Here is a 71,194-nt window from a genome sequence, read left to right as displayed (position 1 = left end):
GGTTGGGACAAAGGGAGCTCCCTCTCCCTTGGTGGCTTTTGCCACCACTTGCAGGAGACACAGGAACAGGGTCCTCTGGTTTCTTTTCAGGTTGCCAGCATGACCCCAATGGCAGGACCGTGACGGGGGCCGACACGCAGCCTCGGGAAAGCTCGTGTGTCCGACTGGCGCTTCTCGGTGGCCCGGGGCGGGGGGGCGGGCTGGTGATGAAACACTCCATGGCCGTGGCCGTGGCCGTGGGTGCAGCGTCTGCAGGGTTGCCCGTGTCGGCGGGGTGGTCGCGCCCCCCTAGGTCCCCAAGCGCTCCCCGTGGCTGCAGGACGCACCCCTGTTGCCTTGTCCTATAGTGGGTGGGTGTCTCCTTGCCTCGACGCCGTGGTGTCTCCATCTTACATTTGAAACGAAAATACGTTACTTGCCTAAGGACAAGGTGACCAAGGGCAGACTTTTCATTGTAAGTCAGTTTATTCCCTCCTTTTACTCTTTTCGACGCTGTTGATTCTTACGTTTTGCTGAGAAATAACGAGCTCCACCGTGCACAGCAAGAAACACAGTAAAGTCATCCTTGGGAGCTTGTCTGGGGAGCTGGCTGCGGGGCGGGGCGGGGGTAGCTTGTCGGAGCCAAACTTCTTGCCCGGCAAGGCTGGAAGCACTTCCCCTCGTCCGGCATCGGACGGGCTTGATTGAGTTGTATTGGGATGTGGGGGGGACAGTGGGCAGGAAGTGACGTGGGGTGCGGCTTTCTGGAGGCGGCCCGGGCGTGCTAGTGCCCCTCGCTGAAGGATGTTTGGGTTTGGCCGATGACCCAGGTTGTGTTTGATTCCGTTTTGAATTCTGAATAAAAAGGAAAGCCGATATCACAGAGTCGACGAGGGATGCAGACCCGCCAGGGAGGCAGGGAGGCTGACGGAGGCCACGGGCTGGAGAGAGACCAGGATAGGGACTGAGCCGGTGTCGCCGCCTCCCCTCCGCCTGTCCGCTCTGTGCCGAGGGCCTGGTCTTGAGGTCTTTCCCTTCCAGGCCCCTGGAGCTCTCTCCTCCCCTTGGTTTGATCAAGAGTGGAGGGGAGGCTGGGGTGGTCCTTCTCTGCTTTCTCCCCAGAAGTCGCTACTTCCCCTTTGACGTCGCAGCTTCTCCTTCCGGTGCAAAATGGGCTCAAGCACCATCCCTCGCCCTTCGTGCTCGGTCGGGGGTTGTGGCGGCACCAGCCGTCGCTGCTCCGAGGGTCCCTCCTCACCCCTGCGACTTGTCCGTCTGGCCGCACACCCCTGGAGGCCCCTTCGCCTGCTGCTCCTTGTGCGCCCCCCGCGCCAGCTGATGTCTGCTTGTCGGCAGGACACGGGCCGAGCTCTGAAGGTGCAACGTTCCAAGGAGTCGCCTGCGGCCTGGTTCCGAGGATCCCGACTCCGTAGCCCCGGGGCCCGAGACTCGGCTGCTTGCAAGGTCCCAGCCGCTGCCCAAGCTGCCGGTCCGGGGACCCTGTTTCCAGAAGGAAGAAGTAACAGCATTTGCCCCGTAACCGCGCTGTCACAGCTGTTGTCGGGTGCGGCCCAAGGGACGAAAATATGGAATCTCACTACAAAACCCAGTGAACAAAAATGTGGGCTCCCCCTTGTCCTGGGGGTCAGAGATGGGTGGATGTCAACACAAGACCAAGGGCATGATGGTTTTCAAGCGTGGCTCCTGGCCACCCCTCTCTGTGCAGACGCGAGTGTGTCGTGTACAAGGCAACTGGAGAACCTCGAGGGCCCACTGACTGCTCGGTGGTTGGGGGTCATTTCATTATATTTCCACGGGGAGGTTGGGGCCTGCTTCTCCCTCTTCCTGGGTCTCTGCCTCTCTCTCTCTCTCTCTCTTTCTCATGAATAAATACATAAAAAAATAAATTTCTGCATTCTATTGCCTCATGCAGTCTTGCACAGGTAGGTGCAGGTGAGCGTTTCTCCCTTGCTGGGGGGGGATATGAGGGGGAGTGGCAGGTGTGCATCAGCGTGAGACACTCGACCTTTGTGGAGAGCAGCCACCCGGTGCGGCCAAGTAAGCGGCGTCACAGCCGATTGGCCCTGAGACCCTGCGCTTCCAGCCTGACGCTCTCCCATGCTTCTCACCGCAGAGCAAGGTCATCCCCGTCTACATCTGCTGACGGGTGGGAACTGCTTCAGCGGCACCTGCTCTCTGTTCACACTGAGGTCTTGACAATAAGGATGGAATTTACATTACGCCTTTCATCTCTGGAGTTCAGCCGTCCGACGCCAACCTTTATCACTTCCTTGTGAAGCTGCAGCGTTTGTTTTAATTTCGTTGCTTCAGGTGGAGCAGGAATGTGCTGGAGACAAAGGTCGGAGGACCTGCTTGGGGACTCTGAGCGGGTCAAGGCCACGGTGGGGGTGAAGCTGCACGTTCCGTGGCTGGACACTGTGTAGTCTTTATTTTCTTTTCCACTCCGGTTTCTTCTTCTTTACCTAAAAAATTAGGTAAATGCAGCATGCTCTTTAAAAAAAAAATAATGGGGGATCCTTGGGTGGCTCAGCAGTTTAACGCCTGCCTTTGGCCCAGGGCGTGATCCTGGAGTCCCGGGATTGAGTCCCAAGTTGGGCTCCCTGCATGGAGCCTGCTTCTCCCTCTGCCCGTGTCTCTGCCTCTCTCTCTCTCTCTCTGTGTCTATCATAAATAAATAAATAAATAAATAATCTTAAAAAATAAAAATAAAAAATAAATAAATAATGATTTTTTAAATTAAAACTAAATTGAAAAAATTTTTAAATTTTTAAAAATTTAATAATGATTAGATTAAAAATCATTATTATTATTATTATTATTATTTACTTTTAATTCCAGTACACATCACATAGTGTTATCTAAGGACCTAGAAGCTTGCAATTTTTTTTTCTACCATGTTCCAAATACATTTAGAGTCAGAGAGATGGAGATCAAAGAAATTGCAAAGTCTGTATTTTTAGAAATCTCTTCTAAAGTGCTTATAAGGTCTTTGGTCCGACTGCTGGATTTACCTCGGAGCTTAGAATATTGTCATTCCCCTCAGCCCAGCTTCGCTTTCCAGCTTCCCACTTGCTCTTCTTTCCTTATTAAAATGTCTCTGTTACAACTCACGGGCTCAGGATGCCTCGGTGATTACCAGCCACACTCGAGGCTTTAGGCAGATTACCTTTTTCTCTGATCATCACACCGACCCTCAAGGGCGACTCAGCAGCTACTGTGGAAAACTCAAAACCTTATAACTCAACACCTGAGCATCGTGCCGTTTGCAGGGAGCGCGGAATGGCAACGCATCCTAGAGGTTGGTCCTTGGACGATGAGGCGGGCGGCGGGCTCATCTCAGAGCAGAGGTAACAGTAGCTGAAAGACCAACAAACACCACCAGCTTCTCAAAACACTTGACACTTAATCCCCGGAACATCTTTTTGCAGGGGATGAAATATTCAGACTTGAGCTTTGCAGAAGCTGGGAGCTCCAGGCCTTGGCTGGAGGCCGCCGTGGACCTGGACACTCCCCAAAGCCCGGTCCTCCGGATGCACGCCCCTCCTGCTGCTCCTCAGACCCTGCGCTCCTTCAGTTAACAAGATAAAACACAAGCAAGAAGAAAATGCAGTTGCACGTTAACAAGTTTATATTTGATGCAAAACAAGAAAAAAAATGCAGTTAATTTACATCAGAATGAATCCTTGCGTGTTGCCAGGCTTCTCCGCGTGGACAGTCGTGACCCCAGGTCCTGGGATCAAGTTCTGCATTGGGCTTCCTGCGTGGAACCCGCTTCTCCCTCTGCCTGTGTCTCTGCCTCTCTCTCTGTGTGTCTCATGAATAAATAAATAAAATCTTAAAAATAAATACAACTTCCTATTCAACAGCATTTTAAAATAATAGAAGGATTGAAGCAGAGTCTGTAGGAACGAAGGCATGCGTTGAATCAAGATACACTGAGCTCGTGCCCGGGGTGGCCCAGTGGGTTAAGCGTCCGACTCTTGGCTTCAGCTCACGCCCTGGGCTCCCTCCTCCTGTGTCTCTGCCTCTCTCTCTCTCTCTCTGTGTCTATCATAAATAAATAAATAAATAAATAAATAAATAAATAAATAAATAAATAAATCTTAAAAAAAAATAATGATTTTATTATCATTCACCCTGCTGGCCTCGCTGTCTCTCCCTCTGCCCCTCGTTTGCTCACTTGCCCGCAGCCTCTCGCTAAGAAACCAAGAGATAAATGAAAGCTTTAAACAACACCCTCAGTGTCACGCCTAAGGTTAGGGTCAGTAAGCACAGGTGATTATCACCCACATTGGAAAAAAAGGTAAGACTTTGAGACTTTCCTGTCTGCACATATTTCTATGCGAAGATTCTTTAAAATGTGAGGCTTTTACTATTTTATTTTATTTTATATTTTATTTTTTTCTTAAATATTTTTTTATTTATTCATAAGAGAGAGAGAGAGGCAGAGACACAGGCAGAGGGAGAAGCAGGCTCCCTGCAGGGAGCCCGACTTGGGACTCCATCCCAGGACCTGGGGTCACGACCTGGACCAAAGGCGGGTGCCCAACCACTGAGCCCAGGAAGGGACAGCACAACCTGGAGGGTGATGTGGCCACAGGCGCACGTCAAGTTTTGACCCGAGCCCCTGGATCCGGGTGGGGGCAGGGGGAGTGCTCTGCAAACACGGGACCTCTTCCCAGGGAGTGAGGGCACCGATAAGGCGGGAAAGAGCTCAGGCAAAGAGTGAAGCAAGTGGAAGGTCCCGGTGTGACAGCGGAGGCGCCTGTGCCTCGAGCACAAGACATGTGCCCGTCCACGCGGGGCAAGAGGAGGTGTCGTGAGTGCGTGGCTGGGTGCATGCCCCAGGCTCAGCTCCGTCGACCCCTGAGGCTCAGTTTCGTTCAGGCCCGAGGTTCCCCCATGCACCCCGAGGCCTGTGGCTGCCCGGGTGCTGTCGGGCCCCACCTGGGTCTGGTGCAGAAGCAGCAGGATCGTGGCCTGTGACCCCACCTGACAGCCTCACCGACGGCTCGAACAGGGGGCCGGGAGGCCTTGGGCGCCGACGGCCGTTACATGCGGGAGATCAAGGGAGAAACCTGAGGCGCGGTCAGCTCTGCACCCACGGGCCCACGGACTAGCCGGTGAGCGCTGCCACGGGGGCAGGGGATGTGGGTGGCTTCACACAGTCCCTTCTGCGTGAAATCCAGAAATCCCTCCCTATCCCAAGCTTCGGAACGTTTCTTTAGTTTTTCTCAGCAAGCCCCGTGAGTGAGCGCTGCTCAGTCTGCTTCCCCTCCTGCAGGATCTGGAACCTTGGCCGCCGCCTCCTTCTCCAGCACAGCGCCCGGCGGCCCCGAGCTGCCCCCCACGGGGGCCGCGGCCAGTTCCTCCCACGCTCCCAGCACAAATGTGCGCACCCTTGTCCTTTATCGGTCTTCGAACAGAGGACAGTGAAAACTGCAGATGTGGAGAAGCTACAAGCACTCAGCACTTTGATCTGAGCCCCAGATAGTCCGGTACCCCAACTGCTCTCACGAGCTTACCGAGCGTGTCCCTCTGTCCTCCCAGGTCGTTCTGGGTCTCCCGGGGTCTCGTGGGCTCCCGGGCCCTGGGGTGGCCGTGCTCTCCGGCCAGCAGAGCGGGGCGGCAAGTGCCGTGGTCTGCGGGGAGTGGGCAGGGGGTCCCCTCCTCGGGCACGTGGAGCTGCGTGAAGGCTGTGGCTCCGCTGGGCCGGTGTCACGGATACAGCAGCCGTGAGGCCCCGTCGTGACCTATGTCCCTGAACGCGGGCCGTGGGAGCCTAGGCCTGCTGCCCCGTGGCCTCCCCCTGCTCCAGGTCCTCTTTGCAGAAGGAGCTGCCGCCTGAGCTCCCGGGGGCCCCCGGGATGCTGCCTGGACTCCAGGATCATGCCCTGGGCTGAAGGGAGGGTCAGCGGTTGAGCGTCTGCCTTGGGCCCAGGGCATGACCCCCGGTCCCGAGATCCAGTCCTGTGTCAGTCTCCCTGCAGGGAGCCTGCTTCTCCCTCTGCCTGTGTCTCTGCCTCTCTCTGTGTCTCAGGAATAAATAAATACAATCTTAAAAAAAAGAAGAAGAAGAAATTAGGTGTGAGCACCTTATCCACCGAGGTCTGGAGAAGCAAGAGTGAGTGTCCGCAGGCCGGGACCCCTAAGTGGCCACCCACCGCCTCTTGTCTCCGTCCCATCATAGGCACGGCCCCGCGTGTTCTCTGACAAACCTCACAAGCATCACCTTCCACCGAAGTCTGCTTATTTTCCCACGAATTCAGAATTTAGTGAGACCTGACTCGATGAAGTTTTGGTGATTTCCATTTTCACGCCAAGATGACGTGTGGTGAAGAACATGTAATTATTATTTGGGACGGAGCAGATTTCAACCTTGTGGATATAAAAATACAACCTAGGCTACACATGTCTAAAAACCTACAAGAATTTTCTCCTATGCAGAAAAAAAAAAACCCCAAACCAACCCAGCTTCAGATGTTGTGAATGTGTTAGACACAGAAGAGAGCCAAGTTTAAGAAAATGAAAGACACGAAGTGTGCGTTCGGCTTATTTTTTATTTATTTATTTATTTATTTATTTATTTATTTATTTAAAAATTTTTTACAAAGATTTTATTTATTTATTTATTCATGAGAGACACACAGAAAGAGAGGCAGAGACACAGGCAGAGGGAGAAGCAGGCTCCATGCAGGGAGCCCGAAGTGGGACTTGAACCCGGGTCTCCAGGATCACACCCTGGGCTGAAGGCAGAAGCTTAACCGCTGAGCCACCCAGGCGTCCCTATTTTTTATTTTCTTAATTTTTTTTGTGCGTTCAGTTTAGAATCCAGAGTTATCTGCCAGTTGTCCATGAAACGCATCGCCTTAGCTTGCAGGTTCCCCGTTTCTCTCCTGTTTGGTAGACTTTTTTTTTTCCAATTCTTCTTCCAAAGTCTCTTAGCTCATTTTTAACCCCTCCCCCCTTGGTTTCACGTGTCCGCGGAGACCCAGCGAGGGCGTCTACACCGGGCTTGCTAGCATGGAGGCTCCATAGAGTCGACGATGGATTCAAAGCAACATTTGCACAGGACCCGAAGCGAGCTGGTTTACGAGCCAGAGTTTGGAGCGCGCTCAGACACCTTCCGTCGATGCAAGCCCCCCAGTGCGCGGTGTTATCGCTCCACTGTACTTGCCTTTTGTAAAGCACCTGCTACCATGACAATATTCACTCGGTAAACAACACATGAAACGAAATACACTTCCTTCTCTATTTTAATAATGTTCTATTCATGCTTTTTTTTTTTTTTTCTTGGTCCTGGAACAAAGAATCATTGTGGTAAGTCGCTCTGCCAATATTAGGTGGATATCTTATTGCAAGCAAATAAAGAGATAAAATGGCACGCCGCAGGAAAACTCATGAAGTTCTTCTCAAAAAAAAAAAAAAAAAAAAAAAAAAAAAGAGAACATGGCCACAACACCAAAGATGAAAAGCCAGGAAACAGCTCAGTGGAATTATTGCAATACGAGCACAGGTCCTTGGATCTTCCATTACTGACCCTTCGTGTCCGGAGCAAAGTTCAAATTGGAGTTTCTTGATCAAGTATTTTTTTTTTTTTAAATCCATTGTTCCTCTCTGAGTGATCTCGTCCTTAGGACAGCTGACGGTGGTGTTTCACGGGGCGGAGCCAGGGCCATCATCTCTAGTAGGTACTGAGCCACCACGTATCTTCCTCAAATTATCGAAAATCACCATTTGTGGGATCCCTGCGGGGCTCAGCGGTTTGGCTCCTGCCTTCGGCCCAGGGCATGACCCCAGGGTCCTGAGATCAAATCCCACATCGGGCTCCCTGCGTGGAGCCTGCTTCTCCCTCTGCCTGTGTCTCTGCCTCTCTGTGTGTCTCTCATGAATAAATAAAATCTTTAAAAAAAACCCCTACACATTAAAAAAAATCGCCATTTGTAGAGTCTACATTGTATTTAGCTTAAATTTAGGATTGAATGTCTGTAGCTCTAGGACGTCCAGAGGGTTTGCAAAACTCTCTACTGTAAATATTTTCTCTGTCTTTAGTCCCCGTGGTATCTCTGAAGACAGTTGTTTTAGTCCCATTTGTAAGGATTTGCTGATGCCCCAAAGAACCAAAGCATATAATTCGAGAGCAAGAAAATTGAGGTCTTGTCGTGCAATGTTGACATGTTTTCACCCACATTTGCTGCCCGTTGACCAAGGATCCACATGGTGGTCACGCGTCTGGCTGCATCACAGACCCCACGTGGGGTCCAATGGAATGGAGGGAAAGAGCGATTTTGCCTCTTTCTCCTCTGGCTTTGGCTGAAGATCAAGAGGCTGTAAGAGCACAAGCCTTGGAAGACGTCTGGAACGGCCGTGGTCCCCCCGACCAGGCTTCCCCAGAACGCTCGAGTGACCACGGTGTCTTGTTTGGAAAATTAGAGAATGGACCCGGTGGACGTTGTGATCTTTTAACGAGTGAATATAGCTGAGGCGCCGAGGGTTTCTGAAAGATGGAGGGGAGGGCAACAGAACTTGGATCTTGCCTTTAGAATCTTCTTAAGAACCAGACGTGAAGCTAAGATCGAAGAAGGCCTCCTCGCAAGGGCGAGATACAAGGTGAGCATTGAAGGGTGAGAAAGGGGACGTTGGGATCAAATTCAAGGGCAGGCATTTTGCCTACGGGAATCACGGGGGCCGAACAAAGAAGGGGGGAGCACGGGGTAGGCCTCAGCATCGGCCTGTGCTTTACGGGGGTCCTGGAGGTCCAACTCTGGAAAAGTTTTCCCAAGTCCCACCCTTCCAAATTTTTGGGGCTGATGTTGTTCCTCCTGGGAATCGCATCGCCGCCAGTGCTGAGCCGAATGCCCATCTTCCCTGTGCTTTCCTAGCCCTCGGCCCCTGTTCCGATGCGGGTCTTTGGGCCAGATGTGCACTTACCTGTTCTTAGGGGACCTCCTCCGTTTTATGCTCCTCACAGACAGGCCCTGTCTGGACCACATTTGTCTCTTCCTAAGGCCCCGGACGGCGCTCAGTGGGCCCTTAAGAGTTACTCCTGGAACTGCATGAACTAACGCAAGCTTTTCATTAAATGAGGACTTCCCAATGCTTAGAATTCTTTCAAAATGCGGTGGACGGGCTCGTGACCGTCCTAAAGGTGAAAGTAACGCGTGAACACTAAGTGCGGCTACATTTTATAATTAAAATCCTAAGAATAAAGCTTAATCTAGACCATCATGGAGAAAACGGGATACGATGTCGAGCAGACCAACCTGAAGGGTCCGTCAGACACGTTTGCCTGAAGGTCCTCCTTGTCCCGGGGCGCCCCGCAACCCGCCGCCGCAAGGGACCCCTGAGCAGCCCCGCAGGAGTGCAGGGAACTGTGCTGGAAAGACTCGGCCTTCGAGCTGGGAAGCCTAGACTGCGCTGCGGAGGATGCTAGGTGCACCTGGGCATGCCGACCCCAGGCCTGACGGGACACTCAGGGCCCGGGCACCAGGTGTGCTTATGTCAGGGCTGGAAGGACGGGAAGATGCGGGGGGAGGGGGGGTTATGAACCATGAAAAACTATCCTGTCGTCATCCTAACGGTGTGAGAAGGAAGCCGGCGGGTCTCCATCCAGCAGGTAACGGGCGCTGGGCCTTGGGGCGTCTGGTGGGACGTTCTCTGCTGCCACTGCCGCTGCTTTCTGACCTGACGGGGAAAGAACACGGGTCACCAGGGGCGGTATGTGGGGCCATCAAAGCCTGTCGTTGGCAGGGCACCGTGCACCCTCCGCTATTTCACGCCAGCGCCCAGAGCCGGACGCGCCTGCAGGCCTGTGTGTATGCAGCCCCCCCAGGGCTGCATGGAAACCCTGAGGCACAGCCTGGCACGGGGCGTGGGGCGCGGGCAGACGGCGGGCACCCTCTTCCAGTGCTCGCCCCTTGTCCGCTTGGCTCCAGGCTGTCGGGGGCTGGACTGGCCGCCGTGTTGAAAGGCCTGGTCAGTCTCCCTTCCAGGTTGTTGGGTCCAGTTGGAGGAGCATTGGCATGCTTGCCCCTCTTCTGTCTACACTGCTTTCTGGCGACATCTGAACCCGAGAGGGCTTGGTCGCTGCCTAGGGGCTCTTGGTCTTGGCTGAGGATGGATATATCGTCGTTGACCCGCGAAGCCCAGAGGGTAGAGGACGAATGCTTGATTGCACATGGCAGGCACCACGGACTCCCGTCTTCTGCTGGGGTCAGTCCACGCTCGGGGGTGAGGGCTGAGGCCTCGAACCCCCGGCCCGCCCGCCCACCCGCGGAGTTTGCACAGTCGCCCAACCCCCATGTGTACGGATGCCTGAGCCAGCGTTTGTCAGGACAAAGACACGTTGTGTTGAGCTGCGCTTTTCGCCTGTGCTTCATTTAAAATAGATTTTCTGGGTACACTCATAATCCTGACAGGGAAACGGGCGTCGAAGGAAAACGCATAATCGGTCGGGGCCGGAGCTCGTGCCATGTGCTCTCCTCCGGTGCGGAGCTCGGGGAGAGGCGATGGGCAGGCTGAGAGAGCCAGGCGGGCCGTGAGTCCGTCGTAGCGGAGTTGATTGCACGGAGAGGCACAGTCTATGGTCGTTTTTTTTTTTTAAATGTTGAATATTTCCCCGAAAATTCCATCCCATTGATTGGTTGTCTGGTGTTATTTGGTTTGCATAACAGTTCAGTCAGCTGTGGACCCAGAGCCTGGTCCCCAGGCCTTGGCGGAGGAGAGGCCCCGCGGCGAGGGTGGGCGCACCAGGCTGAGCTCCCACAGCGGGCAGCGACCCTCTGCCTCTCATCTGGCGGGAACCGTGGGCCTCCTCTTGGAGGAAGAAGAACGTTCGACGGCAGAGAACTTCTCAACTGTCGCGGGGTGGGTGCGAGGACTTCCACTCACACAAGTAAGGGGGCGCGACTCGCCGTGGGCAGCGTCCAGGCTTAGGCCTGGACCGTCCAGGGGCTGTGGGGCTGCGGAGGCCACGCTGCTGCACTTTCACCAGAAGGACGGGCCTGAGGCTGCACAGGCAACCCAGCGCGCATGCTCATGGGAGGTGGCTTTCTTTTTTTCTTTAAGATTTTACTTATTTATTCATGAGAGACACAGAGAGAGAAGCAGAGACCCAGGCAGAGGGAGAAGCAGGCTTCCTGCAGGGAGCCCGATGTGGGACTCGATCCTGGGACCCCGGGGTCACACCCTGGGCCGCAGGCGGACGCTCCACTGCGAGTCACCCAGGCTGCCCTGAACTTTGTCCTTTATCACCATGAAAACCCCCCAATAGCAGACAGTTGCTGGGGGTCCCTGCCCTCGGATGCGAGGCCATATGGGATGAGCACGAAGAGGGCCGACTGGTGTTTCAGGGCTGACATGGTGCCGCAGGTACTCCTCTGCCCCGAGAGCTCGGCCGCTCACACCTGCTGAGGAGGCAGGTCCTGGGGACCCCAGGTCCCCCTCTGCTACTGGTGGTGTGACATCGGGAAGCTGTTTGTCTGTTCAAAGCCCCTGTTCCCTGTTCCCTTGAGGCGGCTTGCCAGCAGGCTGTCACAAGGACGACCTGGCCCTGGGCTCCGCACACAGTGTCTGGGCACCTGCGGCGCCGGGACCGAAGGATCCAAGGAGCTCCTGTCGCCCGTGTCGCCCGTGACTTTGCCCTTGCCGTGTCGGGGCCACGAGCCAGCAGCGCCAGCCCGAGGGAAGAGGGGCACCCGCTGGAAGGTGGCCTGCCTGCGACGGCCGCTTCGAAGCCCCACGAAGCTCACAGTTTCCCCTACGTGCGTAGTGCTAACACCCTTGCAAAGACGTGAAAAAAAAAAAAGAAAGACAAGGCTGAAAAGGTGACATCGGAACTACCAAACTCCAAAATTTTGAAGGGACTGGAGATCATCGCGAGGTGGATGGAAACAACCGAGTAACCAGCATTACCAGCTCCCGGCCCGCGTGTACTCGGCCCCCAGGAAGCGGAGCCGCAGGGCCCACGTCGAGCCGAGGCCCCCCCAGCCTGGGTGGGAAGCAGAGGGCCTCTCGGCGACCGCCTGTCCCCTTGCCTCTTGTCCTCACCGAGGCCTCCACCTTGTAACCGAGGTCAACACCTCCCAGGTCACAGAGGGACGCTCCCGGGAAACAGCGGCCGGCTGGCAATGGTCCCAGACTGTGGGGGACCTACTCTGCGGGGACACGGGGACACTCTGCCCACGGTCCTGTCCCCTCCACACGGGCAGGGCCTCCGACCGACTCCCACCCATGGAGCAGGGCAGAGGCGATGAGGCTGCCCCGGGACAAGGCTCCAGGGAGATGGACTCCTGCCTCGAGGTGGAGGTGGCCACATAGTGGGGAACCTGATGGGGCCACCTGCCAGGACCTGGGGCACGGCCCCGCGGACAGACAGCAACACCTGGCACCCCTGTCCAGAGCTCCTCAGCCCCGTGGGCTTGGAGAGGCCCCGCGATCCCCAAAGCGATGTAGCTCCCGACACCCCAATTCCAGCCTCGCCAGGCCCCGGGCCCAGGACGTGGACAGGCCGGGCCCAGACTCCCAGAGGGTACGGAAGCGATTACGGTGTCTGTGAGATCGGCCTCGTGTGGGGATGAAGGTGTCTGGGAGCGGAGCACGCTGGGAGGTAGGGGACTAAGTGGGTCATGAGGAGCCAGGAGCCAGACAGCGGAGGTCAGAGCAAGGTGCCACCCCAAGGGGCCGAGCCGAGGACCGTGGGAATGGGACGTGGCCTGGGAGCGCCAACTGTAAAGACCTGCCTTCCAGCTGGAAATCTGACAAGGAGATTCCATTGCAGAGCCTGTGGCCCGATGTGGAGGGAGCGAAAACCTGCCAGGAAGCATCCAGGGACGATAGGAAGAGATTTATAAAGTCTTCCTGGGAGACGAAAAAGAAGGCTGCCCACTGAAAATACTAAGTTCTTCTTCTGTAAGTTTCATGTCATTTCAACAAAAATCGTAACGGAGACATTCAGATCTTGACAAAATCATCCTACACTTTTCCGGAACAACGATCACTTCGGAGTCCTGAGTCCACCGGTTGAAGGAGCAGAGTGAGGGAAGCTATTTTTCAGCAGAAAATAAAACATCGTGAAACTATGATAAGTGTGAATACAGAGCAGTAGTGTGGGGACGGGCAGATGAGGAACGCAGGGCCGCAACAACCCAAGGGCAAGCAGGTGTAGGCCTTTGCGTTGTCCCGCTGTAGGAGGAGCATCTTACTTGCGACCGCTGGGGAAAGGCTGAGTACTTGCTGCCCGCCCTTGGGGAAAACGACCCCCGATGGGCGCAGAGCCTATCACGACCTCATACACGCCTCACTCAAAAATTCCGATTCGTCCACATTTAACCGTAAAACTGAAAACATAGGGGAGCCTGGTGGTTCAGTCAGTTGCGTGTCTGACTCTTTGGTTTCGGCTCAGGTCTCGACCTCAGGGCTGTGAGATCTGAGGTGTCGGGCTCTGCGCTGGGTGTTGAGCCCGCTTGGGGTTCTCTGCCTCCTTCTTCCTCTGCCCCTCCCCCTAAAAACAATGAAGATGCATAGGTCACGCAAAACACAGGCGAACATCTTGGGCGACTCTGGGAGTAGGAAAGGCATCTTGAAGTGCACCACCAAAGCCAAGGTCCTAAAAAAAAAAAAGAAAAGCCAAGGTCCTAGAAGGATTGTTACAGCCGATTGCACACACGGGGGGAAATTCTGTAGGATATAAAATCACACACACGCACCTTGAAAGGCGAACAAATGGGAAAAAATATGTGACATAAATGCCAGTTGTTTAGCTTTCAGCTTTTATAAAGCCCTTAGGAAAACAAAAAACAAAAACAGCCAATCGGAAAAATGGGGCAAGGCTATAAAGAGGCAACCCCGGGGCGTCCAGGGGCTCAGTGGTTGAGCGTCTGCCTTGAGCTCAGGGCGTGACCCTGGGGTCCTGGGATCGAGTCCCGCATCAGGGTCCCAGCCGGGAGCCTGCTTCTCCCTCTGCCCCCAGCTCATGCTCTTTCTCTTACTCTCTCAAATAAATAAAATCTTAAAAAAAGCAGGGGGAGCAACCTCAAAATCCACCAGCCATGTTGGCTTTGCCCCTTGCACCTTTGTTCTTCCTTTCAGGAATCTCAGTTTCTAAGGCTTCCAGGAGCAGCGAGGCTGGGGTACCGCAAGGCTGGTCAGTGCGACCCCGCTTTGGGGACACGTGCAGGGCTGGTTATCTAACAAGGTCCTCTTCCTTCCACGTCCCCCAGGAATTTCCAGGAAGGGATCAGACCTTCCTTTCATTAAATAATATCACTCAACGGAGATTTTATTCCCACCCACAGCTGCACCCTAAAGTAGGCATCCATTACGAAAGCCTGTTTTGTTAAAAAAAAAATTATTTTTCAACGACAGTACAACTATCCTGACCTTGGCATCCAAGGATAACTGGTATTTTCCGTGTGCGAGTGTGTGACCCACGAATGCACATATGCTCATAAAAGCACGTGTTGATTCATATTTTTGCAAAAATGAGATCATGCTTTCACCGGTTCAACGATACATCATGAGCTTCTTCCCATGTTAACGTGCGTCTACTTCATCGTCTTAAATGGATGCACGTTATTCTTCAAAACGAACATGCTATAATTAATTTAGCCCGTCTCCTCCTGATAAACTCTAAGACTCTTTCCTCTGCCGTGGTAAAGGCCTCTAATTGATTCCTTACGCACACATTTGGCCGGGATCTGGTTACTTCCTCAGAACGAATTCCCAGAACAGAGATAATTAGTCGGCCTTGGGACATAAGGGAAGAAAGAGCCAGACGAGATGATCCGACGCAGGAGCAAAAGCTCGAGTATTGGGGGAAGAGTGAGGACGGTGAGTTTATCCGGGTCGCGAAAGTTTGAATCTGCGCCCAGTACTGCCCCGGGGGGACCCGCGTGGGTCCCCGGAGGGAGAATCGACCAGCTCACTGCTTCCAGCCCCTCCCAGCAGTAGGTCCGGGAGGAGGCGAGGCTGACGCAGCTGCCGGGGGCAGGGGCTCCCTCGAGGGAACGGAGGCCTCATGCATGCGTGGAACCCACGGCTCCCCATGGCCCGGACCCCGAGGTGTGAGTCAGCGGTGCCTGCTCGTCTACACCCGCCGTAGGGAAGAGGAGGAGAGGCGTGGTGTGAACGAGCTCTGCCCTGAACACCTCAGAAGCCCCGGGATGGACTTGAGGCACATGCCCAGGCCCTGCCTGCCCGTAGTTCTGTGGTCTAGGAGGGGACCTGGGGCTCGTTCGTGCCCACCGGCGGGTCCTCGGGTGAGGCAAGCCCTGCGGATGCAAGGGACAGCCATTTGCCACCCCAGCCGCATAGGATTTAAAATTTAAATCCCCCCTTTATTTAAAATCCGATGTGATCGGTTCTCTCAAACAAAGCCTTCAAGTAACTGCTAGTTACACGCATCTCACGTCTTTTATCTTCATTCCCATTTCTTGGAATAACGCCTTCCCACAGGCTGATGAAGAGCAACCCAAATCTCCCCTTAGGAGACTATGGCAGGCAGTGTTTGCAGTCACACCACCGCGTCATCCCCCTCCTGACTGCTACTGCACGGAGGGCTGGCTAGAGACCCGTTGGCTCAGCCCGTTTCTCAGCCCCGAAATAGAAGTCATTATGAGTCAAAACCAGTCACAATAACCTCATTTTGTGTGGCCTTCGGTTGGCTGAGGGATGGCAGGCCATCCTGTTTTGACGAGTGAGGTCAAGGGGACGTCTGCTGCGGTAGGCTCAGTTCTCTAAGTGATGAGACCATGTCTCCCAGGAGGACGTCTTTCTCCTACCCCTTCCTCCCTATGATGGGGAGGCGATGCCTCGAAGAGCAGTGACCACTAGATGCTAAGTATGAAGACGCTAAGATGATGAGTCAGCAAGACGGAGAGTGCCCGGGGCCCCCAAGGCTTTGGGAGCAAATGGACGCCTCACAGTTGCTCATCTCCTCACTTAAGAAAATGAGAAAAAGGAAATCCTGTCTTTTAAGGCCATGCTAAGTTCGGTGTTTGGTTACACTACCAAAGGCATTCTTAAGTGGCACGTGGAATAAATAAAACAAGAGTGACTTGAGGATCCAAGAGCAGGATCTCTGGAGCCCGATTGCCTGCATTCAAGTGTAAGGTCTTCCGCGGGTTCGTTTTGCGACTTTGGCTTGTCAGACTCTCCGTACTTCAGTTCCTCTTTTTGTAAGACGGAGATGATAATAGTGCGCCCCTCACAGATTCGCTATTTCTACTGGACTACACTGCACAAACCGCAGCTTCACATTTTTTATGGGGTTGTATCAATGCATAAGCGTCCAGAGTCAGATAGCTGTGCCTAGGTTATTTTTAATACAAGAATGGAACGTCTCGGGCAGCCCGGGTGGCTCAGCGGTTTAGCACCGCCTTCAGCCCAGGCTGTGATCCTGGAGACCCGGGATCGAGTCCCACTTCGGGCTCCCTGCATGGAGCCTGCTTCTCCCTCTGCCTCTCTCTCTGTATCTCTCACGAATAAATAAAAAAAAATCTTAAAAAAAAAGTCAAAAAAAGAGAATGGAACACTTCTGCTAACATGTCATTTTAAGTAAACTTGGACTGAGACATGGTTTGTCCATTTTTTTCCAGCTCCTCTCATATTTATTATGGTCAAGGGTAAAATCGCTAGTCTTTGGGATGGTCTAGAACCAACATTTGGGATTTTCCACGCTCATACAACAAAAAAAGCAGAGTTACTCCACACGGAAGTCTCAGCTGTAAGTCCCTCTGAGTGGAGCCCGACCGTTTTTGAGCTATAGTTCTGAACGAGTTCATATTTACGTGGCCACCTTTTTCCTCAATATAGTATTTCTTCCTAAGTTTCTTTTTTCAGAAATTAATTCTGAAAGCGTTTCCATTCCTGTCTCTTTGCTTCTTTCCAGGAGACCAATCAACAAACAACTTATGTTAATGAGGGGTCACGTGAAGGGCAAAGGGAGTAGGGAGACCATCTTTGCAGTTCCACTAGTTTTGGCAGGGTCCTTCAGGATATAAGGTCACCCGATGTTCTGCTTCTACAGGTGGGTCTTTAAGCACGAGGTGTTGGACATTCATATCTTGGTTGGCCAAAAAAACTCATGTTTTTTTGAAACTATGCCATTTCTGATGAGCAGGTGGGAACTTGAAGAGAACAAGGCAAAGACCCCATTTAAATTTGACCTCAGGACTCCAACACACTTGGAGTTGACCCTTATGGGGTGTCCAGGCTTCTGACAACATCCTTTGTGGGATTGCCTCCTTTCTGGTTCAAAGGAGAAAGGTAGCTCTGGGTTCGGCACAGTTGGGAATACGGGAGCAACCACAGGCCAGCCCCGTGTGCTGCTGATCACAGCTTGGACGTTGTCCGCCTCAGGCAGCAAGGGTTCATCGAGCCCGCAGGCGGTGCCTGGCTCTGGACTCCAGGCGCCGAGTATTCTGAGGCTCTGAGCGTGGGCTTCAATCTCACACTTCTGCTTGAAGTAACAAAACGTTCATAAGAACGTTGCACTTAGATTCAGGACTCCTTTTTCCAATTTCATAACGCTCTCAGGATGACTCAGCACCCAGTCCTCCACTGAGCCAACATCAGGGATCCCATCCTCTGGCAACAGAGCCCCCAGAGTCTGATGAATCAGGGAAGAAGAGTTTAAACATAGTATAACTACCCCAGTTTTAAATCCAACGATCTGACATTGGACATTCACAAGCAGGATCCTAGCATGTGAGAATCAGGAGGCAATTTAGCGATCCCTTTGGACAATTATCCTCAAATTTCGGTGTCCACCAGGATCACTGGGAGGGCATGTCAAACACAGGTGAACACTCAGTAAGTCTGGGGTGGGGCCCAAGAGCTCCCAGGTGAGGTTGGTACAATTGTCGCCATACCACACCTTGAGAACCACCAGTTTAGACAACTCGTGCCCTTTACAATAAAGGAGACTGGAATGGGGAGATTGGGGAAGTGTCCAATGTAATAGAGGAAACGAAGGAGCTAAACCCAGATCCATTTCTATTTTTAGTTCAGGTTGATGGTTCTTCTTTCCATTCCACTGTTAATGCCACAAATTAGTTGTATCCTCAATAATATGTGTTAGAGCTCGGTGTTTTCCCACGAGGTGGCTACTGACTTTGGGAAGTCATGCAACCTCGTTATTGTCTCAGATTTTGCAAAATGAGATAAGAAGAGTCCTAGAACTGGGGATCCCTGGGTGGTGCAGTGGTTTAGTGCCCGCCTTAGGCCCAGGGCGTGATTGAGTCCCACGTCGGGCTCCCTGCATGGAGCCTGCTTCTCCCTCTGCCTGTGTCTTTGCCTCCTCTCTCTGTGTCTCTCATGAATAAATAAATAAAATTAAAAAAAAAAGAAAAAAAAGAGTCCTAGAACTGTAGGATCTGCCTATAGAGTGGCTGTGGGGATTAGGATATACTCCTTTATAAAATTCTTAGAATCCTGCCGTGGGAGCTGCTATGATTGCTATTATTGAATATCAGTTATTTCCAATTAATTTGAAAATTTTATATCACCGAAGCTTCTTCTTATCTGGTCAAACCAGGTGGAAAAGAACAGTGGACTACAAGGAAAACTTCAGGATGCGGCTAATCCTAAAGCTGGCAGGTAAAATAATTAGATTTTAGGTTTTAGGTCTTCTACAGCATCTACTCTCTCTCTCTCTCTTTTCCTACGTGGGGAACAGAGAAGTTATAGAAAAATGAAGTGGCTTATCTAAGCTTTTAGACCCAATTATCGACACCGCCAGTTGTAGAGCTTGGTTGGATTCATCACTGTCCTCATCTGGGCAGTAGTTTTGAATGTAGCATTAGTGTCCACTTGCAGATTTGTCTCTCTTTCCTTTTTACAAGAAAGCCCTGAAATCCTAGAGCGGACAACAGACCATTGCTTCAATCTCATTATTTCTTTGCTCCGAAAGCCTTTTCCCCAAACCCTTTTGGTCGTCGCTCCTGGGTGCAGCAAAGTGGGAAGACTCCGTTTCCATTAAGTTCTAAAAATCCTCAGAAGAGTATTTGAACCTATTCCGGTTATTTCTACACTTACTTGCGTTGAGATGCATCAAAGCCATGGAAATGAAGTATTCCTCGGTTTAAAAATAGGGACTCATTTAAAGTATCTAAATTGCCATTTGGGCAGCAAAAGGTTAATAGTGCATAGAAAAAAAAATTCCAGCAGTCCACAAATCTAAGCATAATTATGTATGAACATGAGGCTTTTATTGCTGTCAAAATTAATCACTTTTCAACTTCCAGCTGTTAAAACCCTCCTGGCAGCTCTCCAAGCAATTCCCCTACAGTTACTTTTCCTTCAATTAAATTCTGGTGCAGTTCACAGGCTCCTGTTACATAAGCAGCAATTTAAAAATGGACTTTGTGGGGTTTTTCTTGCCTTTTTTTTTTTTTTTTTTTTGATCTTTGCTTGAAACTAGAAAGTGACAGAAAGTGAAGTTTGCTTCTTTTACTCTTTCCGTTCCACTTTCATGGACGCTTCAAGCCTCCAAACCAAGCAATAGGGGATTAAAGTATTAGAGTTTATTATAGCGCGCTTTATGCACGTGTAGTGGTCGGTAATAGTTTTTATTAGCCATTCCCCTCAGCTGTCCTCGGTTGCGCTGGCTCTCTGCGATCCCACCCACTTCTCTTTTGCCACCTGAGACGCTTCGCAGGAAGCGCAGTTCTCGAATCTTCGGGGGTGGGACTGACACCTCCGTCGTGCTGCTTACTTCTAGAGTAGTGGGAACCCCTGCCCCCAGGTGTGCGGGTCTGCAGTGTGGGAATGACCGGGAAGAGCCAACCTCTCCAGTGCCCGGGGCTGTCCGGCTTCCTGGAGGTGTCGGGGCGGGGGGGGGGCGCACCCCCAGATTCCAGCAGCCACTGCCCAGGAATGGGCCCTGTGCTGGGGCGTCCTCAGGAGGTGCAGCGGTGGCCCCAGGACACTCTGCTCTGCTCCACAGGTTTGCAGTCACGAGGCACGGGGACGTGGTAGTGGGATTGCTGTCTTCCCGCTTTTCAGCCTGGAATTCCCAAGGGATGCCCCACCCCGACCCCCAGGAGGCAGGCAGGCCGGGGACGAAGGAGGCCCAGCCGTGTTCCCTGGGGCCGGCCGCTTGGGTGGCACTTACGGAGCCTGCGGTACCCAGGTCCACGTGCCAGGTTCCTTCTGGCCTGTGTTACCCAGGTCCCCACCGCTTACCCTGGGGCACAGGGTCTGAGGTTCCCCCCTCCCCGGTTGCGCCCGAGGGTCCTGGCGCTGCTGTGTGTTAGACGTCCCCACTCTGCAGCCTTGGGTTTCTATCTCATCCTCTACCCTCACATGCAGTTAACATATTTCCAGATACTTCCAGGTGCAGATTTCTTCCCGACAGGAGCAGCTGGCACGAGAGCTGCAACGGGGCAGGGGACACGGAGACGTCTTTGCGGCAGCGATACAAGAGCATTGAGGCCCGTCCATCCAAGACCAGTAAGAATGCAGCACGCACCTGCGGGGTTTGCCCGCTGTGTCACAGACGTGCGGTTGGAGGCTAGTCCAGACCCCGCAGCTGGGAAGGGAGGCCGCACGCGTAGGCCAAATCGTCGTGCTGTCCTCGTCATCCATGCTCTAAAGTGGCTGGTCGTCGACAACTGGGGCTTTGGCACCCTGAGCCAGCCGTGGCTTAGGACAACGAGCAGGATTCCCTGTCTGGATAGAAGCCTTGCTGGTTGGCCGGGTGGTGGCCTGGGGGGTCATCTGGCCACTTGACGGTAGCCACGATTCCCCTGAGGCTGCCCGGGGTGACAAGGGCGGGTCGGAGCCCATCCACACTCAAGGAAGTGGCTGCAGGCCCTGACGCCTTGGCAGGAATCTGGAGCCGGGACACAGTCACTGGAAGTCACCGGGAAACAAACCCCTCCTTCGTTCCCGCGTAGACTAATCGGCCGGTTAGCTTGCTGCACTGTGACCCAGTGGACTTGCTACAGGCAGGGTTGCATTGACAGGCCTTCCCGGCCTGGCTGGGGCACCTAGAACGGACTCCATTGGGATTGGGATCGGGGATGCTCTGGACGCCCAGAGGCCGAGACTCTTCTCCTGGGAGGCTGCCCAGAAGACAGGAGACACGACAAGGAGAAGAAGTCCAAGAGACACGACAGGAGGCGCGTCGAGGAGACGGAAGCCAGATGGCACTGCCGGCGAAGCCTTGCCCTTTGGTGTGGACATACCCGCTGTTTGCAGGCCGTTTCCTAGATGCTGCCATGTGCATAGTCCTCACTAATTACCTTACAGAAATGGGCACGTGTATTATTTCCAATGTGAGTACTTTGCGTGTGTTTTTATCCACTTGTTTCCCCAGTTTCAGTAATCCGGGGGTGGTTTGGCCAGGCTCGGTGTCCCCTAGACCTTTAGATTCCAAGGTTCTAACTCTGAACATCTCGCCGGTTTCTACCCGGTGGTAACTAAAAACAAATATACGAGCAGTCCACGAGTCAGGGGAGAGGAAGTTCTGTTTGGAGTTAGAATCATCTTGCATTTGGCCAAAACACAGCTACACTAATTTGTATCGCGCTTATTCCATCTGCTTTCTGGTTTAAAATGCCCTGCATGGCTTCAGACTCCGGGTGTGCAACATTTTCCATTTACAAAATTTTCCTGCCTAATTCATTTTATTTTCCCCCAAGAGCTTCTTGAAGACACTACGGGTCAGCCTCCAATCCGCAGAGTCCAGTTTCACGTGATGGGGTGGCCTGACCTTGTAAACGGGTGATAAAGCCCAAAGATACGACCACGGGAGGCCTTCAGAGCCAGGAGGTCGGTGCCGGGGACTCTGTGCAAGTTGTGCCGCCCAACCGTCGGCTCTGTAGAGGCAAAAGTGCCGCGCCCAAGTCCCCCTAATGCCCACAGCTTGGCACCTCCGCTCCCCAGTTGTGCGGCTACGCACGTGGCCTGGAGGCCTCCGTGGGGCGGCTTGCTTGTTCTTTTCACACCCGTTGAGGCCTGGATGCTTAGAGATTTTTTTTTCTTACTACTCAGTTATGGAAGAGGAGTGGACGCGCATAAAAACGGTGACGCCCACAGGAAGACGGGTGTCAGACTCTGGGCTCACAGGAAGATGGGTGCCGGGGGAGGCGGGGAGCTCCTTTCCAGAGTCTGGCACCTCCTGTCTCTTCGCTTGAGCTTCAGCTGGTAAATAGGGTTGTTTTGAAGACAAACTGGCAGGCAAAGTTTAAAAGAAATGATCTCGGGCAGCCCGGGGGGCTCAGCGGTCTAGCACCGCCTTTGGCCCAGGGGGTGACCCCGGGGTCCCGGGATCGAGTCCCGCGTCAGGCTCCCTGCACGGAGCCTGCTCCTCCCTCCGCCTGTGTCTCTGGGTCTCATGATAAATAAAATATTTTTTTAAAAAAGAAAACTCAAGAAATAAATAAACTTGTAATCCCCTCCCCCCCAACAGTATCCCTGTCAATATTTTTGGCGTATAGAGTTTCATCGCCTTTTCTGAGTGGAAAACACATCATTTGACAAAACGAGGGTCAAACAGAGACTGTTTTCTCCCTGCTTTTCTAGGTGTGTGAGAATGACTCTCCTACATCATTACGTAGGCCTGAAATACCGGCCTTAAATGGTTGCAAAGTCCTCCGCGTCTTGCACTCGAACCCTAAAGAAGTTTCTTCTGTTGTCAGACATTTAGGTGGCCTCTAAGTTCCCCAGGAGCGGTACGGGGCGCACCCGTACATCGCCATCCGCCTAACTGATGCCCTTACCGCAGACCCCTAGGAAGGGAGACTCTGCGCGAGGGACCGGCCGCCGCGGGGTCTGGACCACAGGGGTCTTAACGACCGAACTGTGTTTTGGCGGGTTCTGGAGGAGGGAAACCGCGGCTCGGCGTGCTGGTTCGGTTCAGCTGGGCGCGCTCCTCGTGGCCTGTGCACAGTGGGGCTGATGTTGCCTCACGCGACGGGACTCTACTTCTTCCTCTTGGGTGAGGGCCCCAGCCTTACACCCTCATTAAGGTCACCCCCTACCCGCCCCACCTCTGAAGACAGACCTGCGGGGTGTGCATGCGTCAGGGCCCCCGCGAGTGAACCCGGTGCGGGACGGCCAGGGGGCCCGGCCAGGAATGCTCCTGGTCCGCAGCTGCCACTGTGCTCCAGGACCAGGGGCCCCCCAGTTCAGGGCGCTGCCAGCAAGGTGGGGGAGCTCCCGGCGTGTCTGTGTCAACACAGCGTGGTCAGCAAAGAGGCGCAGCCACTGTGGGATGAGGGAAGATCCCGCCTTAATTCGGGTCTGATTCCCAGAAAGGTGAATGTCTGTTGCTTGTGTGCTATTTGTGGTTCCTCTTTCACGGATTCTTCTTCTTTTCATTTTTAATATTTTATTTATTTATGAGAGAGAGAGAGAGAGAGAGAGACAGGCAGAGGGAGAAGCAGGCTCCATGCAGGGAGCCTGATGCGGGACTCGATCCTGGGTCTCCAGGATCACGCCCTGGGCCAAGGTGCCGGGCTGCCCTCATGGATTCTCTCCTAAGCAAGGTGAAGTAAATAAATGACCCAAGGCCTCATCCACCTGTAGGAGTGATCCCGCAGGGATGCGAGCAGGTGCCGGCCCAGCGGGCGGGATCGCCTCTACGGTTCCCCGAAACCCCCGCACTATGGAGACGACAACTCCGATGTGGGATGTGCACTTGCGGCCTTCAGGTCCCACGCCGTCCCCCGCTCTGCGCAGCAGTGCCAGGCCCGTGCTGGGCCCGCGGTCACGGGTGGATCGAGCCTCCCCTCTTGGTCGTCTGCGCCTCCTATCTTAGTCTTGACATCTGCAACTTGCCCCCCGTTGCCTCCCCGCCTCGGCCCCCCATCTTCGGGGCGAGCCTCCCAGGGTCCCCCTGCACACGACTGGCTTGACTTCCCAGGGTCCCAGCCGCAACCACAGCTTTCCCTGCCTGCTCCCCACCACCCCACCCCCCGGGCCTGCAGCGTCTGTGCGCCTCCCAGCCGCCCCGTCATCCCCAGGCTCCTGCCCTTCGGCTCCGGTTTCTGTGAGGCCGGGGCTGCTCAGACCCTCGCGGACACAGGAAGCATCTCACAGGATCCTTGGTCCGCGGTGGACTGGCTCCCCAGGTGGGTTCGTCTTCGGGGTCTCCGGAGCGCCGCTCTCTCCCCATTGAGCATCGGCCCCCTTCTCCCCTGGCCTCCGACTCAGGGGACCCACGTCCCCTCCAGCACGCAGCGGGAAAGGACCGGGCCGTCACCCTCTTTGCCATGCAGGGGCATCTCTGCTGGAGGCCAGCAAGCACAGGCCCCCCCTCCCCGTTTCCCCACGCCCACCCTCAGCCCTGCTAGGGTCCACAGATGCTTTTTCATTGTTTGTGCTCTCAAGCTTCACGCTTCCAAGTGCGGAGTCCAGTGTGTTGAGCGGGACGCTGGGAGAGGTCGAGGTGGGGACGGCTACTGGGGGTCATTTCAGACTGGAAATCCTTTGGCCTGCAGCATCCGGCTCAGTATTGCCGCGCAGGTGCCGCACTGGGCAGCAGCATCGGGCCGGACACCCATCCCCGCCTGCTGGTTGTGCGTCTCCCACCGGCGAGGCCAGCTTCCTTCCCTCACCGTTTCTGTCCCGGGGGCGGGTGTTGCCGGGTGGCCCGTGGCTGCTGGGCCCCAGCCACAGTCTCGCTCCTCTTCCCACCTTCCAATTACTGCTAAGGACATGTCACCTGAGGCCACACTGGGCACTTCTTGGCCCCCCAGCGTGGCCAAGTGGCTCCTCCTTGTGAAAGTCATCAATTCCAGACGTAGCTCGACGGTCTAGGTCCTCCACAACCTGTGCTCACTCTGGCCGGGGTCTTACTCTTGTGCCTCCTGTGCCTATTAAAAGGGATCGTGCAAAAATAAAATAAAATAAAATAAAATAAAAATAAAAATAATAATAAAAAAATAAATAGGATCGTGCACCATTTCCAAATGTGCTCCACGTTTTTCCGCTTTGACCTCCTATATACCATTGCTTCCTCTCCGATCTCCCTCTTTTTTTTTTTTTAAAGCTGCAATTTTATCCATGTTCTAGATATCTTCTAGAGCCGCGTTAAAGTGCGGACTTCTCTAGGAGGCCGAAGGCATCTTTTCTCCGTCTGAGCCCTGACATCCGGATCAAGCATAATCCTGCTTGGCGTTGGAGTTCGTATGTGCATGTGTGTGTCCTACGTGCTCTGTGTTTTATAAAAGATTTTATTTGACAGAGAGAGCGCGCAAGTAGGGGGAGAGGGAGGGGGAGAGGGAGAGGGAGAGGCTGGCTCCCCGCTGAGCAAGGAGCCCAGGGCAGGACTCGATCCCAGGATCCCGGGACCATGACCTGAGCTGAAGGCGGATGGACGCCCAACCACCTGAGCCCCCCAGGCTCCCCTGCTGTTTTTCACTTTATAGGTCACTATGCAAGGCTCAGTTTCCTGATCCGTAAATTGAGAATTTTAACGCTTGACTCGTGTTTGAGGCACACGAAACAGGACACCGCACCGGGGTTTCACGTACAGGGCTCGACACGCAGTGGGCGCTCGCTGATCTGGACCAAATGAACATAACAAGGTACTTCTGGTTTCCTACCTCTCGGCTCCATGTTATTTCCAACCTAAGACGGGCTCATCTCCTAAACTTGGCTAAATTTGCAAGGCTCTTGGTTCCAGTCGCGTCGTACATTTTTCCCGGGCGCTGCCGGAAAGTCCAGGGGGACGCGGGGACCCATCAAGTGGAAGGACCATTAGTGGAAACCACAGGCACCAAACAGCTGGGTAACGCGAACCGACAGGTTCAACCCAATCTCCAGAAATGCGACTCAATCACAGGACGGCGGCAGGTTTTTGGGAGAGTTCGGAGGTATTTGAGGAGAAGCCAGGGTGCTGAGTAAAACGGTCCGTAGAGCTGGTTTTCAAGGCCAAAGTCTCCATCGTGCCCAACGCCCTTTGGAAAGACGGCAAAGTTATGGGTAAACGCGACTCTTCGTTTTCTTGAGAGCCTTAGGAAACAAGAGAGTTTTGTGTTTTGGGGTTTTTGTGGGGTTTTTTGAGCAGCGTCATAACAGAAACTGCAAGAAATGTGTGGGAAATATCAGAAAGGGAGACAGAACGTAAAGACTGCTAACTCTGGGAAACGAACTAGGGGTTGTAGAAGGGGAGGAGGGCGGGGGGGTGGGAGTGAATGGGTGACGGGCACTGGGGGTTATTCTGTATGTTAGTAAATTGAACACCAATAAAAAAATAAATTAAAAAAAATAAATAAATAAATTTGTGCGAATAAAAAAAAAAATAACAGAAACTGCCCCAGGAGTGGGGTCTGCTGTTGTACTCCCGTGCAACGCCGCTCTCCCCAGGGCTGTGCCACCGGCTTCCGGAGTGACCATTGCAGAAGCCGCCAAAGACGGTCCTTCTTGGGTAGCGTTTTCTAGTATAAAGTATTGGGCTGATTTGGCCCAACTACACGGAAGCGTAACGTGGTCGGCGTGGTCCTGCTCTGACACACGATGCTGTCCTCTGAGGGCCGTCCTGGTCTCTGGGGCGTCAACAGTCCACAAGGAGTCAGGATGACCAATCCTGAGCGACGGCCTTGGGAAAGCCGCCCAGGTCCGTGCAGGATCTCTGGCCTGTGGCTTTTCTCAGGAGAGGACGCACGGGGACGGCAAAGCTGAGGTGAACGTGGACACCCCTGCCTGGGGAGCCAAGGCTCAGTCCTAGTGCCACAGGCGGGGCTCCGACCTCTTAGGAACCTGGCTTTTTCTGACAACCTCACTATCTGTCATTTTCCCTTCATATGCGTTGCCTCTGCAAGGTATCTCCTCTTCATTCGTAATAGGAAGCAGGGGCGGGGGTGCCAGTGGGGGGTGGTGGTAGGATTTAGGGGGGAAGAGTGGTATTCATAGAGGACAGGTACTTGCTTCAGGACTGCTTCCTGCTTTTCTCCAAAAAGAAACGTCCCCCAAGTTTCCCAAGTGATTTCCCAAGTGATTTCCCACTGCCCTGGCAGTGGGCGTGCTCCGGGGCCAGCCAGCAGGCCGGGTGGGGGGGGGGGGCACTGCCCTGTGTGTGGGGGGGACCGCAGGGAATCCCAGCTCAGGGCTCAGCACAGAGCCCGGCCCGAGGCAGCACCTGGTAGGGGCCGGCTTGCGCTCCCCAAGGCCCGGGGTTCTCTTCCTGCACCTGCTTCAGCCTCGCCAAGGGGTTTTCGACCCTGTTATCCACGTGGCTCCCGACTCCTTGGTATTGGGTACTCAACAGTTGCTGGACTTCTTTCCCGTGCAGGGGCCCTGGGCCCGGCTCACAGGAGGACCCATCTGGGGGGGGCAATGGCGCAGACAAGGTCCCGGACGGTGACAGGCCCTACCCGGGGCCCCTTCTGGCTGCGCTCCAGGGACCCAGAGGACAGCCCCGACCCCAAGGCAGCAGCAAGAGGCCACGGCGGGATCCTGCCACCTAAGAAGCCCCCACACGGGGTCCTTAGGACGGGCGGGGAGGTCAGCGAGATGCACCCCTTGGACTCTGGATTTCAGAGTCATCCGGGCCGGGGCCACAGGGACGGCGCAGGGAAGCTGCCGCAGGGGACGGAGGCCAGAGGTCAGCGGCTGAGGTCACCGCAGAGCCTGCAGAGGGGATGGAGCGCGGCTGGGCCTCGGCCCTGGGAAGAGCCCCAGAGCTGCCCCACCTGCCTGCCGACTGCGCCCAGTCCCCCCCACTCTGCCCCCCCCCCCCCCAGTCTCCAGCCCAGTAACTGCGGTGCTGGGCTCCGAAGGGAATGCGAGGGAGTGTGCAATTCCACCCAACGGAGCACGAGGGAGGCGGCCCCCCTGTGGCCTCCACAGCCCTGCCCGAGACCCTACAGCCACTCCCGGGGAACGGCTCCGTGGCGCTGGAGATGCTGTGTGTGCGGGCACGGCGGCTCCTCGGCCCGGGCCCCCCCTTAACTGACCTGCGGGCATGGCGGCTCTTCGGCCTGGGCCCCGGGGCCCCCCTGTTTACTAACCCGACTTTTCTTCCAAAGCGAATTCAAGAGACCAGCGCTGCCCCAACTCGGGCTCCATTTACGTAACCCGCCGGGCTGGCGCTTGTGGAACTCGGTCGTCTGCTGACTTCGGGTCGCGGGCGCCGGGAGAGGCCAGCAGACAGACGACAGGTCGCTGGCGGCACCTCCGGCCTGTTCTGTTCAGTCTTGTTGGCTTCAAGGATTTTGCAAAGCTTTGCGTCGCTGCCAACTGTCTCCCCGGGGTGTTTTCCACGAGCAGCATCCCACTCGCTCTCCTGTGCCCGTGTGGGCCCCCCAACTTGTCAGCAGGTGGCCGGGGTGGGGGCACCAGGTCCCCAGACACCCCTTGAGACTGAGGTTGGGGAGCAGGCCGCAGGCTCTGGGCCTCCTCGTCCCATCCCATCCCCGTCCTGTCCCTCTCCCCCTCCCCCTCCCCCTCCCATCCTCCATCCCTGTCCCCATCCCTTGCCCCCTCTCCCTCCCCGTCCCACCCCATCCCCTGCCCCACCCTGTCCCTGTCCAGTCCCAGAGTAGATGGCAGTGCGGTGTGACCCGGGGGTGTCCTCAGGGCCCGCAGCTCCCACACAAGTGACGCAGCCTCCGGATCCGCTTCCCCGAGGTCTCGGCCCCGCAGATTCCCGAGTGTGGCGTTCTCAGGCCCCAGCCCGACTTTGTTTCCAGGCATGTGTCCTCCTCACGCGCTCAGGGGATGCCTCGGCCTCTCCTCCGCCCCGCCCCATCTGGTGCCCTGTGGACTCCACCCGCCCTGGAAGGGCTCCAGGCTCTGAGGGCTGCTGGGTGTCCCGGAGGGGAGGGTGTCACCACGCGGGGCGGGAGCTGCCGTCTGCGCTCATACCTCCGGGGCCGCACCGGACCGCACCACCCGCAAGGCCACGGCCCCGCTGCTCCCGGGGAGAAACCCACCGCCTCACCCCCGAGGCTCTGCGGTGACTGAGTGCACGGTCCCTGGGCGGCCTTGACCCCCGGGCCCTACCCTGCACTGGGCCCCATCCCCTGCACTGAGTCCCCCTCCCCTGCACCAGAGCCTCACCCCTGCACCAGCCTCCTCCCCTGCACTGGGTCCCCCTCCCCTGCACCAGCCTCCTCCCCCACACCAGGGCCTCTCCCCTACACCAGGCTCCGTCCCCTGCACTAGGCCCCTCCTCTGCACTGGGTCTCCCTCCCCTGCACCCGGCCCCCTCCCCTGCACCAGGGCCTCACCCCTGCACCAGGCCTCCTCCCCCGCACCAGGGTCTCACCCCTGCACCAGCCCCCTACCCTGCACTGGGTTCCCCTCCCCTTCACCGGCCTCCTCCCCCACACCAGGGCCTCTCCCCTACACTAGGCCCCTCTTCTGCCTGGGTCTCCCTCCCCTGCACTGGCCCCCTTCCCTGCACCAGGGCCTCCCCTGCACCCGGCCCCTCCTCCACGTCTCCGGCCTGGGTGCTCCAGCAGGTTCCCTGCCCAGTGAGGCACCCAGGGTGCAGGCGGGTCGGGAGGGTCGCCCGAGGGCATCGGGGCAGTTTCCGGCATGGCTGTAGGGTGTGCAGTGTGCCCCCGGCCGTTGGGGAACCCCCACAGCCCCTGGGGCCGTGTTTTGGGCAGAAGCAGGTTTTAGTTTCCACTTGCATAAAAAAGCCCTTTATAGGCCTCAGCTGCTCCTAACGTGGGCTCTCTCCCTCCTACCTGCTTCTTTTTCTCCTCTGCCTCCCCCCACCCTTCCTCTGAGGGAGGCTCTTCTCTGCTCCTGCACCTTGGTCATGGCCGGTCCTTCCCTTCCCACCTGCCGGCCCGGCCCAGCAGTAGCCCCGGCTCCCCTGTAAATCCCCCCCAAGGTGCTTTAGGAGAAGCAAGCGCCAGGGGGAGGTGGCCCAGCTGCACCCCATGAGCACCCACTGGCCTCCCCGTTGGGGAGGCCACCCCTCGGCCACGGGCAGCCCCGGGGCCTGGGCGGAGGAACTGCCATGGACACGGACAGAAACACCCCAAGGCTGCTCCGTCCCCCTCTGGACGCTGCTCTGAGGAGCAAGACCCGTGTCCCTAGGAGGCCTAAGACCTGAGTGATGGCAAGGGTGCAGCAGGCCCCCTCCTGCCTTCCGGTCTGCTCCTGACGGCCATGGCCCGCGGGGTCCCTGCAGCGGGAGCAGCCCCGCTCCTTGGCCGGTGCTGTTAGCTCTTCCAGCTTCACTGACATTCCTTATAGCCCCGATTTCCAGTGAGGCCTAGAACGTTCCCTGGCATCTAAGAACCTTACGACTAATGAGAAGCTGGGTCAGAACTTGGACCCAAGGCCTCCAAGTCCTGCTAGGGTCTCCTCCCCGTGCCCCCCACCCCGTGTGCTGCGGTGCTGGGCTGGTCCTTTACTCCCTCCTGACCGGGCACGGAGCAGGGCCGGCCGGGGTCCCGGCTGGGGCAGAAGAGGCTGGGGAGGCCGTGGACTGGACGGACTGGGGTGAGGACGTTCTAGGGCGGGACCCGGTGCTGCTCACCCTGCCCTGGGGTGCGGCGGGGGGGGCCTGGGGCATCACTGTGAGAGCAAGCTTGGCTCCCCAAGTCCTCGGGGGGCCTCCGTCAGCAGTGACCGGTGTCTCCTTCCCCGCCGCAGATACGTTGCCGTCATCTATCTGGGTCAGAGTAGAGCCTGCCTGTGAAGCAGCCCACACGTGGACCTGCTTCCCTTCTCTCCCCGCCTCACATGGTGTTGCCTTGTGGGCGTGTGGCACACTCGGGCTTCGCTGCAGATCCGGGTCACAGAGGTGCTACGTGTGGCGATTCCCTAACCTGTGGCACAGCCGGCCCGGGACTTGGCTGCAGCCCCAAAGCTGTGCTCTCCACCATCCTGTGCAAGTGGCCCGGGTGGCCACACCGGCCCTCTGCCTTTCGCCTGCACCCCCCCACGTGGCCCACATGCACAGATTCATAAAGGGGGTCCCTGAGTAGTGGGCCGAGGGCCTTGGGGGGCAGGGCTGTGGCATTTTCCCTCTCCTTCCCATGGCATGCCCTACAGTCTGGCGAGGGAAGGCTGCTGGTCAGGACCGCTGACCCTGGGGTGTCTGCCCTGCCCCCTCAGGCAGTCCTTCAGCAGGCTCCTCGGGGAGCAGGCACCCCGAGACATTGGGACATGTCCTCCTAGAGCCCCTCCCCACCCATTCCGGGCACCTAGTTCTCCCAGAATGCCTTCGAGGGCCTGCTGGGCTCCATCTACCCGAGGAGGAATATGCTTGGCCCTGGGCCTGAGCCTGGCGGGGATGTGGGAGATCCCGAATGTGCAGCCTCCATGGCCACATGCGTGTGCTGGAGACCCTCCTGGTGGAGGATGGAGCTGAGGTAGGAAGAGAAGCAGAGCAACCGTTGGCCAGGGACGGCACTGGGATGACAGGAGCATGTCTCACAGATTAAATTCCAGGAGACTGACAATTCTCAATTCAGACTGATCTTCCAGGCTGCAGGAAGGTATATTTGCCCAGGTAGGAGGCCATCATGAGGGCGTACTTGCCCAGGTGGGAGGCCATCATGAGGGCGTACCTGTCCAGGTAGGAGGCCATCATGAGGGTGTACTTGTCCAGGTGGGAAGCCATCATGAGGGCGTACTTGCCCAGGTGGGAGGCCATCATGAGGGCATACTTGTCCAGGTAGGAAGCCATCATGAGGGCGTACTTGCCCAGGTGGGAGGCCATCATGAGGGCATACTTGTCCAGGTAGGAAGCCGTCATGAGGGTTTACTTGTCCAGGTAGGAGGCCATCATGAGGGTGTACTTGTCCAGGTAGGAGCCATCATGAGGGTTTACTTGTCCAGGCAGGGTCCAGGTGAGGTCCAGACAGGATACAGGCAGGGTCCAGGCAAGGTCCAGTGCCTCCAGCCTCCAGATCCGCCGCCCGACTGACACCACCTGGAGCCTGGGACAGCTGTTTTGGAGACCGCTGTGACCTGGAATTCACTACTTCCCTCCGTATTCCTATTGGCAGCTTCTCCGTGGCCGTCTCCCTGACCCCCAAGTGTGTCCTAACAAGTGACCCCAGGCTCTGGGGTCAGACTGTATTCACTGCGAGGCTCCGGCATTTACCGGCCGTGGGTCCCCAGCGGGTCCCCAGCCCCTCCTCCGCCGGGGTTTCCTCATCTATGAAATAGAAGTAATAATAATACGGACTTCGTAGGATGTATGAAGAATCAGTGTCACGCCCACCGTGAGCTTGCAAGTGTGCGATTGCTGTGTGTGGTCCGGATCTGAAGCCTCAAGTACCCTGAGTGCTCAGTGCTGGTACTGAAGGAACAGATTCTGAGTTGTTGGGTTTTTTTTAAAGATTTTATTTATTTATTCATGAGAGACAGAGAGAGAGGCAGAGACATAGGCAGGGGGAGAAGCAGGCTCCATGCAGGGAGCCCGACGTGGGACTCGATTCCGGGACCCCGGGGTCACGCCCTGGGCTGAAGGCAGATGCTCAACCGCTGAGCGACTGGGATCCCTCTTGATGCTTAAGTGGAAGGTTGAGAAGCGCTTCTGACCCGGGGAAAGTGCCAGACTGGGGTCATCGCCAATCACTCCCGGGCCGCGTCTGCCGGGACATCCGAGGCCCGGGGATGCTCTGGGTGGCTGGGGCGAGGGGCAGGGATGGCCAAGCCTCCGGGAGCCGGGCCTCGCGAGCCTCCTCCCCATGCCCCAGGGGGCTGGGCCGGTGCAGCCTGCGCGTTCACGCTTTGGAAGAGACACAGCAGCAGCCGCCGCAGTCTGGGCCGACACATTCCTTGCTCATTGGCCACCGTTGGCCTCTGCCAGGACCATCCTTGGTCCCTCTGTCTCACCTGGTGATTCGGAACCCGGGCTGGGGTCCGCGATGACCATTTTGGTTGGAACTAATGTCCTCTTGGAGGTGAGAAGGGAGAAGAGGAAAGCAGAGTGACACGGGCGGGGGACAGGTGATTCCATAAGTTTTGGCCGAAGGGGATCGAGTCCTTTAAAGCAGGTAACTAGAAAGAGAATATTGTTCTACTTTGTTCTTTTTTTTTTTCCCTCCATCCCCTGGGCTCACATTTCTAAGAGCTTGAACTTTCGAGGCTCGAACAAGAAAGCATATGATCTTAAACACCTCCCGTTAATCACCAAGCGCAGCCCAGCGGCGAGGGGAGGACTCACCTGCACTGCTGACTTCTTGCTCCTGCTCGCAGGGCTTGCCCTCCCGCCTCCCCCCGTCCAGCTGGCGGGGAAGGCGTCCCCTCAGCACCTGGCTTGCAGCAATTTTTCAAGGGAAAAAGCCACGATGTGAAAATATTCCTCGTAGGGCAACCAGGCGACAAGGATGGTGATTCTAAACGCACGTGACTTTTGGCAATGCTCCTTGTACTCCGGGTGACAGGGCCGTTTGCCCCCATTTACAGGCAGAAGGTGGGACGCGCCGTGAGCTGCCCAGGCCACTCAGCTCCTTGTCCACCGCACCGTCCCCGTGTCGCTCCCGTGTCACCCCAGCACGCTGCCCAAGAACTGCGTGCCTTTCCCAACTGCGGAGGCCGCGGGATCCCTGCAGGTGCACAGCCCCCTCCCCGCCCTGCTGGGCTGCAGCCCTACGGGTTGTTCCCTAGGAGCGCGGGGCCCTAGGGCGGAGGGCACGGTCCATCGCCGCCGCCACCGTGCTCCTGAGGGGCCTTTGAGGGACGGCCCTCCTGCCCCCCACCAATTCCATCTCAGAAACAAGGGACTGGCTGTTTGTGCCCTGGGCGGGCCCTGGGTGCTGGGCCGGCGGGGCAGCGGGAGGGCGGCGGGGGGCGGGTGCTGCCTGGGCAGGTGGAGGCACCTCGGGGACGGGAGAGGCAGGTCCATCACTATTGGAGGAGGAGAGCCGGCCTCTACGGAGGCTGGCAGGATGCGAGCCCAGCGCTTTCCATGGGGCGGGCGGCCGCAGACGGGCCCGAGGGGTTGGCACCACCTGACGGGGTGGCTCCTAAACCAGGCTCTGGTCCCCTGGCGCAGCCGCACAGGGAGGCTGAGCGGGGGTGCGTTGGGGGACCTGGGTGAGGTCAGGACGCTTTTCTTTGCTCATCTATCACTTCAGGGCCTGGGCCTGTCAGGGGCCTCTCCTCCCTTCCGCTCAGACAATGCTTTCTCTCAGCAGCCAGCAGCACGGGGACGGGGCCGAGCTGGACGGCACAGCAGGAAGCCTCCCGAGGACCTGGAGCCTGGACGTGCCTGGTGCAGGGGCCGGCGGGCTGAGAAGGCGGAGGCCAGGGCTCTTCTCCCCACAGGTCTGCCGCCCCCTTCCCCCCGCAGTGCTGGGCCCCCCTCATCCTTCAGGACTTGCTTTAGATGCTTCCAAGGGCAGCTCAGCTCTTCTGGAAGGCAGCAGCCCTCTCCGCTGCAGCCCGCTCTCCCCACCACGTAGCACAAGGGCCAGTGAGGCACCTGCTGCCACTGCCTCCGGGGGTATGCGCCCAGCACTCTGTCCCAGCCGCCGCGGCTCCGAGGCAAGCGCGGCCACAGCCTGAGGTGCTCAGTCAACACCCTGGAGAGTGGAGGAGAGTCTCATTTCGCGGATTTTTTGTTGGCCGACTGAATCAGAGTTCTTATTTTACGCACTAGGAAGAGAATCCATCGAGTCCATAGACTTGGCCTGGAGCTGGACGTCTTTCAGGAGGAAAGGTTCTTGTTAAAACCTACAACCACAACAAAGCAAGCAAAATGGAGCAATTGATGTAAGCATGCCAGTCGAGTCTGCGTGTTAAGAAGTAGAATAAAAAGGAATAAAAATTTATGAACAGTTGCAGTCGGGCCCTGCACCAACACGACCTGCTATTATGCATAATTCAGTGCGTGGCATTTGAGTGTTGGACCCTGTCCAATGCGGTTTATTACTGGATGAAGCAGGGGAATCTTGTTAAAACACAGCTTTACCTAAAACACGGTCCCAGACGTGGATACAGAGAACAATGTCGCCGGGAGGCTCCAATACAGTTGTCAGACGGGGATACAGTCCTCATTTTTTATTCTCTGTCCAACTTCTCGCTTGGAACTAATGAGTAGCCTGGATTATTCTCCTTTTTAAAAACATTTGTTTTGTTTGGTGAAGATGACAAGAGCCGTGTCAGCTCTAATACAGGAGAAAAAAAGGTTTAGGGTAAATATCCTTGGATGTACAGCAGCTGCTTTTTAACTTAAACTGAGAAATACGTACTTTTAATTGTAGAATTTAGAGGCTACAAATCAGAACTGCTTTAAACGTACTTAAAAGATTAAAAATAATCTTTCTTCACTTTAGTTAAAATTGTATTTGAAAGAAGATAGGAGTGGGGAAAGGGAAAAGGGAGAGTGAGGGAGGTATGATCAGAAAATACGGAGGATGGGGGGATCCCTGGATGGCGCAGCAGTTTAGCGCCTGCCTTCGGCCCAGGGCATGATCCTGGAGTCCCGGGATCGAGTCCTGCTGCGTCAGGCTTCCTGCATGGAGCTTGCTTCTCCCTCTGCCTGTCTCTCTCTCTGTCTCTTATGAATAAATAAATAAAATCTTAAAAAAAAAAAAAAAGAAAATACAGAGGATGAATTTCAAATGTTGGCTGATGCAATTAGGATCCTGCCATTTCTTATGCAACTTCACCAGCAGAACCAGAAAGTTAGCGTGTCTTTAGAGATTGCCTCTCCCCGTGCCCCTACCCCCACCTTCCCCTGGCCCATGAAAGTCAAATTGTCTGGAAAAATACATCCTAATAATGAAAATAATATTTTGGTTGGGCTGTGGCTTATCCTTGAAGCTGCCACGCAGGAGTCTTTTGCAGGAGCTTTACAATTCTACAGATTAGGCACTTTGTGGTTTATAGAATGTGAAAAATAAAGCCGGTGGTTTGAGTTAAAGTACATTTTTATCAGGCCCGCCTGTGATCTTACCATTAACTAAGAATACGATCGTGGTTGGGTTGAGGTGATGGTTGAAATCCAGGCTCCGTGAGAAGCCAATTCCTGGCCTGGCCTCATTCTCTCCACTCCCACCTCCACTTCCCACCCCAGGCCCGAGTCGGGTTCCTTGGGCAGAGGAGAGCCGCCACTATAGGACTGCTACGAAGGACCTATTTTTAAAAAATCTACCTTTTCTATTTCAGTGTTGTGTGCAGGACATGGATCCGTCCTCCCATTCTGTCTGCAATGTTTGTAACTGTGCTACAGGGGGTCTTCTTTTCTCCAGGCAGATTCTATATCATAAATATATATAGACTGCTAACCCTGGAAAATACTATAAACTATGGATCATTATGTAATTCAGATAGTCATTTATAAAAAAGCAATGCAATTTAAAATCTTGTTCTCTAAGTTCTGGAAACAGTATTTTTTTCCAATCTTCTTCTTGTCATTTCAAAAATTGGGATATCTGGTCAACCTATAGTGATAAGAATGATGATTATGAAAGATGTGTCACCGTTGAGATTTATTCGGAAAATGTCAGAGAATGTATCAGCAGTAGGGTATCTCTGAGGATGCAGAGATCAAGATTCATTCCTTTTTTACTCACTACCCTTAGTATTTATTTTTCCTTCCACTGTACTCCAAATATCTACGATCCTTTAGCCATGCAAGTCGAATCTCCAGCGTGAAAACCAATGAGGCTACATGCCTTCTAGACTACCTTCCTAAAGAATTGCAAAGCATTTTCCAAATTTTTAGGCTTCTGTTCAGCATCAGAACAATAAGAGTTACAAGAGTAGATGGAATGTATTAGGCTCAAACATGCATTATTTTTAAGCCAGAGGATTAAACCGAAGAAAATTGAGAATAGAGAAATAGGTCAGTGAAATAGTATAGAAAACTGAGAAACAGATCGACGTCTATACGGACGTTGGTCATTTATGCTAGACGTGGGGCTAAAAAACCAGTGGGGAAAATTAACTTACTAAATTGGTGGTGTTGGAATGATTTCCAAGTAGAAAAAAATTCCACTAGATTCCTTCCTCATACCATGCAAAAAATAAATAAATAAATAAATAAATAAATAAATAAATAAATTCAAGAAACACAATTATAAAACATTTAGAAGAAAAAATTTCTTCACTACCTCAAAAGTGAGGCTTTCTTTATTCTTTATTATTCATTCATTCATTCATTCATTCATTCATTCAAGGTTTTATTGATTTATTTGAGAGACAGAAAGAGAGAGAGAGCACAAGCTGGGTGAGGGACAGAGGGAGAAGACTCCTCGCTGAGCAGGGAGCCTGCGGGGTTTGACCCCGGAACCCCAGGATCATGACCTGAGCCAAAGGCAGACATTTAACCAACTGAGCCACCCATGCACCCTGAAAAGGCTTTCTTTTAAAGTAGTAAAAATGGGGGATCCCTGGGTGGCTCAGCGGTTTGGCGCACCTGCCTTTGGCCCAGGGCGCGATCCTGGAGTCCCCGGATAGAGTCCCGTGTCGGGCTCCCGGCATGGAGACTGCTTCTCCTTCTGCCTGTGTCTCTGCCTCTCTCTCTGTGTCTCTCATGAATAAATAAATAAAATCTTAAAAAAAATAAAGTAGTAAAAATGTATCTTATAAAGAAAAAGATTTATAGATTTGACTGTATTGAAATAAAGACTCCCACATGACAGAAGACAGAGATGGGGCTGGAGGTAAGAAGTGATCCAAAGGATTTGTACCAGATACAATAAGCGGAAGATTAATGTTCAAGCTATATTTTAAAAAAGAAAATACTTAAAAGAAAATAGAAGTTACTTTAAAAATGAGCAGAGAGAAGAGAAAGGGAATTCAAATCAGACTAAACCTAAATGGCTGACAAACATATTAAAAAAAAACCCTTCTCTACCTTATAAGTAATCAGCAAAATGAAAATAAAGGCAAGGAAATATGATTTCACACCCAACAGTCTGGCAAAATTAAGAAGATTGGTGGTGTAATATTCATGAAGAACACACGGATTACATTAGCATATTAGTATAGTTTATTAGTTCATTAGTATAACCAACAATCAAGAGCAATCAATAATTTTTAGTAAAACCTTTTTTGCATTATAATCTATGACCCAGCATGTCAATTTCTAGCTTCTCTTCTCTCTCTCTCTCTCTCTCTCTTTTTTTTTAAGATTTTATTTATTTATTCCTGAGACACACAGAGAGAGAGGCAGAGACACAGGCAGGGGGAGAAGCAGGCAGGGAGCCCGACACGGGACTATCCCAGGACCCCAGGATCATGCCCTGAGAGGAAGGCAGACACTCAACCACTAGCCATCCAGGTGCCCCAGGTTCTCGTGTTTATAGAGGTGAAGAATTAAAGTCAACTTAAGTTTCTGGTCAATTTAGAATGGGCATGATTTTCCAAATACTTTGCCATAAAGCAGGTACAGGCACCAATCAGTCAGGCCTACCAGATGATGGTGGGCTCTGGGGACAGTATTTGCACAGCAGGGATGGCTGTACTGGCCAAGAAGCCTGAACAGTGGACCCAAGTGATGTAGAGTAGAAGTCAAGGGTAGGGGCTCTGGGTTCAACTCCTGTGGGGTTGAATTCTGGATCTGCTGCTTATTAGCTGTGAAATCTGGGCAAATTCCTTGTCTGTTCCTTTAATTTTCTCCTCATGTACAACAGGGCTCATGACAAACCTTCCTTGTGAATTGCCATGAAGATGTACAGAAATACTTGTACAGAAAAACTCCTGGAACACTCCCCATATCCTTATCGAGTGAGCACTCAATATGTATGGCAGGAAAATGGAAATGAATAAACAAAATGCACTGTATATTTATACAACAGAATATCACATAACAATGAAAATGATCTAAATTTATGCACTCACCTAGATAGAGTTCAAAAAACATGATGAGTGAAAAAAGAACCCTGAAAAACAACTTATTTATGGATTCATATCAGAAGTTAAAATGGGAAAGTATGGACCAAGAGGATACCCATCAGACTGATACTATCTCTGGGGAGCCCTTGGGTTACAAAATGGATTTCAACTAATTTTTTTCTTTTTTCTTTTTTTTTTTTAAAGACTTTATTCATAGAGACACACAGAGACACAGGCAGAGGGAGAAGCAGGCTCCATGCAGGTAGCCCGACGTGGGACTAGATCCCGGGCCTCCAGGATCACGCCCAGGGCTGCAGGCTGTGCTAAACCACTGGGCCACTGGGGCTGCCCTCAACTCATTTTTTTTTTTTTTATTCTAAAAGAAAAACATTCTCAAGCAAAATGACAAAAATTCAACACTTCTTAATTCTGAGTTGTGGCTAGACATTTGTAATATTCTCTGAACTTTCCTGTATTTTTAAATTTCTTTTTTTAAAAAGCCCTGAAAGCAATGTGAGGCCAGGTGTCAGGAGATCTGGGCGCCAGTACCAATTCTCCTCTAATTAGCTACGTGATTTTGAGCCAATCACTTAGATCTTTCAAGAGCTTAGTTTCCTCCTCTGAAAAACCAAGTTAAGAATACTTTTTACTTCAAGTGGTGGGGAGAGGGTGGGGATGGCTGGTTTTGAGGATTAATGGTATTTGAGGGAAGTTCTATGAATTGAATGCTCAAGCTCTATTCCCATGTTCGGTAAAATAAAATCAGGTTGTTGGCTTGATGACTCCTAGGACTTCCCTGACTCTAGTGGCAGAGGTGGGCGAGGTGTTCTGAGGAGGAAGCGGGAAATGCTGAGGGGTTGTGCCGGGAGCCGGCTCCTGGCTTGCGGCCGGGACTGTGGATGCCTGCGGAGCACCCAGCCCTTCCGCAGCAGGAGAGCCCGGGGTGGACTCAGGCGGTGAGATGCATCATAGCCAGAGACCCCTAGTCTCTGTGAGCAGGAGCCGTTGACCGGGCTTCTAGAAGTGCTGCCTCAGCTGGGAGAGGTTCCTTTTGGCCTTTTTTCTACCTCCCGTTTCTGTCTCAGAAAGTACAGGTGATGGCTGGCATTCTGACGGCCACCGTGGATCACGAGGTACCCTGGAGGGCAGACTGCATGAGCTAAATCTGAGGGAGAAGAGAGGTGAGAAGTGAGTCCTTGACGACGGCGGAGTGGCTGTCGCGGCGTCGGGCTGCCCACGTCAGGACCTTGTTACCCGTGGACCATAATCGTGAGTGTTAGTAGGTCACTTGTCTGGGCTTCTGCTCTATGGGCTGAGCTACTCCCAACCGCCGGGCAGTTGTCCCTCCCAGGATGCTTGCTCCCCTGATGCACCTGAATAGGGCAGCTGGCAAGGAGGAGAAGGATGCAGCAGCATCCACCCCTCTGGTCCCCGAAGGAGGGGGGCCCTCACCTGCTCCCCTGCCTCTTACAAAGCCCCCAACAGTGTGCTCTGGGGGCCCCAAAGCTTGGGGAAGGCCCCGCCGTGGGCCGGCCCGCGTGGACCTCCGCCCCCACCACGGCTTCCTGGTGGAGGAGCCCTTGTCCCTGGAGCCCCAGGTGGCCGGTGCCTCACATGTCACTCCTGGTTGCGATCGGCGGTAAGACAGCAGGAGACAGGACGCTCTCCCTGGATGGGGGAAGGGAAGAGAGACCACGGGCACAGGTACGTTTCTGCGATGCAAAGCTTCCTGTGACCTGGTTGTGACAACTGCAATCTGCACGCTCTAGGGAGACTGTTATGCCGGCTAGAAAGGAACGCTGGTCAACACTCACCAGCGGTAAGGCATCAGCCGTGCTCTGGGCACACGGAGGGCTAGATGATCATGTTTTAATGGAGTGGGAAGAAGAAAGAAAGATGCAAGGTGTTCCCCTACGCGGGAGTGATGAAGGGGACGTAAAAACGATCCATCAGCTCACTGGAGCTGGATCCATCAGCCCACAGCGCACACGGTCTCCAGTGAGAAGTGCTCGGGGACTTGGTGTGTAGCTCCAGCAGCTCATCCAAGATACGGAACTTGGCAAAGAAGGACCTTTAAAAAGTAAGAAAAAAGAAGGAAAGAGAGAGAGAGAGGAAGAGTAAGGAAGAAAGGAGGGAAGAATAGCCACGAAGAAAGGAGGGAAGAAAAGCCACGAGAAGAGATGAGAAGAAAAAGGAAAAAATAAAAGAAAATTAAAGAAGGTCCAGGGTGATGGGCACTGGGGGTTATTCTGTATGTTAGTAAATTGAACACCAATAAAAAATAAATTGAAAAAAATAAATTAAAAAAAAATAAGAAGGTCCAGAAAGATCAACTTTCTCTACCTCCTTGAATCAGATGGAGCGAGTGGTCGGCACGGGGGAGGGGGTGGGGGTTCAATGATGACTGAAGGGCGAGCTCCTTGAACTTGGGAAAGAGCCCAGCAGAGGGGAGTTCGTTCTAATGAGAGCAGTACCCCCCGTCCACCCGTCTTCTCACAGGGTCAGGGAAGGCGAGTCACATCCTGAGGAGCCGCGGAGCCCGGGTGCCCCCTCCAGGAGGGGTCTGGGCCTCACCTGGGCCTCATACCACTGGGCTTCACACTGTCTGGTTTCCCTCACTTCCAAATCCCGGGATCAGAGCCTCGTGTGGGGCGCTGTTGGGCGGGAGGAGAAGCCGGGCCCTCGCACAGGCCAGCCTGGTCACGAGATCCCACTGTCCCCTCCCTCCTCCTCCTCCTCGCTCTGCACCTGTCACTGCGCTGCCCCAGCGGCCCCACCAAGACACTCCCCGAGGCCGGGGCCAAGGCAGCGGCATGAAAGGCCCACCTGGCCACGCACCAGGCCTTGCGTGGGAGGAACCCAAGCCAGCCGTGGGGTTGACCCGTCTCCACCGGCGCTCCCCATCCCCGCGACGGCACTCTAGCCTCTCTCCCCCGCAAACAATCCTTAAAGGATCTGCATCCGAAGCAACGGCTGTGGCTCCTGCGGGTTTTATGCCCCGTGGAAGCGTCAGGCCAGCGCGGTTTTACTATGTGGCCTTCAATGCACATTATATGTGATATGGAAGGGAATTCAGAGGAGCCCCAGTTTTGGGGGATGCGCTGCGTGCTTCCCTCTGCGGACCATGCACATGGCCCCAGGATCGCGAGAGTGACCACACGGCCCTTCCTGATGCCGTCGTCCGTGCGTTCTGCATGTGCACGCCAGGCCCGACGGGGCCAACCACTGCAAAGCACAGAGGGAATTTGAGTGACACCATCTCCGCCCTTCTCTGTGAGCCCTTGGGGTGTCGTCTCTGGTTGAGACTAGGACACCAGTAAGCCTGGGGCAGCGTGTTTCTGTTAAGGTGGATTTTAAGCTCATACATGAGATATCTTAATGTGAACAATATCTTTGAAATTAAAATGTGCTCTTCTTTTTAAATGATGATGATTTCTTTTTTACATGAAAGGCTGATTCCAGTAAATAAAATATCACCACAACGATATCATTTCATAGTTATCTGACTTGTACTCTTTGCAGACATTTTGGTTTTATTAAAATTCGCTTAGAAGTTACTGGACGATTCTTTACATAAAATACTGTTATAGCCTATTGTAAAGAAAGGATCAAAGTTCAAGCTGTAAGCTGGATATAAAATTCTTGAATAAAAAGTGCTTTTTCCTTTTATGTACATAGACATTATTATTATTTTTTTATTTTTATTTCTTTTTACTGGCAAATTATACACAGAAAGTGCAATAAGGGAACATTTTCACTGCCTCTGAAACTTTCCCTGGCTTTTCCAGCCATTCGATTTTTAATTGTATTTCAAGATTTTGATGAAAATAGTTTTGCTGAATAGAGGGGGGATGTTAGCCATGATCTGCTGGGGGGATTCAACGGGCAACACAGGCCAGTGATCACGGTCTCCGTGTCCTGAGCAGGGAACCCCCGAGATGCCGAGTGGGGCCAGAAGCACAGGGCCTCCCGGCTGCGTGAAGAGGAAACTTTTCTTGGTTCAGGGCGCTGGATTTTCAGTCGTGTCGGCTGCACCCTGAAGGAAACAAGCCGCAGCGGTGGTCACCACAAATAGCTTCTCCAGGCATCGGGCAGCTATTTCCATCAGTTTATTTCCCAAACGGCCCAGACTCAGACTTCCTTTGGTCTACTTCAGACACTCGACCAGACTCACCTCAAGACCCACTGCCTGGACATCTGCACAGGACGGAGTGGCCACCGCGGGACCCTTTCTCCGTGCGTTCATTGATCACGCCCTCTGGTCCTGTGCCGGGCTGTCTAATGTCCCCCACCCCCCACTGCCGACACTGAATTAAACTTCAATTCTATCCGGGGAGGGAGTTCCGGGGTGGGTTGTGCAGCCGCGCCGTATGTCGATGGGACTGCCTGGGAGCCAGCCATGCTGCTCGGACCCCGTGGATTCCCCATGCCCTCAGCCCTGTCCTCTAAAGCTGTTTAGTTATTTGCAGTTGAAGCTGCTCATCACCTGGAAGGAGTCCCCTAGGGCTCGACTGCACATCAGACAATGACCGGGGCTCTCTCTGCTGCTGCTGGGCATGCTCTCCTCTCCGGGGGATACTTCTCTGGGTGGCCAAAGCCTGGACTTGCATGTGCTCAGGCCGGGGCCTCTGTCCTGCTGGGCTGAGCTGGGCCAGACGGCAGCGAGGCTCCTCCCTGCGAGCCACTCACACAGGTGAGCACAAATCCACATCACACCTGGTTCCTCTTTTCCAGGCCATGTTTGCAGCCCATTAGTGGTTTGGGCAGGTGAGAACGAGGCTTTGGGTGGCAAGTACACATCCATCACAGCGCCAGCCTGGAGAGGCACAGAGACTTGGTTCCAGTCTGGCAGCCCACCCTGAAGAAATGAACAAAGGCGAGGAAAGTTCCTGCCCACTGCCTCCCACTGCTCTGTTTTGGTCTCTCTCTGCTCCTTGCACCTCTCTCCATCTGTGTTCCTCTGCGTCCTGGGCCTCTTTGATTCTTACTCTCTCTCTTTGTTTTCCCAGCAGATTATTTTCTCTTTTAACAAAAATCCTCCTTCCTCCCTATAACATTACAACATCTAGTAACTGAAGTAAAACCTTCCAGAAATTAAAACACAACACAACACAGCTTCACCGCATGGCCCCGCTCTCAGCACCCTGCCCCTTATTTTAGGCATCCTGCCAACTCTAACCAGAGTAATGCACTTGCTGTGGTTAGATGTTTCATCAAGATCTCAGAGAAGGCCTGGTACTGACTTACGTCTCCCCTGCGACCTCCTTTGGTTCAGGTTCCTGGGTTCATGGGCAAAATTTCAAGCCACTGAGCTGATTACATCAGCCTCACCCCACCCGACCGGAGCTTCCCTGTAAAACACTCATCCCTGGTGCTGGCAAAGGAGGCGACTGCAAGCACATCTCCAGCTCCGAGCATCTAACTTCTACCTGGACCCTGGAACGTGTCGTAGCCCCTCGACTTGATGTGCTGGGGCCCAGGGATATCAGGCTCTTCTCACCCAGCCTCAGGAAGCAGCTGCCTGTGGAGGCCCTGGCAGCTGCTGAACACACGGAGCAGCAGTGCACACCCGTCCAGGATGGGAGACGAAGAAGGGGGCCATGTCCAGCTGCAGCCATGGGGAGGACTGCAGAGGGCAGGGTGTAATTACCTTGAATGCACCTCCCTGTCTCCCAACATCAAGGACGTTTGTGAATTCCCCCTGGTTTAAGAACATAAATAAAAAATTGCTTCTGGTTGTAATGCCAGGCAAAGCGGGATGACAGAAACAGCTTCACAACCTGCCTCTGTAGAAGGGATGACCCCAGGAGGGAGAATGCAAACACTGAACTTCATTTCTGAAGGCCCTGCTCCAGCCAGACAAGACAAGGCAAGAATTTAGTATTTTTCAAAAAAAAAAAAAATACTAGAGCAACTGATTTTCCATAAATGCATATTTTGTGTGACAGTGGTCATGGTATACCAGACGGATGGTGTTTTTTTTTTCACCCTTCTATGAAAGCAGTAGGTTTTACACTGAGGCAGGGGCTTCCCTACTAATAAATGATGCACAAGGGGTCCTTCTGTTCATGGCCTCTCTCATCCGGAAGAGGATGTCAGCTTTCTTTATGGCATTTCTTACCCATGAATTCCTGTACTCGTTTTTTTCCCCCTTTAAAAAATTATTAAAGATAGCATACTTATAGAAAACTCCGTGTTGAGGAATCTGAGACTGGTATCAGCCAGAAAGCCTTGACTGCTGGTGTGGAGCTCATGGGTCATGGAGATGTTGATGTCTATGCAGATGCCTCTCCCTGAAGTAGTCCGGGCACTCGGGAGGAGCCTCCCACAATCCAGCGCAGGCCGTCCACGTGTCGTTCACTTTGTGTCGCATGCAGTGCTGCTCTGCTCACCCGAGTCGCCTCCCTAAACCGCATCGGCCATCTGTGTGCCTGGGAAGAACAGCTACCGGGGCACAGTTTAACCCCCGTTGGCTTTCAGATGACAGGACGAGGACACACTGAATGTCAAGGTCTTATTTTGGGAATGGTAAAACAGTAAGCTTTGAGCTTTGTGTGCTATCGTCAGAGCGGCCGCATTTCTTACAAAGGAGAGTGGACAACAATTTATGTTTTGAGTCTCTCTCTCTCTCTCAAGCCAAGATGATCTCAACGTCCTGTCCTGCAAGCCGAGATGGTACAGTACTTACAGCAGGCTAGTTTGACTCGCGACCCTAACAGTGTTGGTTGTGCGGTATTAAAAATGAGCCCTCTGAATTGGAGCAGGGCTCTGCCTCAGGTAACCCGGTTAGGGAACGTGTGTGCATCCAGTTCAGTGACTAGGAGGAAACAGGTCTACATGCTACGTTCACATTATCAGTGGGCTCTGGGCGCATCCATGGAAGTCACAGATGAGTCTCCTCGTTAAACGGCCACCTCTTGAGTTTTGTGGCAGCAGCAACGGCCGCCAGGCCGGCGGGCAGACCACAGGCACATGAGACGGTGCACAGGAAGCCCAACGGACCTTTGAATTAATAAACAGAGACAGAAAACACGATGTTTCCAAAGCCACCTGATCACATCTGAGAGGAGCTCCATTTGCCGGTGGGAGAAAAAATAACCACAAGACATTTTCACACTGACACGGAGGCCAAAACTCCCAGTAGAAACCATTCTTTGTTGTGTGAACTTGGATGGGTTCTTTGCCATCCTGAATTTCAGGTTGCTCCTCTTTAAGATGAGAAAAATATTTCACAGCGGGGTTAAGCGGATCTAATCAAATTAGATTATGTAAATAAAAGTCATCTTTAAATTACAGAGCAGCGTGCAGTATTAGGTATTATTATTATTATTATCTCATAAGGTTATTGCAGGGTTCAAAAGAGATCATGTATTTGAAATCACATGAAAAAAATCTGTCTGGAAGGGCACAGGGTAAGGGGGGAGTTGCAGTAATAGTATCACAGCTTTTAGTTGTGGGTGGCTGGAGATGCTGTGAAAAGAGGATAGAAGAGCATCATGGAAATAAAGAGTTCAGGGTGTGTTTTAAAATGGGAGATAATAGAGGGATGGGGTAGCTGGGTGACAGGCACTCGATGGGATGATCACTGGGTGTTATACTATGTGTTGGCAAGTTGAATTTAAATTTAAGGAAATTAAAAAAATAATAAAACAAAAATGGGAGACAAGCCCTGGAATTTTCCAGAATAGAAACATCAATTTCAGTGGAGCTGTGAACAGGTCAGAAGTCATCCTTCTGCTGAGTCCGTGTGGGGTTTTATATTTAATCGGCATTTTTTGATGATAGGAAAGGGAGACTGACTCAGGGTACAATGAGGAAATGGAGGCTCACTGATGGATGCACGGGGGCAGAGCTCTGTACCAGGCCTCATGGGAAATCGCGAAGAGCCAAGTCTCATGGAGAATGGAATGCACAGCAGGAACTGGGAGGTTCTACAGCGTGAAAAGCAACTGTAGGAACTGCATTATCTCGTTGCCCTCAAGCGACAGGAGTTTTCTAATTTTCTGCTGTTCGTGTCACTACACAACCAAGGAGCTCATCTTGGTGTGTCACTTGGTTTCTGCTTTCTAGGTTCCCAGACCTCCCTCACCTAGCTCCTGCCTCCCTGTGTTTCTCTTGTTCTCTTGCCTGTGCCTTTTGCTGTCCCAGGCTTCCGCTGATCGCCTCTCAGCTTCTTGCCTACCTTCCAACTCATGAATCTCTCTCTCTCCCTCTAATTCACATTTAGACCCTTCATGAGAGAGGTCTGAGAGGGTCCATGTATCCCCTTTGTCTGCTGGATGTGACTCTTGTGTTAGGCCAACTCGGGCTGCCCTCGGGTAAGGCTTCTGTACCTGGACTAGCTACCTACCGTCTGGGAGGTAGGATCACAGTGTATGGATGTCAATAGCAATCTGTGCTTCTTGGAACCCCTGAGCTTGGGGCTGCCAGTTGGGACTCCCCTGGCGAGGTGTGAGGCAGGGGTCTGCTGGTGGGCACGTATTCCAGAGCTTTAGGACATACGTGAGTGTGCTTGGAGCTCTGCGGTTATTTCCCATTACTCCTACTGGAGCAGCGTAAGGAACTCTCTGCAAAGACAAACAAATCCAATATCCCCATCCCCCGCACAAACTATGATGACGATGGTAGAGAAGATGAAGAAGGAGGAAGAATGGGAAAAGATAAAGAAGAACAATGGGAGGATTTTGAGATATCTTGTGTGAAAGCCTTTCTCTGAAGGCCTCTCTGAAAAGAGACAGGAAATGCCTGCTCCCGAGGGTCAGGGACAGCGCACTTGGCTCAAACTGATCATCGTTTCGGATTCTAGATTTTTATTTAACATAGAGTCAAAGTAGCTTCTTCAGCATGATTAGCAACCCCAGAATCTTGGAAGAGAGAGAAAGTTCGCGGTAACCCCGTCCCCTCTTCGTTCTGCACGGTCTAACCCCTTCATATTAGAGAAGCGGGATGAGGGTATCAAGACGTGTGGCTTGAGCAATGGGGGGGGGGAGCCCCTGCTCTGGGGCTGCAGAACAGAGCAGTGATTTCAGCTGAGCAGTTCTCTGCACTAGATGCTGGCTCTGGTCAGCTGGGTCCCGCTGGGGCACTTGGGGAGATGAACACATGATTGGTCTGAAAATCACCCCTGCCACGTGGGGCAGCTGGCCTGCAATTCCTGTCAATATGGCTTATATAAAATAGAAGTATGCTTTTTCTGTAAGAGGCTGGTGTATTTTCTAAGATTTGTCTTCAGTCCTTGAGCATCTCCAAGCCATTTCTGTGTGTCCCATTCTCACCTCCCATTTGCTCAGCCTCGGAGTTGTTACCAGACGTCTAGAAGAGGAAGTCTTCTTGGTTTCCGGGGGCCGGTGAAGGCCGGAGCCACCAACGGCAAACAACAACAACAACACAACAGCAGCAAACAGCAGCAAAATGCCCCTGCAGCTTAGCCAAATTCCTCAAATTTAACCACACAAACAATGGCTACCCTGGGTGAGCCTTTTTAGAAGTTTTCTGTTCTGCCAACAAAAAACCAAAAAAGTATTGCCACGGGATTTTTTTTTTTTTTTTTAAATCTCATGTATTATGGCAGTAGCCAAGATTCTCATTATTCTAAAGTAATAAACAAAATAACTTGGGACGCCTGGTGGCTCAGCAGTCGAGCGTCTGCCTTCAGCCCAGGGCGTGATCCTGGAGACCCAGGATCGAGCCCCACGTCGGGTTCCCTGCATGGAGCCTGCTTCTCCCTCTGCCTGTGTCTCTGCCTCTCTCTCTGTGCCTCTCATGAATAAATAAATAAAATCTTAAAAAAAAATAACCAAAATATGTGTTAGGCATCTGCTGTGTTAACCACGTGGCCTTGGGCAAGTTGGCCTTTGTACTTGACTCCGTTTCTCATCGGGACCCTGGAGGATTTAGTTTCTCAGCGCCGGGCCTGGCTTACAGCGAGGGCTTAATAAACATCGCCTACTAATGTCCTGTCCCCTTTGATTTACCATCTTAAGAACTTTATGAAGAATGAAGCTCATATGAAGTGAAGTCATTGCTTAGTTTCTAGAAGGTACTAAGTGAGGGAGTTAGAGTAGGGAGCTAAATTTTGACTCCAGTTAGGCGATGTTTTCGCTCCAGAGGAGCTACTTCCCACAAGCGCTATAGTTGGGAGGATGTTCTGGAGAAGGTCCTGGTGCTGGAAAATGTCTTCTCCTCTCTTCTTCTCAAAGAGGGCTGAGCAGGGGGCTCCCAGTGTGCACACTGGGTCGAAATATCCATGTCCAGGATTCAGGAAACCCACCGAGCCCCTGCCTCAAGGCCCCTTTCCGGCAAGGTATGTTGAGGGCGTCCTGAGTGCTCCCCCCCGCCCAGTCCTGATGAATGGAAGCTCCCAGACTGGGCAGGTGTTGGAGGAGAACCGCGCTCCTCTCCACCTCTGCCTATGGTTGGAACTGTTTGCCATCCCTTAAGGAGTCTCAAGTGATTCTAGGCTCCTCGCTTCAGAAAATCAACATAATGCCCCCCAAGCCTTACTGTTTTCCTAGGGTAGCTGATGTGCATGGAGCCACTCAATGGATGATGGGCAGCCCCACGTAAACCTCGACAGGCTTTTCTCAGGTGATGAAAAAGGTGGCCCTTCCTGGGGAAAGCCTACCCGTTGGCCACCCCTCCTGAGACAGTCTTGTGGCCCAGAGTTCTGAGAAGTGCAAGGAGTGGCGTGGGCGGATTTCGTTGGCACCCGTGGACAGGCAAGTGGGCAGCTCCTCGCTTCCTGCTTCCCTCCCAGGGGCTGATTTGACCGCGTTTGGTAACGTGGGAGACATTAGTAAAAACTTCAGTGAAAGGAACACGAGGATTCAGAGAAACCAGAGAAGAGGACCTTAGGTCACCTGTAAAGCATGTGCCCGCAGGAGTGACCCATAATAACAGCCTAAGAAGAGACGGGGGCGGGGTGCGGTGGACAGATGGCTGTGCGCCCAGGAATCCACCCGAACGCACACAGGGCCGCACACACACACACCTGACCCAAGTGCGGCTCCTCAGCCTTAGCCCCGGCTGACTGTGTCCCCACGGAGTCTGTGGGCCTGCTCGTGTCGATCAGGGAACCACGTAGACACCTGCGCTCCTCCCGCAGACTATTGCTAGATGACCAGATGGGCCCGTGCCGGCAGCCCCGAGGGCTCCGGATGGTACAGACTTCACAGCAAGGGATCGGTCATCACTCTGTTGTCCCCCATGAAGCAACGACGGCCTCCGCCCCTGACCCAGCGTTCCCTTGTGGCTGTCTTCTCTTCCATGCCGCTGAGGCTTGATTCAATTCATCTTGGGCGTGCCGGAGGGCATTGGCTGGATTTTAGCTTAGATTGAACACAGTGCAGGAGAGGGGGTGTGTATGTGTGAGGGAGAGAGAGCAAGAGAAGCTCCCACTTGCCTGGTCACTGGAAGGCCTCCTGAGACCTCTGAGCCCAACCTGAGGGATGGAGCCGATGGGTTACCTGCGTCAGGTGCGTTTGTCCAAGCGTGCTCATGCAGCCGTGCAGGACGGTGGGTGAGCCGGCCGCCCCTCAGCGGTCACTCACCGGCCTCGCAACCGTCTTTACTGCCCGGCGTCAGTGCGTCTCGAGGACCCAGGGCCAGGCCCGGGCTCAGCCGGTGCCTCGCTGCTGAGGCATCCAGGCCGGGGACGGGTGTGCGCTGCGGGGGGCATGGGGCAGGGCTCATCAGGAGCGTCCTTGCTTTGAAGTCCTGGAGCAGGCGACTTGGCTGACAGTTTCTGGAAGCCGGCCAAGGCCTGGTATGCTGTGGAAATAGCCGGCTTCGGTTTCCTCGGCGCATGAGCACATTCGCGCTGGGCTCCCGGGCCTCCGGGGCTTCCTGATGTATCTCAGGCGGGCGTGCTCGGGAACGGGGGCCCCGGGCCGCATGGCAACCTGCCATCTGTGCCCCTCCGGACGCGCCCGTGCAAACCCACTTCCCACGGCCCGACTGTGCACCCCCGTGGGCTCCCAGTGCCTTGCTGCCCGGCCCTGCCCCCAGGACGCGGGCTCCAGGCTCCCAGTGCAGGCTGCTTCCTCCACAACCTGCCTTTGCATTTCCAGCTTGAAACTAATGCCATATGCATGTGGAGAAAAATCCCGGTGAGGCCATTACAGCCCTACCCGCCAATTCAGGGAAGGAAAAAAGAAATCCATCATGCTCTAGTGAAAGATCCCCCTTCTGTCCGCCTGCGTCTTTTCCCTCCCACCTTTACTCCTCATCATCCTGTTATTAATTCCGAGAACAAAGGACATAAAAAGCTAATTGCGTGCGATTCCCAGACACCCTGCGAGGGTTAACGTACCAGCCACACTTCTCAGCACCCAGCGACATGTGCTAAATTGTTCCCTCGTACATGCACATTTCCCAGTAGACTCCCCATTTCAAGTTTCCCTCCAGCCCGGGAGCCAGACCCTGCACTTTCTGATTTAAATCTCACCAGCCTGGACTGGGGAACCCATAGGTAACCTTGTGGAGCACCTGTTTCCTCCCAACTCCTGCGAGGGCAGACCCGTTGATAAGGGCAACTTGATGTGACGGGGTTGGAGTCTGAAAGCTATCAGGTGTGCACCGCTGACCCGCTGGTGGGAAACATAATTGAACGTAGCTGCAAGCTGGTTCTGCTGTGAATTGGGTTGGGTCGCCAACCTCCAAATTCATTTGTTCGAGTCCTAACCCCACCCGCTTGCAATGTGGGACCTTATTGGGAGATGGGATCTTGGTAGAAAGAATCAAGTTAAAATGAGACCTCTGGGGGAGGCCGACGTCCAGTGCAACTGGTGTGTCATAGACAGGGAAGTCTGGGGAAACACACACAGGATCAATGCCATGCAGATATGAAACAGTCACGCGCAAGTTGAGGAGAGACACAGGAAAGGATCTCTTCCTACGGCCCTCAGCAGGAACCGACCCTGCAGACACCTTGACCTCGGACTCCAGCTTCCAGAACCATGAGACAATACGTTTCTGTCTCCTGAGCCTTCCAGCCTGTGATACTTAGCCTCAGCAGCCCTCACAAGCTCATGCGGTCCCTGGACAGCAGACCCTGAGGAAGGGGGTGGCATGAGGGGAGGACTTTGGGGGCAAATTCCTATAGAAGAGAAAGAAACCGACCGGGAAGAGGGAGGCATCAGGCTGAGCTGTGATATGATCCCCTGAAGGCCCCAGCTGACTCAACAGGAAGTTCTGGATCAAGGCCCCCTTCCTAGTTGGAACATGGGTCTGGGCCTTTGTACCCTCCTGGCAATCTACCCCCGGGTGTGGGCTGCCTCTGGAAGGAGGTATGACCTTGGGACCTTGGGGAAGGTGGTTTTCTTCAGCCAAGGCAATTCCTGAGGACGGCGGCTGACAGTAGGAACAGTGTTTTGGGAGCCTCCCCAGCCGTTGAGGGCACAAGTCCTTCCCTCGTCAGGAAGCATCTGGGTGGCACGTCACAGCATCCACACAGATGCACGTTGTTGGCTGAAGGATGGCTTGTCGTATTCTGAGATTCTCAAAATGGAGTTTAGCTTTGTAAGTTGTGGCTGTCTGTCCCGTTCACCACTCATCGTCTACTTTAGTGATGGAGCGGGCAGTGGCTCCCTGCCTTGAGCCTCCTCTGGGAAGAGGTGGGCTGTTGTCGGAGGTGTATCACTCAGCGTCTGGACAGAAGGAAGGAAACTGCTCTGGAGGCTTTACATGGAGGGGGACAGATAGAGTGAAGGGCTTACAAAGGACCTGGAAGTGCTGGTGGGCACCGAGGAGGGAGGTGCTCCCCAGAGAGCAGGGTGCTAGCGTTGACCGGGCTTGGGGTCCCCAGGCCCACACTCTGTGCCTAGCCGCCGCTGCTGCTGCACCCCTGCTGTTGGCTGGGTGGCTCCCTCTTACCCAGACTCAGGATGCCACGTACTGATACTGCTGAGACCGGGGCTGACGCTGCCAGAGCTCAGACTTACCCGGAAGCTTCCGGACCCCATCACTGCTGGCCCATTACTGCAGTTAGAGGCTCCGCCAGCTGCAGACCAAGAGGCCTCTCATTCCCTGTATCTTCTAGCTTCCCTTGTCGCAGGGGCACTGGCTCCAGGCCCTGGCCATGGAGGGGAGAGCATGGCCAGGGACCGTCCAGACGGCAGTCCTCTGCGGGGCTAAGAGATTACACAACAGCACGGCCCGACGTGAGACCTCACCAGCTGATGGTCCTGAGGGGAACCAATGACCAGGAACGGAGTGTCACAGACAAACTGCCCAGGTCTGAGAAGGGGAGCCACCCAAGGGCAGGGTACAGCTCCAGAATCTGATCCATCTTCCACCCCCATCCACGTGCTGCTCCATGTGCCCTACTCCCCCCGAGGGCAACAGAGCCTTCCCCACCCAGCCTGTGCCAAGGCCAGCAACGTGGGGCCCACTTCTGGCGGGGTGCTGGTGGCCACCTTGTGGGAGCCCAGCCTATGCCGACGCTCTGAGCACGTCGTTCCACTGCTGCAGCCTGGCCGTCCTCTTCCTTCTCTCTGGTTCCACTGAGCGCAACGGCAGCCTGGCCACGAAAGGGCCGAGAGGTCCAACTAAACTACCGGACCCTGCGGATGAAGCCCTAGGAAGGTGGAACCTCAGCCGGATTTCCGGTGATTTGGTTGCGTTCACCAAATAAATGTTCTTTGCATGTTTTTATTTCTCTGGGACGTTGATGACATACTAGCATCTGTCTTAAGAATAAAACCTTTTGTGCTTATTGTCTACGAACCCTTTCAAGGTGACTTTGCATCATTTTCATCATTCTTTCGGCAGCCTTACGATACAGCCCCGGTTGTCTTTCTTCGTTCGTCCGTTGGTCCCTTCAGGAAATATTTACTGGGTGCCAACCAAGGGGGTTTAGCGACGTATGGTGGGAGGATATAAAGGAGACGGAGGAGGAGGAGGAAGAAGGAGAGGAATAGCCCCGCTAAAGCGTTTATCTTCACAAAGAAGGGGTCTCCTTTCGCAAGTAAAGCAACTAAATTTCACAAAAGAAAACCAGTCAGTGGTACCAAGACTTGAGGTTGGCAAACCCGAGCCGTTCCAACAAACAGCGCCCTTCCCCTTGAAGACTAAGATGACACAGTCAGTGGACTCAACTCCCACGATTCTGGTGACTTTCTCCTATTATCTCAAATGTCGCCTGGTTATAGATTGATAAGAGTTCGGTGTACGGTCACCATGACACATTTTCATCTGTCCTCACGGAAGGTGATGGAAACAGGCGTGGTGTTTTCCCTGCTGCTTAGCTTTATAGAGACAAAATAAGCCATATATTGTATTCCTTCTCCCTAAGCATGTGGCTGGTATAATTTTTCCACAGACAGCTGAACTCAACAGCCTGTGCGTGGTGGTTCAACACGAGAACGGTAGGCGATGCAAGTTGGGAGAAAAGATCCCTGGGACTTCAGCGGGCTCGGCTGCCAGAGCCGGTCGCGCCATGTGGCAAGCTCTGTGGGGCGGCCAACTCTGACGGGTTACACTCTTCTCACCTGGGGTTTTACCTGCCCACCAGACCCCGTAGCGCTCCCGAATTTAAGACAGGAGCTGAGAATTTTAGCAAGCCGGCACCGCCGTTAGTATTATTTTACCCCCTGGCAATTTCTTCCAGCCACGGACTATCTCAGAGTAGCTCTTCAGATCATAATTCGGATTTCAAGTAATAAGCTGAACCCATTCTTTCCTCTTTGGTGCTGTTCCTACTCCCAGCAGAAGCACCAACATTGCCGGGGTTTCCTCCGCGATGCGGGGGCCACAGAGGGGAGACGGTGTGGCTGGGGAAGGCCGGGAATGAGTCGAAGAAGGGCCCTTGATGCTCCCTGTCTATAGGGTCCCCCCGGCGAAGGTCACCCTGGCCATAAAGCCTTTGTTCCACTCACTTAAAAACCGTGAACTATGCTCTGTGCACCAGGCTTTTTTTTTTTTTTTTTTTTCATTTTAACTCCTAGAAGAGACCATTTTTCCTGGTTGCACCTGGGTGTTTCCTTAAGATAACAGAGAAGAGAAGGCAGTTGTGTGTTGCTGCCGTTGGGTATGGGCTTAATCTGCAACCATCAGTTTCATTAGTCTTAATATTCTAATTATATCTCTACATTCCACCCTGTGAGCCTTTACTGCTCAAACAAGCTGGCTCAGAAATTAATTGCTATGTTCTTGCACAGAGAATATACAAAACAAAGGATTGTTGTGCCACAGGGCTGGAAGGAGTGGGGTTTATTATTATTATTATTATTATTATTATTATTATTATTAATTCTCATTCCCTTTAGTGTCTTCAAGAGGAGCCAGCCCCAAATGCTCAGGAAGGGCTCTGAGCGACCGGTGGCCATCAGGGAAGCCCCGCTGGGGTGTGGGCTTACCTGGATGGGTGTCCGACCAGCCATCTGCTTCTGTCAGGACTTAGAGACATTTCTTGAGGTTTTCTCAGGCTGTTGGAAAATCTGTTGTCTATTTCCAAGATGTTCTTGCCCCGATAGAGGACCCTAAATGCTGCCCCAAGGTCCACGGAGCGTGAAGACCACCGGGAGATTTGACTTGTGTAACAATCCCCTTTCATCTTAGGAGTCCGAGTCACTCGGTAATAATGGATGTTCTGTGTTTGCAAAGCCATGGAGTCTTGTAGGGTGGCTCATCTTGATAGAGCCCTCAGCTGATAGGGACGCTCCATTCACACCACTTTAAAATGAGGAAACTATGATACGGAAGAAGGAACTAAATCTCTTGGCATTTCCCCGTTCACGATTCAGTTCTGATAGAGAATTCCAGAACAATTGATTATCCCAGCCTATGTGGGCGGTTTCTCGAGGTTGAGAAGAGAAATCCTAAGGACGTATATGGCAGCAGAGTAGGAACGAGGAGGTTCGTTGGAACGGGGCCACGGCACAGCGGGGGCACCACACTGGGGCATCATCTTTCCACGGCTGGTGGGCACGCTTTTGAGACCCCAGGGCTCTGCTTTGAGATCGATAATCCGCGGTATTTATGGAGCATCTGTGATGTATCCAATTTGGAGATGGGGTGAAAACAAGAGACGGAAAACACGGTTCCTCATCTTTAAGAATATCTACAGTCTGGCTGGAGAGGTGAGGTTCAGACAAACGAATTGCAGGGGAACATCAGCTGGCCTACAGGCCGGCGCTTCACGTTTACGGGTCAGAGCAGAGGACAGGCCGAGAGCACCTGCCTCTGGTACAAGCAGGGGAGGCTTCCAGAAGGGGGCAGGCCCAGTGTGCGGCCTCGATGAAGACAAGTCTGCAGGCGAAGGAAGAGGGTAAGGAGCAAACCATGGCCTCGGTGGTACCTTGTGGCCGCCCGGCACTCGTACTCCTGAGTGGTTGTCCCCCCGCGTGCACCTGCTGGGGGCCAGCTCATGTGCAACTCATAGTCCCCTAGGAGTGTTCTTAAAAAAGGTGGGGGACGCCCGGGTGGCTCCGCAGTGGAGCATCTGCCTTCAGCCCAGGGTGTGACCCCGGGGTCCCGAGATCGAGTCCCGCATCGGCTCCCGGCACGGAGCCTGCTTCTCCCTCGGCCTGCATCTCTGCCTCTCTCTGTGTCTCTCAGGAATAAATCAATACATCTTTTAAGATGCCTCTAGCATGCTACGTGGTAAAACACACATAACGTAGACTTTCCCGTCTTAGCCTGAGCGTGCGGTTCCGTGCGGCCATCGCCCTGCTGGTCTCCAGTACCTCTCCATCCGCGGGATGGAAGCTCTTGCACGGCCGGCCCTGGACACTGGCTTTCCACCCCGTGTCTCTGTGACCTCCATCGTTTGCAGACTGTGCTTGTGTCTGTGCCGGGATTACTCCACGGGGCGGCTGCCCCCAGGTCCAGCCAGGGCGCAGCGGGTGTCAGGATGCCATCCTCCGCAGCTGACCGTCACTCCCTCGTGTGCAGGTGCCGCACCTTGCGCCCACTGCCCACTGACAGGCACCTGTGTCACCTCACCTCCAGGCTCTCGTGAATCGGGCGGTCACGGCCCGGGGTGCACGCCTCTTTGGGGCACTGCCTTCAATTCCTTCAGCTCCTACCCAGAAGTGGAGCCGCTGGGTTGGGTGGTGATCCTACTGTCCGTTTTCCAGCGGCGTCCCTACTGTTTCCTGGGGCGGAGGCAGCGTCCGGCTCAGGCCACCAGCGCATAGCTTGCAGTCGCGGCCTCCGGGTCACTTCTCCACAGCACACGAAGACACGTCTGCGGTTCACGGATTACTTTGGTCCTTCCCTATGTCTAGAGCCCCAGCAGGAAGGTCTGCGCTGGTAACGCTCGGGGGCTCACATACCACTCAGATGTTTCTCATTTTAGTAAAGCTCTAGAAACTTCTCTGGGCCGCCCACATTGGCCGGTTGTACGCAGAGGCTCAGCCGTGGGGTCCCGGCCCCTGCCGTCCTCGCAGCGGCTGAGAGGAGGGCAGGGACCTGGCGAGCTGGGTGGCCGCGGACTTGCCCGTCCTTGCCCGGGGAGCGAGGGCCGCCGGGATGTGCCACATGCCTGGCCCAGGGCAGCTCCCTCCTGGTCCTCGTTGCTGCTGAGCCGAGGCCGGGAAGCGGCTCCCCGACAGAGGAAGCACCCGTGTCAAGCTTCTGGCTTTCCAACCCTTTGCTTTGAGCGAGGGGCTTCGCTTCTTGGGGTCCCCACGCTGAGGGACGGGGACCGACTGAGGAGGTCCTGTGACTTCATGGCCGGAGCACTGAGCCCGGCACGCGGCAGGTGAGCACGAGGCTCCACAGGCACGACAGGTGCACAGAGTCCCGCAGCTCAGACACCAGCCCAGTGGCAGGGGCTCCTGCACAGTCGAAGCTGGGCGATATCACCCGTCCCGACGGCCCTGACCGGCCAGCCCTCCCGCGGGGGACTTGATCCCGGGTCTACAGGATCATGCCCTGGGCCAAAGGCAGGCACTAAACCGCTGAGCCCCCCGGGCTGCCCAAGTTTTAAGACTTTTTAAGATAAAAAATTGGGATGAGAAAGGATCACTGGAGAGCCTGAGGCCTTCGAGATCACCTGGTGTGGAGACAGTGGCCCCCGACCCCAGGGTGGGGGCACAGATGGCATCCAGCCACTCCCATCCATCCGTGGGCTCACTGCCTCGTGACGTAGGAGCTCCTGTGTCTTGTGCATCATTATCGGCCAGCTGTTGCTTGCAGGTGGGGAAACCCACAGTGCCTGCACCAAGGCAGCAGACCGGCCCCAACCACAGGGTCGCCTTCTGAGTCTGCAGAGGGGCCACCCGTCCGCCCGTGCCTCCTTCCTCCCCCAGAGGGGTCGGCAAGCAAGCAGGTTTTCCCTCGGACACCCTCGCAGTGTCAGCCTGGCTTCTATTAAGGTATTGGGTTGGATTTCAGAGGAATGGTTTCATCCTTTGAATAATTAGTACCATTTTTTTTTTTTTAAGATTTTATCCTTTTTAAAATTCAGACCCCGTCCTGAGGATCCCCCCGAAATGCTTTTGTCAGGACGGGTTGTGTGTCCTGGATTGTGTTTTGCCAGCTGTCCAAGCCAGCAGCACAGAGAAAACACTGAGGTATATGGTTCTGATGCTTGCATTTTTATCTGGGTAAAATCTATATGAAAAGACCTCAGAATTCAAAAAAGTCAGTCAGTGCACATGATGTCAGCATGTTTACTGTTTTTCTCTCTCGGGGACGTTTCCTTGGCACCCCCGTCTGAGCTAGGTGTGTCTAATTGTTCCAAAGGCACAGCTGTGTGCGTTTGATTTGCTGCAGAAAGAAAAAAAAAAAAAAAAAAGCCCTATCTTCCAGCATCAGGGAGTGATCTTTAACTCCTCTCTCTGTTCTCGCCTTTGAATTTCTTTTTTAAAAAATTTTTTTAATGTATTTTTTTATAAATTTATTTTTTATTGGAGTTCAATTTGCCAACATATAGCATGACACCCAGTGCTCATCCCATCCGGGGCCCCCCTCAGTGCCCATCACCCCCGCCCACCTCCCCTTCCACCACCCCTAGTTCGTTTCCTAGAGTTAGGAGTCTTCCATGTTCTGTCTCCCTCCCTGGTATTCATTTTTTCTCCTTTCCCCTTTATCCCCTTTCACTATTTTTTATATTCCCCGAATGAATTTCTATGAGGCCTCACACTCAAAACTCTTTCGTCGGCTCAGGATGAAGCTTAGGACCAAGCTCAGGACGAAGCATCCTTTCCCAGTCAGCCCCAGAGACTGACTTTCAGAATCTTTGAACTTGCCCTGAAGAACAAGGATGGTTCAGAATTGGCCTCATCACTTGGGCTTTTAAGCACGTTCCTAGCTCAGAGCTAAAAGGGAGGAAACAAAAAAAAAAAAAAAAAAAAAAAGAGGGAAGAAAGGAAATGTTTGCTCATTTCTCCCTCTGTGGGTGCTCATGCGACCCTCTCCTGAAGGCTTCCGTGGGGATGTTGGCACAAGGTAGTTTTGCCTCAGACGGCAATTCGGTTGAAACACAACGGACTCATTTTCCTGGAGCTGAAATGAGCGTCTCAGCGTTGACGGGTAAGGCTCCCCCCAAGCCTGATCTCGGGGAAGCAGGAAGCTACTATTTTTAGTTGGGAAAAATATCAACAGAAGACGAAGAGGATTGGGTCATGGCCAAGACTCTACTGTTTCTTCAGGTTACTCGAGGTTAAAAAGATACTTGCCAAGCAACGGGCAGGGCCCTTGGGGCAATTTTTGGAGAGAATCGGGGACTCAAGTAATGCTGACAAAGCTGGCAAGCTCCAGCCTGGGTAGATACTGCCAGCAAGAACCTCCCTCTTGAAAACTACCCTCTTGAAGACGTAGGCCCCAGCCCCTGCCTGCTATTGCCTCGTCCTCCATGCAGCGTCCAGTGTGTGTGAGCCCGGGAGGCCCTGCTCCAAGCCCGGATCGCCGATGGCTGCCCCCTTCTACCGCTGCCTGGCCCAGCCCTCTGGCTTCTAGGGGAGGCCTTGCTTGCTCTAGGGACTGCGCCCAGCACGGCTCCAATGGCGACGCAGCCCCCAGCCTGCCCTTCCTGGCCTGTTTGAACTGTCAGAAAAGCGCTGATCAAGCAAGTAGCCTCTTCTCGATTATCGACGCTCACGAAACAAGCAGTGCCACGATAAAGACCTGCCCCAGCAGTCAATTTCCAAGACTTTTGCTTTTGAATTGCAATGCTTTCTATTGGCAGGGTATGATCTTTCCTAACACCAGCACAAGTCCCACCCGCGCAGCCTTTTCTCATAGTTTTCACTAGATATTATTACCATTTTTGGCAGGTGTCAAAAGTCGAAGAAATCCCCTTAAAAAGTTGATCTCAGCGGCACTGTGTCAGTTGAGGTAACAAAAACCTCAAAGAGGATTAAGCAGGAAAGGGAATTTATGGGCGAGATGTCGTCAGGCTTCAGTCGAGGTAATCATGGCTGCTGTTGTCATCAAATTGGGACTTAGTTATTCTTTTTGTTAACTTGAAACTCTCAATTTCATATGGCAGCATGGACTTGGGTTCAAAGCCAGCAAGAAGAATGACAACCCCTCTGACAAACACCTCAGCAAAAACCTCAAGATATCTCATTGGCCCATAGGATCCTACGCCAATTCCTGAGAGTTGCAGCGGTCCATCTGGACGGCCTACATCACACATCACGATGAGCCTGCGTAGAATCATCTCCCCCAGGGCCCCATGGACTCAAAGTAGATGAGTAGTTTTCCAAATGGAAAGGGGACTTGGAGAAGGACAAACATTATATGGTCTCATTCATTTGGGGAATATTAAAAAAAAAGTGAAAGGGAATAAAGAGGAAAGGAGAAAAAATAAGTGGGAAATATCAGAAAGGGAGACAGAACATGAAAGACTCCTAACTCTGGGAAATGAACTAGGGGTGGTGGAAGGGGTGGAGGGCGGGGGGTGGGGGTGACTGGGTGATGGGCACTGAGGGGGGCACTGGATGGGATGAGCACTGGGGGTTATTTTATATGTTGGCAAATTGAACACCAATAAAAAATAAATTTATAAAGAAAAAAAAAGAGAAGGGGAAACAGAAACCAAGTGTGATGAAGAGCACAAAGGTCCACTGTAGGCACAGGTACATCCAAGCAGCTATGCCCAAAGGGTGCCAGCTTCATGGCAGACAGTGGACTAAGTCTGGGTGAAAGGGAAGGATGAGGCAGACAGGTGCCAAGATGAAGAAAGCCGAATCTTTGCCACTGAAGAACACGGCATCTTAAGTTTTGTTCAGGCCAGATTAGCAGATTTATGACTCGGGCACTAACATATGCCTCCTGTACCCATGGCAGACTTCACTAATGAGCCCTTCCCGTTGAGCCTGGATGTTGGTCAGAATTCTTCGCTCATTGTGCTCTGGGCAGCCATGACCAATTAACAGACATTGACACCCGAGAAGATGCTTATTTTGCAACCTTAGATTCATATTTAATGACTTAGACCAAATGGATATTCCCTTTCAGTGTGGTTAAGTGGGCTGGGCGTGAGCTGGGTGTGGCTGTGACTCAGCCGGTCAGCAACTGATTACGGGTCGCTAGCTGTCTAGAAAATCCTAGAGCTGTGTGAGGGTGATGCCCACTTGACTGCATTTCAAGGTTAGCAGATACCCAGCTTGCTTCAAATAGGTTAATGAGCATATCACGCTCATTGCTTTTCAAAGCATTTTAAATAATAGTAGATGAAAATAACAATGGACAACTAAGCTATTTTTTTTTTTTTTTTTTTAGAAAATAATTCTGTCGAGTGCAGGGTGGGGGGAAGAAAATTCTTATTTCACATAACTGTAGCAGAATCAATCTAGCCCTCTACTCTCAATATTTAGAAATCACATTCAGTTAGTTCAATGGGTGAGTAAAAGGCTACATCTGTGATGGAGTGACACATGAAGCCCGGAAGAACCCACTGGATACACCGTAGGGACCCCTGACTTGGGAGGCGCCGGCTTTTTCAAGGCTCTGAGGACAACCATGAAAGCATGTTAACTTGAAAGACTACGGAGGGATGACCTTAAACAGGCCTTAAATGTTAGAGGCAAGCACTTTTTGGCTCATCTAGACAACAAATCAAATCAACAAACATTTCTTGAGCTGTCACCACGAGCAAGTTCTTGAATGCTTTGTGAGATACGAAGAGGATAAGCTTGTCACCTTCCAAAGAAGGGGGAGGCAGAACTGGAGACGTAAGATTTACAGATATGAACCCTTAAATAACAATAAAACATGGAAAAATGAACGATAATTGAAGAGATGTCAGTAGGCAGTAAGTGATTAAATACCAAAGGAATTATATGAATAATTATGGGAAATTTTTAGGATGGAGTGACTAGTTCAAACTAGAGAATGAGGAGACTCGTTAAGGAAGGGGGTACTGACCTTAGTCTCGGGAGTTGGAATTGCGTTAGGAAGATAGTCCTGGTGAGGAAAGCACCCCATGAAAAAGCAAGATGATTAAAAGGAACAAACTATATTTGGGAGAGAAGGAGCAAACAAATGTGTCTAGGGTTGGTGTTCTGTGTAGAGGAGAAGAACGGATGGGGGGAGGTTGTAAAAATATATTGGGACCAATTGCGGAGGCCAGGCGTAGGTTTTAGGTGTAACCCAGTAACCAATGCAGAGTCATGAAGGTTTCTGGGTGACCGAGTGGCACTGGTCCGACCAAACTGTTTGGGGGAAGAGTAATTTGACCTGAGGGGCGGTGGTTAGAATGGAGGTTAACAGAAACTGGAGCTGAGGAGACCATTCAGGAAGTTTCTCAATAATGCTAGGAAAGGTAAAAAGGTCCAATTAAGGTTGGAGGTAGACCTATTATCAGGATGGAGAAATAAAAGCAAGATGTGGTCACCGAGTAGGTACTTTCTATAAAAGGAGGAGGAGACATACAATTGGGATTTCAGCCTCAAGGGATTGGAATCACGGAGAAATCCGAAGAGAAGGCCATTCTGGACTCAGAGCAGAAACTTGGGCCTGGAGGTCCAGGCTTTGTGAGGATGTGAAGGCACCAGTGACGGAGAACGATGTCTGACACCTCGCGGCATTGATGGCCATTGATGACGTTTTGGCTGGAGGTTCAGGAGGAGATGAGTGAGGTCGTACCTGCGCCCAGTCCCCATAATTATCATCTGGTCAGTGTTTCATCTGCCCCGACACTTCTATCCCCTGCACCACCTGTTTCCTTGGATGGGGGAGTATGTCGGCTGCCTCTTCCTGCGTCTTACTGAGGGCCAACCCTCCTCTTTCTCGCAGAGAGAATGTTGTTTCACATAAATCTGGGGTGAAAATGATGAAGGTGAGATCTGAAGAATTAAAAAAAACATTGTCTCTCCTTGGAGTGTTTAGACTACTTGTTTATAGTTACAACAAACTAGATTGGTTGGCATGTCTATTCTCCCACCTTCCCCAGCTTCAATTCCGGGCGTCCCTGAGCTCCCGACGGGATACTCCTGTGGTGGGGGCTGCCTCTCGGGACCCCTCTGCTGCATGCCGACAGCCATCCAGCCTCCTCCCATTGGCTCTGGCGTGGATGTGAGACAGGCACCTTCACGCTGACAGCCGCTCACATCAGGGCCAAACTGTGGGAAACGGGCAGGAGCGGATAGCGCTGGTCTCTGTGGGAAGCAGGAGTCAGAGCTAGCCGACCTCTGCTCGTCCTCCTCTTCTCTTTCTCCGTTGGACGTATCCAAGGCCACGAGGAGAGAGATCTGCCCACAGGAGGTCACCGTCAGGAACCCACCGCAGTGGCCACGTGAGGTTTCTAGCAGAGGGCCAGACATCCGGCCTGGGTCACACGTCAGTTTTAATTTGTCCTTCTTGCCAGGTTTTGTGCTCCGGAAAGATTAAAAGAGGATACATTTATTGACTGGTCCTCTCTGTTTTCAAAGTCTCTTTCCTCTTACTTTTTATAGAAGCACCACAAGCATAAGAAACGTGTGGATGAATTTCCACACTGAACACACCCGTGTCACCGGTGCCCAGCTCGTGCGTGGGAGGGAACATCCCCGGGCTCCCGCCCAGCCACTTCCCCCGGGGCAGCTACCCGCCTCCCTCCTGGCAGCACATCACCAGCGAGGCTCTGTACACAAAATGGTGGTGGGGAGGACCTTGCTGTCAGGCTCCTGCTCCTCCCCTCATGTGAGAAATAAGCCAGCGATCCCAGCAGGGCAGGAAGTGAGGAGGTAGCAATGGTGGACGGCGGTTAAGGGCATCACTCTGATGTCTCCTGGATCCATCGCGGATCCATCATGGATCTCCTCAATCCATCCATCCTTCTCCCGATCCATCATAGATCCATCACAGATCTCCCCGATCCATCCACCTTTCTCTCTGATCCATTGCGGATCCATCACAGATCTCTTTGATCCATCCATCCTTCTCCCCCATCCATTGTGGATCCGTCACAGATCTCCTCGATCCATCCATCCTTCTCCCCCATCCATGGTGGATCTGTCACGGATCTCCCCAATCCATCCATCCTTCTCCTGATCCATTGTGGATCCATCACAGATCTCCCTGACCTGTCCATCCTTCTCCCCAATCTGTCACAGATCTCCCTGATCCATCCATCCTTCTCCTGATCCATCATGGATCCATCACAGATCTCCCTGACCTGTCCATCCTTCTCCCCAGTCTGTCACAGATCTCCTCGATCTGTCCATCCTTCTCCCCCATCATGGTGGATCCATCATTGATCTCCCCGATCCATCCATCAGTCTCCTGATCCATTGTGGATCCACCCTGGTGGCTGCCTTTCTATTCCCAACTGTGTCCCCAGCCACTCCTTGGAGAAACCCGCATCACCTGATGGTGAAGAATGCATTGCTTATGTGCAGCGGCTTTCCACGGAACATGCTGGACTTACTGAGGCCCCCCTGCGGGGCGCAGAGGAGGAGATGGGTTGGCGGAGCCCATGTGTGACCTTGCCAGACTACAGCCGGGTGCTTGTGAGCCTCCCAAGGTCCTCCTCCAGCCGGGGCACAGCCAGCTTCTGCGGGGCCCAGGGTTCCAACCGCAAGGAGACAGGGTGCGGACACCGGGCCACCAGTCCCCGTGTCTCACTGCTTTGGGTCCAAGGACAAGGGCGGGAGGAGCAGGGCTGAAGGGCGAGCACCGCGGCTGGCTGCAGGCTCCTCCCTCCCCGGCCTGTGACCCCGGAGCCGAGGCCTGTGACCTGCTGCGAAGGGCTGCGAAGGGGGTGGGAGCTGTCGCCGAGGGAACCCTTTGCCAATGGAAGAATGGGGTGCATTAGGTGGTCAGGGGGAAGCACCTCACGGGCTTCTGGAAACTTGAAACAAGCGGCCAGGATTTCGACTGTTTCAAACCATACAAACGCTCGGTCATGTTTCCAAAATTAAGTGGCCATTTCTTGGCCCTGGCATGGCAGCGCTCCAGTCCCTGCAGGGGGCCCTGGGCAATGGGGCCCTTGTCCTGCCGCACGGATCTGCACCGAGGATGGGACGGCCCGGCGAGGAGAAGGCACTCTGGCCCAGGTTACGAATAAGCCACCCTGTTCAGATTTGTAGTAAGGGAGGGGAGACCAGACCAATTTTCCCTTTAGACCATTTTTTTTTCTCCTTAAAGTTTTACTTGTTTGTTTGAAAGAGAGAGAGAGCGCGAGCAAGTGAGCACGGGCAGGGGGAGCAGCAGGCAGCAGGCTCCCCGCGGGGACCCTGAGGCAAACCGATCTCAGGGCCCCCGGGGTCACGGCCTGGGCCGGAGGCAGGCGCTCCCCCGCCAAGCCCCCGGGGGTCCCCCCTTAGACTAATTTTAAGTTAAGGTGCAGCCTCACCCCCGCAGACCAGCCAAGGCCACACGTCTTCTGGGAGTGGATCTGGACGTCCCTGGTTTCCTTGGCGCCGTGGCTGTCCTGGCTTTGCCCGCGTGGCCTCCTGCCCCTGGCTGGGGCCACCTGGAGGCCACCTCTACGCCGAGAGCCCCGTGTGCACCGCCAACTCGCTGCTCGAGGTGGGGCGGACTGGGGTACGGGGCCCCTCGGGCTTCTCTTTTCCTTCAGCGACGTGGGGGATAGACAGCCGCGCTCTCGGGCTGTGCTGAGGCTGTGACCTTTGCAGGTCGAGGGCCACTCGGCCCTCAGCATCCTCGCCGTCCCCCCCACCGATTCCTGAGCCGCAGTCCTAGGTCGGTGTTCCTCCGTGTCCCTGGGACGGTTGTCTCCCGAAGTGACAACTTTGGGTCGTGCAGTCGCCGGCTCCGCTCCCAGGTGCCCAGCCCCCACCCCGCCGGCTCACCCGTGGCACAATGCTCACGTCGGTTTCGCATCTGAGCACCCACACAAGAAAGGAAAAACTCGACCAGATGCTCGGATGGTCAGTGTATCAGGTACCAACCGCTCGGGTTGCTCTAAACACCTGGAGGATCGACTGAAACTCTCAGTCTGTAATTGGGCATCTGGCATCAGAGGACACTGCCCTATCCTGGACGAGGCTGGAAGAAACGGGCCACCTCGATTTCACCAGGGCGCCACCGCTCGGTGATACAAGAGACGTTGGGATGAATCAAAACAATTTTAAAAATGGTTCCTACCAAGAAATGGGTAAGTGACCAGATATCCCCGCAAGACAAAGGGTGAGATGAAGATGAGGAAGGAGGTGAGATTATCTCTTGCATGTATTGCAGTATTTAGTTCCATGAGTTGTTTTTTTTTTTAATTGGGGTAATATTTATGTCCAATAAAATTCACCAATTTTAAGTGTACAGTTTGATGAGTTTTGAAAGATGTGCCCCATCACCCCATCAAGATACAGGCTGTCCTTCCATGATCCCAGGAAAGTCGCTCCTGGGCCTTTTCTAGTCCATTCCATCTGCCACATGCAGCCCCCTTCAGCCACTGACCTCCTTCTATTACTGGACTTCAACCTTTTCTAGGACTTCAGGTGAATGAAATCGTGTGTTATGTAGACGTGACCTCTGGCGTCTTCCTGCTAGCATGTTCCTTCTGCGATTCAGCTGCACAGTGGCACGCACCAGTCGTCCAGTCCTTATCGTGGACGGCCATTCCACAGCACCTCAGGTTGTTTTCCCATTTACCAGTTGATGGACATTTGGGTGGTTTCCACGGTTTGCTATTATGAACCATGACCCTTACGAGCATTCCTGTTCAAGGTTTTGCACAGACGTGTGTCTTTATCTCACATAAATACCTAGGGGAACGCTCATTTGTATAGTCGGTACACGTTTAACTTGTGATGAAACTGTCAACCTGTTATGCAAAGTGGCTGAGCCGTTTTACATTCCCATGGTGGGGTTCGAGAGTTTCAGCTCCCCATTCTCAACAGTATGGTCAATCTTCCTGATTTTAGTCGTCCCAGTGGGTAGATGGCGGTGTCTTGAGATTTCAATCTTCATTTCCCAAATGACCATGGTGTTGAGCATCCACGCTCATGGGCCATTTGTGCATCTCCTTTGGTGAAGGGTCTCAAATCTTTTGCCCATTTATTTTTATCAGCGTGTTTCTCTTTTAGTGTATAAAAAAGTTATTCACATATTATTAATGTCCTTTAGCAGACATAGAACCTGCAATTAGTTTTCCTAGTCTGTGGCTTGCCTTTTCATTTTCTTAACAGTATCTTTGAAAAGCAGAAGTTTTTTAATTCTGAGGGAGCTCCGTTTATTGCTTTTCTAAAAATAGACCGTACTTTTTGTATTCCATCTAGGAATCCGCTTACCTGAAGGTCATGTTTTCTTGTAGAATTTTATGTTGTTTTGACTCTTACCCTTAGACCTAAGATTATTTTGAGTTAATTATTTTCTAGGGTAAAGCCAAGGATGAGATTCGTTTATTCACGCATGGGTTTTTTTCATGCAGCACCATTTGCTGAAGACTAACCCTTGAAGTACCTTGACATACTTGATAATTTTAAGAGTTGAAGGTTTTCTTTTTTTTTTTCCGTTATGCCAAAGTGCTTCCTTCTAAAGGACGTGCCAAATTTTTGTGTACCATTTTTAAAAATTAGTAAATTATCGAAAAGGTACCCAAAGTACAAGGAATAATCGTACAATGTTTATTATAGCAAAACCTGAAAACTAAATATCTACCAATAGAAAGCAAGTTAAATAGACTGTGGCATAGTCATACAGTGTAATATGCAGCCCACGAGAACCCTAATGGTGCTTGACGAGGATAAACAGGGAAAGGTATCCACACTATGCTTCCGTGGAACACATACAGATCACAAACAGAATGTCCTACACTGCACTTTTGCAAAAATGAAAACAATAAGATCATAATCGTTTGAGAAAAGATAATATCCTTTGATAATATTGTGTGTTCATACTTAATGTATATCCTGATTTTAGCAAATTTTCTTTAGGGAAAGGATAGTCAGGGGGAGACGGAGAGGGAGAGTCTTAAGCAGGCTCCACAGTCAGCGTGGAGCCTGACACAGGGCTCGACCCCGTGACCTCATGAGATCATACCCTGAGCCAAAACGAAGAGCTGGACGCTTAACCGACTGAACCACCCAGGAGCCCCTTTATGTTTCTCTTTCAAATAATATAGGGAAAATCAGGGAAAAACATTTCTTTACAAAAAAGAATCAGGTACTCTTGGTGCCAAGCTTTAAGGATTCCCCATATATGTGGCTTAACATACCAATATATGATATTCTCACCTGGAACGCTTTTAGGTGGAAAACCAGACACCAGCTGAAACCTGGTTTGCTCAAGCAAGAGCGACCCACAAAAGGCTTACTGAAGAAAATGAGGCATTTGAAGCTTCATTTCCATTAAAATGCAAATTAGAATTAAGGTTACCCATATGGTGATGCATCTAATTTTCCCCCAATGCTCTTTCTAACCAAATAAAAGATAATTTCTATTTTTAAATTCCTTAATGATGTAATTGCTGACAGTTATAAGTATATGTAATATGCTCTATTTTTCTATCAATAGCCCAGATAGATGCATCTGATCACTCACATGGCCATATGGTGTGATGAGACACGGATCTACTTTTAAAAGTTTAATTTTCCCAGAATAAATTCTGCTTTCAGCTGCATGTACATCATCACTCAGCTTTTTGGAAGGTGTCTCTCAGAACTTTGACTAAAGCCAGAACAGAGCTAGCCCGGGAATGCTCCATGAAGATGAGGATCGGTAGCACCCAGCACTAGGCCCGACTCCCAGCAGCCCGACATCAAATGCCTGTTGAGAAAATGATTTGGAGAAGAATGTGACTCTTGATTTAAGAACCAGGGTCATGTTTATACCTTGAGGATCAATGAGAAAGTATTTTAGCTTCAGAGGTCTGTACTTACATCTTTCATGATGTGAAAATTAGAATCCTTAGCATTATCTTATTTACCACGTGACAAACCTTATTCCCCCTGGTTTCTTTAATGGGAGGAAACAGACACCTGGGTAGAAAGTATCAGAATCTAGACTCTTGGGCAGCCCCGGTGGTGCAGCTATTTAGCGCGGCCTGCGGCCCAGGGTGTAATCCTGGAGATCCAGGATCGAGTCCCACGTCGGGCTCCTTGCGTGGAGCCTGCTTCTCCCTCTGTCTGTGTCTCTCTCTGTGTCTCTCATGAATAAATAAATAAAATCTTAAAAAAAAAAGAATCTAGACTCTTCCTAGGTCTTCTGTTAGAGTCTCGAGCATGCACTGACCTCCTCCTCCCTGCTAGTCCTCAGCCCCAGGTGCTCCCCATGTCCCACTCCAACCTTACTCCAAGAAGGGAGCCAAGAAATCTCTTCATGTGAAACTGTATGTACATACAGCACTGTGGGCCAAAACATTTTATTCACCTTTTATGAAAAATAATGTGTAGAAAGACCAAAGAGCTGAGGAAAGTGAAGCTGGCCCCTGTCTGATCATAGGCAACTCAGAAAGAGCTTCTAGTACTAACCAATGAGCTAATCTAACGATCACTGCCTGCTTACGTACCATGAATCAGGCACACGGCAGATAAACCACATTTGCACTTATACTTAGTGCACAGAAACTTGTTGGTGATGGGAAACTATTTGGCATAAACACGTATTGAGCTATTTGATGATCAGAAACTTGTATGTGTAGGTAAGGAAGCGGAGAGTTATTATGTATGAAAATACATAAAAAATAAGTAATATATTTATATGGTGCTTTATGATTTTCTTTTTCTTTTCTTTTCTTTTCTTTTCTTTTCTTTCTCTTTCTTTCTTTCTTTCTTTCTTTCTTTCTTTCTTTCTTTCTTTCTTTCTTTCTTTTTTTTTTCTTTATGATTTTCAAACAATGTCTTCATCTGGTTAGATTCACACAATATCTAGGATGAGAGAAACAGGTGTTGGCCTATTTTCCAGACAAGGAAATTGAGGCTCAAAGGCCAAAGGCTGACTAGTATATATGTGGTCTTACATGTTCTGAATCTTAGGTGTTCCCACAATTTATTTTAAGGCTCTATTTGGCCAATCCCATTTTCTTGTGTTAAATGAGACAGAACTACTGATGTTTGCCAAAGCCGACAAGCAGACGAATGCCCAGCTTGGCAGACTGTCCGTCCTGAGGATGGAGCAGCAAGCTGTAACGGCGCTGAGGGCCGTGGCAAAGCGGCTGTGTTGGGGTGACCCCTGCTTGCTGCTGTCGCGGGAGACGCAGACGCTGGCACAGCACATGGGAAACCTTCTTTCTTAATTTGAAAACCATATAAAAAAATACCCAAAGGTGTGTGTCCAATCTGATCCTCACCAAAGCATGCTCTGCTTGTGAGTGGAGAGAACCCAGACGCTTCAGGCCCATTGAGAACAACTTCGGGGAGGCCTCAGAGCACCGCCACCTTCTGAGCCCGTGGTGGCTCTAGGAGCGGCCCGTCAGAGCAGATCCCACGGCGTGCGCCCTCGACTTGACCTCGTGGCACTTGGGATCTAACAGATGTGGCCACACAGGGAAGACAGCACGGGGAGGGGATTGTTTGGGAACTAGAAAGGCCAGATCCGGCCCCGGGTGGATGTGCTGCTAATAGTTGGACAGTGTGGGTGGCTGTGACGGTGGCTCCCTGGGAGTCATTAATGGGGACAAAAATTGTTCCTAGAGAAATGGTCACGTCAAGATGCGGTGACTAAATCTCAACGACGTCATCACTGGATTCTGTGCCTCCTACCACCATTTTCCTTTTTTAAATTTTTGGTTATTTGCTTCCTCTCGAGTGCTTAGATTCCGGAATAAAGATTCAGTAGGACGGACAACCCAGTTTACCAGAGTGAAATCAGGAGCAGTAGCTGTCCCAGCGCAGAATGGCTTATTCGGGGCGCCAAGGCCCGCTTGTCCTTAGGACCCCGCCACTGGGCTTCTCCACTTGTTCGTCAGCCACACAGTGGAAGAAGCAGGGCCAGGCGCTTGGCCAGGCACCGGGGGGGAGGCGGGTGGGCGAGCACCAGCCACAGGGCCCAGGCTGCAGGCCGAGAGCTGCACCGCGTGGGAGCCAGGGCCTACGGCAAGGGGAAAGTGGGACAGCGTAAGGAGCAGGGAGGGACCAGCTGGGGAAGGTCCCAGAGGATGGCGATGAGGCCTTTCCAGGAGAGCACGGCCCTGGGGGGAGTTAGGGGT

This window comes from Canis aureus, chromosome 5 (genome assembly GCF_053574225.1).
Source record: "Canis aureus isolate CA01 chromosome 5, VMU_Caureus_v.1.0, whole genome shotgun sequence".
NCBI classification, from domain to species: domain Eukaryota; kingdom Metazoa; phylum Chordata; class Mammalia; order Carnivora; family Canidae; genus Canis; species Canis aureus.
This window is presented reverse-complemented; position numbering follows the sequence as displayed.